The sequence below is a fragment of the Schistosoma haematobium genome, chromosome ZW (genome assembly GCF_000699445.3).
Source record: "Schistosoma haematobium chromosome ZW, whole genome shotgun sequence".
Classification (NCBI taxonomy): domain Eukaryota; kingdom Metazoa; phylum Platyhelminthes; class Trematoda; order Strigeidida; family Schistosomatidae; genus Schistosoma; species Schistosoma haematobium.
Genome location: NC_067195.1, coordinates 46623583 through 46695671, shown reverse-complemented (window position 1 = coordinate 46695671; position 72089 = coordinate 46623583). Strand labels below are relative to the sequence as shown.

Below are 72089 nucleotides of genomic sequence, written 5' to 3'. Positions count from 1 at the left end.
CGGATTTGAAACAGAAAGACGAATGAGTGCATGCACTCAAATACAGAGTCGAATTTATAGTCAAATTGCACAAGGGCACAACAAGACAAAGCAAAGGCTAATAATAGGATTCGATTACATATATACATGAGAAAGAGAATGACTCGCCGAGAGATATTTAAGCGATCAACATTTTACCTAGTCTACACGTTTATACAGATACGGTAGTGATCATAATAGTACAAAAAAAGTGAGAATTGTTACTGCTCGAATAACACTGTCTGTTAAGGAAGTTGATAAAAGGGCTTAACCAAAATTAACCATAATCAAAAGTGGTTGTAGGATAGTTGCTATATTACAATATTCTCTTTTAATATCATACACCCACTACGAATGAAAATGAAATGGCAATATTTAGGTTTGTTTGGATGAAAACATGTTTTATCACTATATAGACTTTTGACCAGTTTTATTTGAAAAAAAAAACTACAAAAAAGGGGATGTTTATGGATTATGATACTTTCATTACATCTAAAAGTTGAAAACAAAAGCTCATCTTCTAATATGACGACCATTGAAAACCCGAACAGTTATTTCATCCTGATTATGGAACAACTTAGCAATGATAATTATATCAAGAATAGAATAAATTTGAAAATGCGACATTTTGAATATTAACTTAAACGATAAAATTATTACCATAAGACCTGAACGTTTTGTATTTATTCCATTGTCAAAGTAATGAGTGCACAAAGTCAATTTAGTTCGAAATTACGACAAATTAAAAGCTCGTTAATTATCTAAATGGTAATTTATAAAGTCTTCCAATTGAAAGCTAGATTCGGTCCATAAGATCTTCTAGTAACCCCTAGGCTACATCTACACAGTGACTTGAACATGAGAGAAAAGGTGCGAAATATGGAAGAAACACTTTACCCTAAAGGTTCATTTACGTACAGAAAAGCTAGGACTTTGATAGTATTTTAGATGGCCTTGGGTTTCCGGAAAATTCTGGAACGCTATTAAACATAGTAGCAGTATAGGTAATCATCCAATCAGAAATGTGACATATTACTTCACTTTCTAGATGTTCCTAACAAAACTTCTAGTGAAAGCTGATTAGATAAGATGTTTCTCAATGTTTTCAGAGCCTTTGTTGTCCTTTTTTGGAGGAGTTTTCTGGATCTCCCCAAAATATTTCACCAATTTAGTAATAAACATATGTAATTACAAATTAGTTCCTTTTGTTTACGTGATAAAATTTATACATTCAGAAGAGTAAAGATCAATCATTAAAGGATATTTACAAAATAACTTGGTTATTAATTTACATAATATTTGAATCTACGTTTCTTAAGATCTAGTATCAGTAAAAATTCAAGAAGATTTGAAGAATAGTTCATCAACACAAAACAACAAAAGATTATTACAAGCAAAAATGGATAGCGGCTAGCAGTGAAATCGAGGACGCACGTTTTGTCTTATTTGGGACTCGTCAGCTGGATGTACCTGCATTTCAGAATTATTGTTCACTCTGGGACTCAATCCCAGTACCGTTAGCTTCAAACGCCATCGCGATGTCCATTTACCTATTGAGTCAAGAGTGTCACCTGCTTGTTTTACTATAACAATTGTTATTTCTTATGTCCACCAGCATTTTATATAAAATAACAATTAAGATGAACATAATGGATCTTAAATAAAAATCAATTTTTTTGGAAAATCGCTTAATTAGAATGACATATCAAGTGATAATTAATCATATTGTTTATGAGACTGTTTTCGAATTTATATAAAGAAAAACTGAAGTTGGGAAAGTCATACGAGATTTATTCAGTTCTGTAAAGAAGATAAACTAAGTCTAACCACTTTCCTTTACAGAATTAGAAAATGTTCTTTAACTTAATTTAGTTAAATGGGATATCAGTGTTCAATGTAAACATTATGAAATTATTTCCTTAATGTTTATGATGAAATATATCATTTTGAGTGTAAAATTTCTTAACATAGGAAAAGTAATTGTCATTTCAACCTAATTTGATAAGTGACGGCTTATTTTACCTGTATTCTATCATTCTTCGTATTTTTTTATGGAAATAATTACACTACTTATAAGAAACGTAAGTAACTATCATTAGTACAAGGTTGTCAACAAGTGTTCTGGTCAGTTGAGTGTTTAATAAATCCTTTTCTCTCTGACTTGCAGATGATATGAACGTTCGTTTAGTGCCGGAATTAGTGGACACTTAGTAAATATTTATTTCATTGACTTATAAGGAGTGCCAACCCCAGAAAAAATGAAGGATATGAGTCATGTTCTTTGTGCTGTGCGGTCTAATTGATAGTCTATAGTTTATTTTGCAAAAGCAAATGAATATGACAAAATTTGCGAAGAAGCGCAAAAAAAAGTAGCACCATCAGAAAAGAGTATTTGGTTAGCTCATTTCAATGTGAACTTATGATAATGTTGTCTAGAAATACAATTAAAACTTGGTAATTAAATCATATAGCTAAAAGAAAACAATATAGCTAGAAGTATTCATCTGAGCTACAGATTATTTTCATAATTTCAGTGCATAATATTCTAGTTAGATTGAGATTTTGATGGTTATTTTCTGTGAATGTCTAACAATAAACGTCCAAAACGTGGATATACAGAAAACCATATAACACTAAAGTTCAATTAACTAAAATAAAAACGAATTTTCGATTAAATAAATTCACAAATAAAATAACCGAGTGTACCTAACACCGTTAGCACCAGAATTATCATAAATAACCAATAAAATAGTCAACAGAAGTGGTGTCGTAACTTTTGTTCATCTTTCAATCAAGAATATATTTTGTCAATAAAGATTTTCGTAAGATGCTAGACATTAACGCCGTTGGATGCCAGCTCAGTGGTCTAGAGGTTAAGCGTTCGTGCGAGACTGACAGGTCCTAGGTTTGAATATCGCGGGGGGGACCGTGGATGCGTACTGATGAGTCCCACAATGGGACGAAACAGTCGTCCAGTGCTTCCAGGTTTTTCATGGTGGTCTAGTTTCAATCGACTCATGATTTCAACTATTGAAATTACTACAATCTCCACAAAACCCCTTCTGATACAGATTATAAAAAGGAATTATACTATACCAAGAGAGTGAAGTGATAATTAAGGCCGCTATTTAAATCTGGACTTTAATTAACATGTACATTATACCTTTATGAATTCAATTCAGTTGTGTTTTGTTTATCAAAGATGTAGGGAATAGGGAATATATATCATATTTATCCAATGACTATTACAAATACTGAAATAGTATCAAATAGTCGTGATCACTTTTTTATGGAGGATACTAGAAATAACTCAATCATTTTGATTTCTGCTTCAAAAAATAAGATTTTCAACATCATGTATTAAACAAAATTAATCGGTATCCAGCGAATGTTATTCATGACTTAATAAGTTAGTCAGATTAAGATATTTACTTAAAACCGATACACAATATGTACTTCACGAAGTCACTGAGAGAAGGTGAGATCAGACGATTGAGTTTAGTTGAAACCACAGAACTTTAAAACAAACATCCAGGTTTCGAAAATTCCTATTCACTGGTTTATATAGTTATCAGATTTATGAGTAGTTATTACAAAGCTACACTCTTTACATCAATTCAGGCAACGGATTACAACTAACATAATTCATTTAACCTTTTGTTAATTGTATCATTGCTATGGATATAGAACATCATACTGGATACAGTAATTTATTTACGCTCTAATACTACTAATATCCAACTAATTAGCTCAAATCCGTTAATAAAGTGCAAATTAATATAATCCTCTTATGAGTAGGTAAAGATGATGGTAAGCTCTCTGATTTTCCGTAAGTCATGCGTTATTTTTCACTTAACATCCAAACCATAAAATCTAATACCAGCTATTTCGAATTGTCGAAGTATGGAATGAAAGAAAAACCTTATTTATCAAAGTTGTGCTTGAGTTTCTTACTCTTTTAGTGAAATAAGATAAGCACTGCTGATCAACACCAGGAAAACCATTGCAATGTATTTCAGAATTATGTGTAGTATAAATGAAACGATTAAGTGCAGAATAGTTTTATGTATTGCTTGAAGTAAACAGAATGATCTGAAATAGTCGAAAATAGCCCAATATATTAATAACAATAAAAGTAAATAACGTGGTTTGTTTGTGGTCAATGTTACATTATTATGATTTATGGTTCTTGATCTTTAATCTACTCATTAAATGAATCAGTACTTTTCGAAATCCTAAAGGATTTATAAGGAAATATTTCAATAATTAACTTTCTCCTAGTAAGATGACCTTAACATTTTCAGTACGCTTAGTATTGACTTAAAACTAGACTTACTTTAGCCTTGTCTACTGTTTTTCAGCTGACCATTACTGTATCCAACGCTGTTAATCTCAATTTTTACGATGGATCACAATTCATAGAATTTAAAGTACTAACTGATGGATCTAGGTTCACATTCAACTATAAATACACTTATAATTAAAAGATTCTTAGGACAAAATCAAAATCTGCATAATCATTATTAGTTTAATTAAAAGTTATGGATATATGCGATAAAGTAAACAGTTACTAAATTTCTTGATTATATCTGAAAAGATGGTGAGTTTATTTCTAATGAATATATGAAAATAACATAATGTTCCCTCGGAATCTAGTGGAAATGAACAAACCGGCCACAAATGTAAGTCTTATAAACCAAATAAAATGTTGATAGCTATCCTATTACATTTAAAAACAATATATCAGTTAACTATATTCAATATAATAAATATTAACCGACTTGTAATAAAACACAATCTACCTGTAATGGTAATTGGGTCCTGTTATAACTTATTTTTCAATCTGATAACTTGGAATGATTTTTATTTGTTGATAACAAGTAATTTTTTAGTATTTTCTTAAATTATGAACATAATTCACTTGATATTGTTTACTTGAATCTTCCCATTGACGTTTAGGACTGCAGTTGATCAATCTCTTATTGACATATGTGCATACAGTGCAGATTGCCTCGATATGGCCTTAATTCACAAGCATTATAAGCAACGATGGATAGGGGCTAGCAGTGGAATCATAAACGCGCGTTTCGTCTTATTGGGTACTCGTCAGTTGGATGTATCTTTATCTCAGAATTGATGTTTCACCCCTGGACTCAAACCCAGTACTGTTCGCTTCAAATGACATCACGTTATCCACTTAGCTACTGAGTCCTTGAATGAATGTCAACCCTGGGATTCAGGTACATCCAGCTAACGAGTTTCAAATAGAACAAAACGCGCGCATTTGATTCTACTACTATCCATTATCCATTATATTTGTTCAGCCTAAAGAATATATGTTTCATCATATCGAGATATATGAGCTAGATTCATATGCATATATTTGTGATTTAAATACAACTCTTATATAATAAAAACCATAGAAACAGATTTATGATTATTTTTGTTTAAAAAAAAAGCCTTATTGAATACAAAATAGAGCTTGAACTAATCTCGGTTCAACTCACAGAAAATATTTTTGTTTTGAGTCAATCTTAATAATCCTTTTTAATATGTTTTTAATTTTCGAGAACTTTTTGACCTTTCTAAATTATACTACTTAATGCTTTCTATTATGATAGATTTAAACATATTTTTTAAAAAAAAATCATTACTATTGGCTTATCTCATTTCACTTATCACACTTATAGTTAATAGTTAAAACTAAAAGAGAATAATAAACGAACTAATAATACTTCATAATTATTCAAACCTCTTCATAATGTCTATCAATTTTCGTTCTGGCTACCTTTCTCTATCTCTATAAAATACACTCTATTTTATTTATTTTCTATGATTGTTGAAAAATAAACGACCTAAGTGTGAAGTGAGTTCTCACATTCGATCAAGTTGACATGTGTCAGTCCACTAAAATCAACTACATAAACTTTGCATGTATGTACTACTTAAAACTAATAATAATAATAATAATAATAATAATAATAATAATAATAATAATAATAATATGCAACTAGTTAAGTTCTACTATGTATAAACGAAAATTCATTGAAGTGATTAATTTCAAGAGGTGACATTATCCGGTTGTACATAGAGAACGCATATATTTATATAAGTGAACTCCATCAATAGTACCTATTAATATGTATATGTTATTAATTACAAAGTAAATAGGGAATAATATGAGATTATATATTTGATTAGTCTTATATATATATATCGATATTTAATAATTGACATTTAATTTATGATTAATAGAGCGTGTATCGTACATAGTTATGATTACAATACTGATAATGTGATATAGTAGTAACTTGTATAAATTGTTGAAACTACTCCTAGAATACATTTGAAAATGTAAGAAATGCATGAAGTGAAAAAAGGAACCTAATCCCCCGAGTAGTAGAGTTAGAATAAAACCGGATATTTATATGCCTATATACTATATTTATTTTAAAAATAAAAACTTCAAAACAGTAATATGTTTACTGCTTATTTCAACTCGATGGAAAAATTTGCAAATAATTTGACCCATTATGAACACATCTTATCTCACCAGGGATTTCAAGATAGCTTCTCCATAACTTTAGGTTTACGATAATTTAAGGAAGTGAATAGTTTTTTTGCTTTTAAATTGGCAAAATAATGACCGGTGACTAGTGGAGTTCAACTGGGTCTGTTGTGAGATAGTAACTCACTGATGACAATAGTGGATGTGTCGCTCAATTTCGTGGATTAGTTGAAGTTAGACATTAACACAGTTGGATACCGACCATTTCAGTGATCTAGAAGTTAAGCGCTCGTGCGCTAGACCGATAGGTCCTGTGTTCGTATCTCGTGAGGTGAAATCGTGGATGCGCACTGATAAGGAGTCCGACAATGGGACGAAACGGTCGTCCAGTTCTTCCAGATTTTCCATAGTGGTCTAGCTTCAATTGACTTATGATCTCAACTACTAAAATAGATTATATTAATAGACTTGGTTAGTAAATTATTGAGTATGATGGATTGTTTGTTAAAATATTAATAGAATATTCTGATGAAGTTCAGAATAAACTGATTTTGATGTATATAATTTCAATATTTACGTTAGTCTCACATTAGTTAATCATAATTAAGTTGATAAATCAACCAAAGTTGATTATTTTATATAATTTGGATTATATTATTAATGATTAAATGGTAGAGTAGACAAATATTTTTGAACTCTGTCTACCATGATATCTATTGAGAAAGATTGACTCGCGAGGAGCAGGCTGGTTTTCGTTCTGATCGAGGATGTATTGATCATATCTTCACCCTCCGCCAAATGTTAGAACACCGCCATACTTATCACAGGCCAACAATCCTAGTGTTTCTTTACATCAGGACTGCCTTCGATTCATTGGATAGGACTGTTCTCTGGGATTGTCTATTGAAGAAGGGTGTGTCTGAGAAGTTTATTAACATCCTAAAAGCCCTATATACAAACACCTCAGGCAGAGTGAGGGCATACAACCACCTCTCTCCATTGTTCCATTCAAGCAGTGAGGTTAGCCAGGATTGCCCAATCTCACCATTCCTCTTCAACTTTGCCATCGACAACATTCTGGAAACAGCTCTGATGAATGTAAGTAATAGCGATGTGGATCTGTTGCCCGGAGAAAGACTTCTCGACCTTGAGTATGCGGATGATATTGTCTTACTGTGTGATAATGCACAAAGCATGCAATCCACACTTAATCAGTTGGCAATCAGTGTCCGTTGGTATGGTATGTGCTTTGCACCTTCGAAGTGCAAAGTACTTCTACAAGACTGGCAAGACCCTGATCCTGCACTCACCCAGGGTAGTGAGTAGATAGAAGTAGTTGAGAAGTTCGTGTATCTATGTAGCTGCATAAGTGCTAGTGGTGGCGTGAGTGATGAGATCGATTCACGTATAATAAAAGCCAGAGCGGCTTATGCCAATCTTGCCCATCTTTGGCGCCTTCGTGATGTCATTCTGGCTGTAAAAGGTCGGATCTACAACGCGTCGGTGAGAGCAGTTGTGCTCTATGCTTGTGAAACCTGGACTCTCCGAGTTGAGGATTTTAGACGACTCTCTGTGTTTGATCATTGTTGTCTCCGAAGGATTGCTGACCTCCAGTGGCAACACCATGTTAGTGATGCAGAGGTTCAGCATCGTGTGTTCGGGTGCAGATACGATAATTCAATTGGTATCACCATCTTGGAACATCGACTTCGGTGGCTTGGACATGTTCTACGAATGTCGTCCCAGAGAATTCCACGTAGTGGATTATTTCCGACTCTGGGACTGGTTGGAAAAACCGGAGAGGTGGTCAGTATATGACATGGTGTCGTGGTATGAAAGAAAGCTGCAAAGGACTGACTTGTGTTGGTCCCTCACGACTCCCTGGCTGGGGTCCTCGAGATGGTGCAACACCGTGGCTAGAGACGTCATCAGATATGGCTCAGAACAGAAGTCAGTGGAGATCCTGCTGTAACCTTCTTTTACTTTATTCATAAAAAGTGGTTGTATCTTCTTTAACTGAAAGAATTCTTCTGGTTGTACCATTCCGTTTCCCCCATTATTATCATTATTGTCACTACACTACCTTACACTAATCTGTGGTCGTTATTGCTCTTTTTTTCTCTCATACGCTCCTTACATTTTTTTCTCTTCCCATTCTCACTGTTTTGTGTGGCGCATATATATCCGGTGCCCCCTTGTACCAATATTTATATGCTCAAATAAATAAATAATTGAGTTCGATCATTGTTGTAATAAACTCCGCCTGTAGCTCTTATAGGGTTACTGCCGGTCCCAAGCCCGGGTAAAGGAGGAGGGTTGGGCATGGGGTTAGCGTCCCCATCCCATAGAAAACTAACTCGCTAGAAAAACGCTTACCAGAAAAAATAATCCAAACCGTTTTAACTCTGCCCTGGGAGTTAGAAGGTCTTCATTTGGAAGAATTATGACGCTTCATGGTGAAAGCCAAGCTCCTTCGGAAGCCGTGAGGCCGATGCCCCTTCTAACAACCAGAGCAAAAATTTTTATAGGTACATGGAACGTTCGAACAATGTGGGAAACCGGGAAGACCAGTCAAATAGCAATGGAAATTAGGAGATACAACTTAACAGTACTGGGAATCAGCGAAACCCACTGGACCCAAGCTGGACAGAAAAGGCTAGCTACGGGAGAGATGCTGCTATACTCCGGTCACGAAGAGGAAGATGCTCCACACACCCAGGGAGTCGCTCTTATGCTGTCCAAAGTAGCACGAAATGCACTTGTAGGATGGGAATCCCACGGATCCAGAATCATCAAAGCATCATTCAAAACAAAGAAGGAGGGGATCTTAATGAATATTATACAATGTTATGCACCCACCAATGATAGCAACGACGACATTAAAGATCAGTTCTACGAGCGGCTACAGTCAATCATTGAGAAATGCCCAAGAAAGGACCTAACTATTCTGATGGGAGATCTAAATGACAAAGTCGGAATAGACAACACTGGATATGAAGATATTATGGGACGACATGGACTGGGAGAAAGAAACGAAAATGGAGAAAGATTTGCAAATCTATGTGCATTCAACAAATTGGTCATAGGAGGCACAATATTTCCATACAAACGTATACACAAAGCTACATGGATCTCACCGGACCACACTACAGAGAACCAGATAGATCATATTTGTATCAATAAAAAGTTCCGAAGGACAATAGAAGATATGAGAACCAGGAGAGGAGATGACATAGCTTCAGATCACCACCTAGTTGTAGCCAATTTAAAACTGAAGCTAAAAAAGAACTGGAAAAGTGGACAAACAGCACTACAAAGGTTCAATACAGCCCTCCTTCGAGATACTGACAAACTCAATGAATTCAAGATAGCTCTCAACAACAGGTTCCAAGCCTTACAAGATCTACTAAAAGAAGAAGAAACTACTATGGAGGACAACTGGAAAGGCATCAAGGAAGCATTAACTTCAAAGTGTCAAGAGGTTCTGGGTCTAAAGAAATACCATCATAAGGAATGGATCTCTACAGAAACACTGGACAAGATCAAAGAAAGGAAGAACAAGAAGGCAGCAATAAACAACAGCCGAACACGAGCAAAGAAAGTCCAAGCACAAGCTGAATACATAGAAGCAAACAAACAAGTGAAGAGGAGCATTAGAGCCGACAAGAAGAAATACGTTGAAGAACTAGCAACGACGGCAGAAAAAGCTGCTAGAGAACGAAATATGAAACAGCTTCACGATACAACGAGGAAACTAGCAGGGAAATACAGTAAACCAGAGAGGCCGGTCAAAGACAAAGAAGGCAGGAAAATCACCGAAATTCAACAACAGCGTAACAGATGGGTAGAATACTTCGAGGAACTCCTGAATAGGCCGGCTCCAACGAATCCACCGGACATCGAAGCAGCACACATAGATCTTCCTATAGATGTCAATCCACCAACGACGGAAGAAATTAGAATGGCCGTCAGACAAATCAAGAACGGGAAAGCAGCAGGACCCGACAACATACCAGCTGAAGCACTGAAATCAGACATCGAAGTAACTACAAGCATGCTTTACCTTCTATTCAAAAAGATTTGGGAGGAGGAACAAGTGCCGATGGACTGGAAAGGAGGACACCTCGTCAAGATTCCAAAGAAAGGAGATCTGAGCAAATGTGAAAACTACAAAGGCATTACACTACTGTCAATACCAGGAAAAGTCTTCAACAGAGTGTTGTTGAACAGGATGAAGGATGCAGTAGACGCCCAACTTCGAGATCAACAAGCTGGATTCCGTAAGGATCGGTCGTGCACAGACCAAATTGCAACACTACGGATCATCGTCGAACAATCAGTTGAGTGGAACTCATCATTATACATCAACTTCATTGATTATGAAAAGGCATTCGACAGTGTAGGTAGGAGGACATTATGGAAACTTCTTCGACACTACAGAGTTCCTGAGAAGATTGTCAATATTATCCGGAACTCATACGACGTACTACAGTGCAAAGTCGTGCATGAAGAACAGCTGACAGAGGCATTCCAAGTAAGGACCGGAGTCAGACAAGGCTGTTTACTCTCTCCCTTCCTCTTTCTTCTGGTGGTCGACTGGATTATGAAGACCTCGACATCTGAAGGAAAACACGGAATACAATGGACAGCTCAGAACCAATTAGACGATTTGGACTTCGCAGATGACCTAGCCCTCCTATCACGTACACACGAACAGATGCAGATGAAGACAGCCAGTGTAGCAGCAGTCTCTGCATCAGTAGGCCTCAGTATACACAAAGGGAAAACCAAGGTCCTCAAATTCAAAGCGGAGAACAGCAATCCAATCACACTTGATGGCGAAACTCTGGAAGATGTAGAGTCCTTCACATACCTAGGAAGCATCATCGATGAACAAGGAGGTTCAGATGCAGACGTAAAGACGAGAATTGGCAAATCAAGGGTCGCATTCCTACAATTGAAGAACATATGGGACTCAAAACAACTTTCAACCAATATCAAAGTGAGAATCTTCAATACGAACGTCAAGGCAGTTCTACTGTATGGAGCTGAAACTTGGAGAACTACAACAACCACAATCAAGAAAGTACAAGTATTTATAAATAGCTGTCTACGCAAGATACTCAACATCCATTGGCCGGATACCATCAGCAATAGCCTTCTGTGGGAGAGAACAAACCAACTTCCAGCTGAAGAAGAAATTAGGAAAAGACGATGGAAATGGATAGGACATACATTACGCAAATCGTCAAACTGCATCACGAGGCAAGCCGTAACTTGGAATCCTGAAGGGAAGCGAAAAAGAGGAAGGCCAAAGAACACATTGCGTCGGATAATAGAAGCAGATATGAAACCGATGAATTACAACTGGACGGAGCTAGAAATGATTGCCCAGGACAGGGTTGGATGGAGAATGCTGGTGAGCGGCCTATGCTCCTTCACGAGGAGTAACAGGCGTAAGTAAGTAAGTAAGTATTGTTGTAATAAGTTCATCAAATAATCTTTGGATTTAATAGGTGATATTGATTATGTAGATCATATTTCATCTAGTTAGAACAACACCACCACCATCAACAACAACAAAATACTCTCATAATTATCCGTCTATTAGATAAACCTCTTATGTATATAGAATTTGATAATGACATTTTTTCTATAAATAAATTTGTTTCTTAATATTAATAATGGTATCTGATTGACATTAATGAAATTCTTAAATATTTTCTCAAATGTGTAAGATACAATATACTAGGTAACCTTTGTTCATTGGACATAGATACTAAAGCTTTTTTCACAATAGAAAATATCAATACTCTAAATCAGTTTGCATCGTTGGAAAAATTTTTTTAGTATGTTTATTATTTAACAGAAATGATTATCTTGGAATGTATATTTAATCTTAATGTTCTGAATCATTGAATAGTCCCTGAATATTAATTAACCTAGTGATTACTTGAGAAGCTGATAGATTTTATTCAATTTAACATACTGATAACGATGTAATTTAAATAATCGTTTTTTTGAACTTTAGTTACAGATAATCTAAAGTCAATAATCAAAATATAAAGTTATTGTTCTTACTGATAAGAACGAATTATCACATGAAGTTCTGCATAACTTATTGTCATTTTTATGTAACATATTTGCTTATCTGATGAACGATTACAAGTGAATATTGATGCTTTACGTTGTTGTAGATTTATATCTAGTGGATCGTATGCCTCATGAGTTCTTATAATCCCTTGTCAACTGTACTAAGTATGAACAACTTGAGGCAGAACTACAACCTGAAAGTGACAGTTCTAATTGTTAAAGTAATATTATGTTTGCACCTGGATGATCAAATGAAATAAACAGTAAGCATCCAAATACTAAACAATTCACCATGGTGTTCCTGCAGATTTACTGACTAAGGTTAGATAAACGAGCATAATCAACTCCTGAATACAGGTTTAAAATATACAACAACAATTCACGGTATTCGGTTTCAGAATGTCTATGTCAAACTAGAAGCTGGGTTTCAACACTCAAAACTTAAGTATATCGTTTGAAATATCCTTCCAGATAACTGTAGATTAAGAAATGTAGGCTCAGTAGTAGCTATTGCAGAAGTCCAGATGTTTGCTAATTATTGATTGATCTTACAGTAGGAAGACATTTCTTTTCTTGAAGTTTTTGAACCTGAATCCTGGTTAATACAGGTGGTCTCGTTAGTAAGGGACTGCTATTAGTAAATCCGAAGGTAAAATTCTTTAGGTCAACTATACACGATATTTTGTAAGTGGTATTTTTTAAGGTAATAGTAACTGGAAAATTATTTAACTTTGCGTTAGGCACCCGAAACCCATGAACTAAAAGAGGTTTTATTTGAGACAGTTATTTTTACTATCTTCCTCTTGTTCAAAAGAAAACAATATCACCACATATTTTGGTTATTCATGAGAAGCCTGATACTGTTGAAATATTGTGACAAATTTGTGTGATAAATATATACTTGCAAGTAAAAAAACTCTTCGGCCTATTTACCTAATATCGGAGGAAATCAAATGAGAATTATTCAAGCCAGTAAAGATCGATAAATTCATCAAAACTGAAAAACACAACGAAAAATTCATGACAACAAGTACCTTAATTGCATTTCACCAGTCAATAGTATGATTAAGATTGTAACAGGTATTTTCTAAAGTAAGAGATATTAACGGGATTCGCAATTTATTGCAAATAAGATATTAGTAATATCTGTAGGATTTATCATCATGATTCCAGTAAAGGAAGAAATCATGAAGAAGCTCTGGAAGTGGACAGAACATACATTGAGGAAAACATCCAACTGTGTCACAAGGAAAGCCCTCATCCGAAAGCCTTAAGACCAAAGGAGGAAAGAAAGATCAAACAACAAATTACTCTGAAAAATCAAGACAGACATGACAAAAGTGAACAACAATTGCATAAAACTATAAAAGAAGGCCCAGGGCAGAGTGAGCTGGTGAATGCTATTCGGTGACCTATGCTTCATTTGGGGTAATAGGAGTAAGTAGGTAGGTAGGTAGGTAGGTAGGTAGATAGGTAAGTAAGTAAGTAAGTAAGTAAGTAAGTAAGTAAGTAAACAAATAAGTAAGTAAGTAAACAAGTAAGTAAGCATCATCATGATATAAATATAATCATTGATAACCACTAGCTTTATAAAAGAACGATTAAGTTAATACTTTTCATTATTTCATAATTAAATAAGTCGAATAGTGAATTACATGTACATGTATATGAATAATATGGGTATATATCTTTAAAATAAGTTAAAGACAAGTATATTTCAATTTAAAATGTTATTACATAATATATTTAACATACAAAATACATGGTATACTTAAATTGATATATATATATATATATATATATATATATATATATATACCTTCCTGTAAACTTGCAGCTTATTTTCTATGTTATGACAATCATTAATTCATTATAAGTCAACTTAAATATCAAACAAAGAAAAAAAAGAAAAAATAAACTAAAATCTTTTTTTTCATATTTTTTCACAAATTAACATTGAGTCCAAAAAACAACGAAAAAAAGAAAAAGAAAAATATCGGAAAGACTAAATTATTGAATGAAAACTAGAAAATTATATTAAGAAGAACTATGTAAATGATGACATGTAATTTCTATTGTAGATTTTTCATGCCGTAAATTTTTGATGTTTTTTTTCTTTTTTTCTTTTTCATGTTATTATTGTTGCTCAATGATTTTATTTCCATAATTTTCGCATGGATTTGATAATCATATTTAGTTGTGACCATTATATGTTGTATTGTTAGAATTATGATTGAATAGACTAGAAATTGATTTTCATCCATTGAAAAGAACAAAAGACATTCTATTTTCAAATATTATTTTGATTGTATAAGTGAATAACTCTTGATAAGTAAGCTGGAATTATTTTCTGTTGAGTAGTTCAGACATTAATATCCTCATCCGTATGCTCACTACAATAATAGCAATAATAATAATGGTAAGAATAATTGATTTTTATAAGTAGTCATTGAAATCTGTGAAAGTAATTTGAATGTTGACACAATGGAATCTATGAAAAATAACATTAACCAAATGAGTGCTAGAAATACGGAAACACTAAAAATCTATTCCATATTAAAATGGCAGTTTTTTAAAATACAAATTTGATATTTTTTTATTTCAGATATATAATATTTATTTTGCTAAGAAAAGAAATATATTTCCATCACATTACTATAATATAATTAAGTAGATCATAATTTCAAGTTCAACCTATTTGTATAGTGTACTAGTTTATTAAATTATAATGTTCAATAAATTGTCTCCTTTTAGTTTAGTAAATTTCTAATTATCCCAGTAAACTACTGACTACTACTATACACTGATTGTAAAATTTTGAAACTAGCTAAGTGATCAATTCATCAGTCTCTTATCAGCATATGTGCATCCTAACTAATCACTCTGATCAACTACAGTCGAAAATATCAATGGGAAAATTTAAACAAACAATACAAAAAATTAATTAAAACTTTATCTCATTGTACACTCTAGTAGCTGTCGTGACTCAGTAGTTAAATGGATCACATGATGGCGTTCGAAGTGAACGGCGCTGGGTTCGAATTCTGTGGTGAACACCGACTCTAGTATGCTGGTACATCCAGCTGGCGAGTTCCAAATAGAACGGAACGTGCGTCCTAGATTTCACCATCCATCTTTTTTCACAACAGCTAATTGATTTTTATCATATCCCTTGTTATTAATTTATCTGATTCTATTACTTTATTAAAGATATGCATAATCAGTTAAAAGTATAAATCAAACAGGATATATCTATATTGTTGCATAAAGCTGACAATTGATGCAAAGAGTATTTTATGACAATAAGATTTTTACTGCGAAGCCGATATAATAGCTAGTATGAAGCCTTGATTTCATTCTATCCATAAAATCCTTTCTAATCTCTTGTATTACACCAATAAATCTTTGAAAAAACTGTAAAATGAATTCCATTATTCGTATAAATTACAGTAAATAGTAGTTTTAAAAATATTCCACCTAAATGGATTAACTGGCCTATTGTAACACCAGAGTATTTCTTACATATAATGCAAAGGAAATATTAAAATCACGTTGGTGGTAAAACAACTATATGATTTTAGGTTTCTTTTACTGCCTGAATAAATCAAAATATTCCCCTTCAGTTTTTGAAATAAAAGAGAAATCTCTTTTTAACAATTCATATGAAATGTTTCAAGTATTCTGAGAAATACCGTTAGGAAATAGAAATGTCTACCTGCATTTTGTTAAACCTCTAACTTTCCTGAATAGAATGCAATGCAAATCATTTATCACTCAGCTGATCATTTTGATAGGTCAGAAAAGTATTTATGGTATCAAAGATAAATTGGATAGGCTAATATAAACGTGTAGAAATTTAAGTAGTAAAAAAATAAAACAACAACCAAAGTTATGAAAAATTGTTTCTTAGTTTGTAAAATATAGATTTATTTTCAGAAAAGGGTTTTGTGGAGATTGTAGTATTTTTAATAATCATCTTGTGCTCACTAGTGACTGTCTCCAAGGGTTATTTCCTGTAGTTCTGTTAAGAAGCAGTGGCCAGTGGAGTTCAACCAGGTCTGTTGTGAGATAGTAACTCACTGAAGAAAGTGGTGGACAGCGGAGCAATTTTGTGGATTGATTGCATTTAGTTAGCTGGCTCAGTGGTTTATAGGTTAAGCGTTAGCACGCGAGAGCGATAGGTCCTGGGTTCAAATCACTCTAGCGGGATCATAGATGCTCACTGCTGAGAGGAGCCTGATACTAGAACGGAACGGTCATCTAGTGTTTCCAGGTTTTCCATGATGGTCTAGCTTTAATTAATTCACAAATTCAATTACAAAAATAAATTTACTATCTACAATAAATTTACTTACAAATTTTCAGAAAATTTCCAATTTTTTCTTAGAAATCGATAAATTGGAATAAATTTAGTTCCAATTCTAGTCCATAAATTTAATGAACGATTTGATTTACAATAATCAGTAGATATTACAGTAGAAATATGATTATCTTGTAATATATTATTATCAACATTAATAATTTTTCTCATATTAATTTGTATTGAATTATTTTCATTTTGAAAAGAATTTTCAAATTGTTCTATAAGTTTATTAATATTTTGTTGTTGAGTATAATTACTACTGATATCAGAAGAGGGACTACTGATATCAGAAGGGGGACTATTGATATCATCTATATTTGTATTATTATTATTATTTAATATATTTAATGGAATAGTTAAATAATATAAAGCTAAAATTTTGAAAATATAATATTTTTCTGATTTATCACATTGATCATTCCACCATTGTATTGGATTTTCATTAATATTAATTGATTTCTCATTTAAATAATCATTAATTGAATATTGAAATTCATCCATATAACTCATTTTACGATGTAATCCCATTTTTTCAACATAATCATCAAGTAATGATATCTACAATGTAATAGAATGAAGAAAAACAAAACTGTTAAAAGTGACATTTTCTTATATATTTTCATTATTTTAAATACACTAAAGAATGAATGGTTCCTTTTTTTAAAAGAAAAGAAAAGATTATACGTTCAAACCAATCTGAAATAGTAACCTATGAAATTTAACGTATAATAGTGATTTTAGATTATTTGAGCCATTTATTAATAAGATAATATATAATATGATCTTGTATACTTGTTATTGATGGTTTATTACAATATACAAATGTATACTTTCACAGATTGAACTCATGAGTCAGTTGAAGCTAGACCACCGTTGAAAACCTGGTCTAGCTTCAACTGACTCATGAGTTCAATCTGTGAAAATTTCTAAAAATCTCCACAAAACACATTCTGATAAAAATGTATACTTGTTTAGTTCGTTAGCAATGCTTATAATGTTACTCCTACATGAATGATAGAATAACTTATTGCAAATCAGGAAGAAATAGATGCTCATATAACTATAAAGGTTGTAAAGATCGAATTAGAAATTAAACAGTTAAAACAAATGTGCAGTTGACGAACCAATCAGGTATAAGATAATAGGTCTCGAATTTCGGCGCAAAATTCGCTCATTAATTAGGCAAAATAAAGTTTTGACATTATAGCTGATGTCAGTTAGTTATGAAAACTTTAAATATTATTCTTAATCTTAACTGTCAACTGTAAATCACAATTCTAAGTCCTCACACAGGTTTATAACCCTCGTTTGGTTCTATTTATTAGGTAGACACTATCAAGGTCAGTCTAGTGTGGCTCAAAGGTAGTTCATAAATTATAGACTCACCATGTACAGCTTATATATATACTGTCACATTGAAAGGGTTAATGGATGTTTTTTCAGCAGTTTAGGAAAGTAATAACACTTTAAAAATGAAATAAATGCAACTAATCATTGAATGGGAACAGAAACCGTAGATGTGGGATCATCTGATATTCAGGGTTATAACATCAAAAATGGTAATTAGAAAATAATGAACATCCTTTAGTTATACTATCGTTCAACTTCTTGGCATTGACAAAAGCAACAATATTATTTTGAAAAAAGTCAAACGTTTAAGAAATATAACTAGAAGGAAATTTGTTTGGATAAATAGAATTACTAATCATAAAATCATAATACCATTAAGCAATGTCTAATTTATAAGTAGTCTCACTTTGTGTACAGAAACAGAAACTTACATGTCATTTGTTATATTTTATGGTCATCAGCCTTTCAATTTGTAAATTTAAGTCTTTCTTCTTCCTCGTAACCGACAAACGCTACACTAATGCCTAATACACCTTAATGTATCTTGATTTGTACTATGATTAACTGTCCTAACTTCGTATAAATGACTCGGTGATAAGACTTAATCATAATTATTCCCCCCACTGTTAGCTGACTGTCAAGAGGTCTTGGCCTGGTTAAACTATATCTATCTTCCTAACCTAGTTATGAAAATTTCTCAGTTCTTGTACATCCTTCCGACTAATTTCGTCTGGTCTATCGGTAAACTTTGCTGATCTATCATTTCAATCGCATCTGTATTCATTGTATCTATTCTTACTTACACTGGGAATACTATTGTCTGTTCATTGAAGTTTCCATTAAAATAAATTCTTAACTAAAAGTGTTTAGAATCTTAAGACACATTTAACAGTATTTAGTGAATTTAGTTGAACAACTAAGCGTACATATTGTTGCTTTCAAATTTAAACCTCTCACTTCTACACATTCTTCTGCATTGATATAAATCTAGGTTAATTAAACATCATAGTTTGGACAAGTAATTATAAATACTTTGTTATGTTGACACTTTTGAATAATATTACCATTCCTTAAAAGTGTGGTTACAAAGTTCACCAAATAAACTTCGTACAATAACATTATTTCATTTTACGTATTAGTGTGATAGTTATTATTATTATTATTATTATTTGTATTGTTATTGTTTTCAGTATTAATACTTCCAAATGTAATTAGAAAATGAAAACAACTTCCTAATTAAAAAATATCTTCATGACCTTTGATTTGTTTTTATTAGTACACATTAATGAATATCTTCTTTTCAAAAATAAAAGGTATATATATATCAAGTTTTTATGGAATATTAAAAAATATTGAATGCAATAATTGAATTTATGAGTCAATTGAAGCTAGACAACCGTGGAAAACTTAGAAGCATTGGATAGCCGTTTCATCCTGGTGTGGGACTGCTCTCATCAGTGCACATCGCCAACCCCCCCGCGAGACTCAAACCCAGGACCTATCAGTATCGCGCGCGAGAGAGTAACTCACTGATGACAATAGTGGATGTGTCGCTCAATTTCGTGGATTCATTGAAGTTAGACATCAACACCGTTGAATGTCGACCGGCTCAGTGGTCTTGAAGTTGGGCGTTCACGCGCGAGACCTTGGTTCGAATCACGTTAGGCGGAATCGTGGTCATGCACTGCTGAAGAGTCCCCTACTAGGATGAGACGGCCGTCCAATGCTTCCACTCTCTGATTATAATATTAAATTTATATACAATAATAATAAAGATAGAAATGAAACATACTTTTATTTGTAATCTATGTAGAATATGTTCATAATCATTTTGATTTATTGAATTCTTAAAACGTGGATCAAGAAATGTTGAAATATAAAGAAATTCTTCTAATATATTATTCTCATTAAATATTGTTTTTAAATATGTTATTATAGTAGTATAAAACTGATTTGATAAATTATCATTTATTTTTTCAATATTTATTGAATATAAATTTTTTAATATTGGTAATATCATTGATACAGTAAAATGTGAATAATTGGTTTTACATAGTTTTTCAATCTCTTGTACAATCTATAAATGGATAAGAAAGAAAAAATATATTTCAATACATGGATGAATATTTAGTCATTATATGTAATATGTACTAATATTGTTAATATACGACTGATCACAAGGAACTGAATGAATATATATATATATATATATATATATATATATATCAATAAAGTGAGATAACATTTTACATATTTTGAACTTATTTTACAATACATAATGTTCGTCAAAAGATAATCAACGAAGTACTAAAAAATGATCATACAAATGATCGCATTTCAAGGTCTGTACAGTTTTTAGTGATAGCGATGTAATAGTGATTCTGACGAACCATAAGTCTTAGTCATGGACTTTTCAAAATATGTCAAAGTACTTCAGCAGTAATATAAACGAAGCATCCTTTTTATCATGTGGTGATTAACTAAAAGAAAGTGTTCTGTAGGGAAGATTTATAGCTCAGATGGATGATTTTGATGGAGTTTTGTTCTTTAAGCTGGATGGTCTGGTTGTGGAGCTTTCATCGTTCTTCTGAACGACATCATTAGCACAAACTTCAGGTAGGAGTGAAGTGTTCGAATATCTCCATACGTGGTTTACAGCCTGCCCTGTACACCTTGATGTTGATTGGTTCTTGTTGACCTCAAGGTCAAATTGGAACACTTCACTTCCACCTGAAGTTATTCACAAGGACGATGAAAACTCTACGACCAAACCATCTAGCTCAGAGAACAAAACTCCATCGAAAGTGTTCTGTATTTGGAGATGCCTCATATGAATAAATCGTAGGGACTGTTGAATAGAATAACTCAATTCATGATTCATGACATTTATTCTAAATAAATTTACATATTTTAGAATAAAAGTGAATATGAATATCTGGATTTCAGTAAATAATTAGAGTATTACACTAGGAGTATATTGAGTTCACTTAGCTTGACAAGTGTTCTCAATAAATCAAACTCTAGTTTTTATCTTACATGTTATTAAACCAGGTTCAAATGAGATCTAGAAAAATGTTTATATGTTTAGTTTCTAGTCAATGAAACTGTACAAAAGTTATAGAATGATGAAAGTCTCAAATTTTGTCGAAAAAAATTACAAAGGTAGCCTCTTAGACTGATGTAGAAAGTAATTTCAAAAGAACTAATAAATTGTTAGAATGGTAGTCAGTGGCTGAAAATTGGATGTTTAGTTTACTACAAGTCAAATTGTTTGATAAATGATAGCTGAAAATATGGAATATATCACTTAGTAGTAAGAGACATAATTTACTATGTTAAATATATTATCAAAAGTTTAATAATTAAAAATGCCTTATATTCTCAGAACTTTGCAGTTCTGATCAAACAAATATAAATATAAGCTGTTAGCAATCGTAGTAAGCATCTCTATCATTTATTTCGTTGTATTTGGGAGTCAATTTAATCAGTTTCTATGGAAATATAAATTTCGTAAACGGATGTTTTGGTGTAGGATTCAGCTGTAATTTTGGATTGTGATCAGCAGTAAGTGTTCAAGTCTTATATTTTCTTCGATGTAGAATATATAAACTAGATATACCAGTGTTAATGCTTAAAATGATAAATATTAAATTAGAGGTTTAGCATGAACGTCAACACAGAGATTCAGATACATTCATCTGACGAATACGAATCAAAACAAAATGCCCTTCATAGACTGCATTGCTAACTGCCATGAAAAAGTATAATAGTGTTTGAATCTATGGTGTTAGTTCATATGTTATAAATTAATTTTAAAGCATGGTTATTAACCCTAGTGACATATTTGATGGATCATAATTTGTCGGTAATTAAAGTCAAAATCGGGCTATATTTTAATAAAGTACTCAGTATTAAAAGCATGTTGTGAACAACTTTTAAGCTTCTGTTCCTGTCACAAGTAAATCTTATCTAAATTAACCAGAACAAATATGCTTTTGTTGAGTCCCAATACGAAGAATCTTAATATGAATACTGTGCAAGTCGTGGAAACTCCGCCTGGAGTCCCTCCGGGGGCTACTGCCGGTCCCAAGCCAGGATAAAGGAGGAGGGTTGGGCATGGGGTTAGCGTCCCCATCCCGTAGAAAACTAACTCGCTAAAAAAACGCTAACCAGAAAAAATTATTCAAACCTTTTAAACTCTGCCCTGGGAGTCAGAAGATCTTCATTTAGAAGAATTATGACGCCTCATGATGAAAGCCGAATCCCTTCGGAAGTTACGAGGCCGATGCCCCTTCTGACAACCCGAGCGACCATTTATTTAGGTACATGGAATGTTCGTACAATGTGGGACACCGGAAGAGCCTTCCAGATTGCTGCAGAAATGAGAAGATACAACCTAGAGGTACTTGGGATCAGTGAAACACTTTGGACACAAGTTGGACAACAACGACTAACTACAGGAGAGCTCCTGTTATACTCCGGCCATGAAGAAGAAAATGCACCACATACACAAGGAGTTGCATTGATGCTGTCCAAACAAGCACAAAATGCGCTTATAGGATGGGAATCTCATGGACCAAGGATCATCAAAGCGTCGTTTAAAACAAAGAAAGAGGGCATTTCAATGAACATCATCCAATGCTATGTGCCTACCAACGACTACAATGAAGACGCTAAAGATCAATTCTACAATAGGCTGCAGTCAATAGTCGAAAAGTGCCCAACAAAGGACCTAACCATTCTGATGGGAGATTTCAATGCCAAGGTTGGAACGGACAACACTGGATATGAAGACATCATGGGACGACACGGACTGGGAGAAAGAAACGAAAATGGTGAGAGATTTGTAAATCTATGTGCTTTCAATAAGCTGGTCATAGGCGGCACCATATTCCCACATAAACGCATACACAAAACCACATGAACTTCACCAGATCACACAACACAAAACCATATCTGCATCAACAAAACGTTCAGGAGGACGATGGAAGACGTGAGAACCAAGAGAGGAGCTGATATAGCATCAGATCATCACTTGCTGGTTGCCAATGTGAAATTGAAATTCAAGAAGCACTGGACAATGGGGCGGACAATATCACAAAAGTTCAATACGGCCTTTCTTCAGGACACTAACAAACTCAACAAATTCAAGATAGTCCTCAGCAACGAGTTCCAGGCCTTTCATGATCTACTCAATGGAGAAGGAACTACTGTGGAGAGCAACTGGAAGAGGATTAAAGAGGCAATCACTTCAACATGTCATGAGGTCCTGGGCCACAAGAAGCACCATCACAGGGAATGGATCACTGTTGATACACTGGATAAGATTCAAGAAGGGAGGAACAAGAAGGCAGCAATCAATACCAGTCGAACATGAGCAGAAAAAGCCAAGACACAAGCTGAATACACAGAAGTAAACAAACAAGTGAAGAGGAGCATCAGAACCGACAAACGTAAATATGTGGAAGATTTAGCAACGACGGCGGAGAAGGCTGCAAGCGAAGGAAACATGAGACAATTGTATGACACGACAAAGAAACTCTCTGGAAATCGCCGCAAACCAGAACGACCAGTGAAAAGCAAGGAAGGCGAGGTAATCACCAACATTGAAGAGCAACAAAACAGGTGGGTAGAACACTTCAAAGAACTCTTGAATTGACCAGCCCCACTGAACCCACCCAACATCGAAGTAGCACCCACGGACCTCCCAATCAATGTTGGCCCACCAACAATTGAAGAAATCAGCATGGCCATCAGACAAATCAAGAGTGGCAAAGCAGCAGGACTGGACAACATTCCAGCAGAGGCACTGAAAGCAGACGTAGCGGCAACTGCAAGGATACTCCACATTCTCTTCAATAAGATTTGGGATGAGGAACAAGTACCAACAGACTGGAAAGAAGGACTTCTGATCAAAATACCAAAGAAAGGCGATCTCAGCAAGTGTGATAACTACAAGGGCATCACTCTTCTCTCAATACCGGGAAAAGTCTTCAACAGGGTATTGTTAAACAGGATGAAGGACTGCGTAGACGCCCAACTTCGTGACCAACAGGCAGGATTCCGTAAGGATAGATCGTGTACAGACCAAATCGCAACTCTACGGATCGTTGTGGAACAATCAATTGAATGGAATTCATCACTCTACATCAACTTCATTGACTACGAAAAGGCATTTGATAGCGTGGACAGAACAACACTATGGAAACTTCTTCGACACTACGGCGTGCCTCAGAACATAGTCAATATCATACAGAACTCATATGATGGATTACACTGCAAAATCGTGCATGGAGAACAGTTGACAAAGTCGTTCAAAGTGAAGACCGGTGTTAGGCAAGGTTGCTTACTCTCACCCTTTCTCTTTCTCCTGGTGATCGACTGGATCATGAAGACGTCAACGTCTGAAGGAAAGCGCGGGATACAATGGACATCTAAGATGCAGTTGGATGATCTAGACTTCGCAGACGATCTGGCCCTTCTATCCCAAACGCAACAACAGATGCAGGAGAAGACGAACAGTGTGGCAGCAGCCTCAGCAGCAATAGGTTTCAATATACACAATGGGAAAAGCAGGATTCTCCGATACAACACAGCATGCACCAATCCAATTACAATTGACGGAGAAGATTTGGAAGATGTAAAAACCTTTACGTATTTGGGCAGCATCATTGATGAACAGGGTGGATCTGATGCAGATGTGAAGGCGCGGATCGGCAAAGCAAGAGCAGCATATTTACAACTGAGAAACATCTGGAACTCAAAGCAACTGTCAACCAACACCAAGGTCAGGATTTTCAATACAAATGTCAAGACAATTCTACTGTATGGGGCAGAAACCTGGAGAACTACGAAAGCCATCGTCCAGAAAATACAGGTATTTATTAACAATTGTCTACGTAAAATACTTCAGATCCATTGGCCGGACACTATTAGCAACAACCTACTGTGGGAGAGAACAAACCAGATCCCAGCGGAGGAAGAAATCAGGAAGAAGCGCTGGAAGTGGATAGGACACACATTGAGGAAAGCACCCAACTGCGTCACAAGACAAGCCCTCACATGGAATCCTGAAGGTCAAAGGAAAAGAGGAAGACCAAAGAACACATTACGCCGAGAAATGGAGATAGACATGATAAAAATGAACAAGAATTGGATGGAACTAGAAAAGAAGGCCCAGGACAGAGTGGGTTGGAGAATGCTGGTCGGCGGCCTATGCTCCATTGGGAGTAACAGGTGTAAGTAAGTAAGCAAGTCGTGGATCTTCCAAATTTGGAAATATTGAAACTCAACTAACTGAATAAGTTGGACAAGTATAATGTAGTAATCTATGACATAATTTCGTAAAACATTCTCACACTTCAATATTATTTATGATTTCATCCACCAAAATCCCAACTATTCAGGTTATGCAGTGTTTATCCAGGGTACACTCTCAAACTCTTAAAATGCTGAATTCATCAAGCGGACGACTATGCTATTTTGAGAATTGATTGGAATTAGAAATGGGAATCAATTGATCCCTATTTAGTAGTTTGAATATATCATGCTTGTCAAAAAAAACTACGAGTCTCAATTCTGATTCAGTGTGCGGTTGTGAATGTCAGCTAGTGAAAAAGAGATGCAAAGTAGGATAGAACAGCTTTCCAAAGTTTCATGGCTTTCAATGGTCTTTTGAATGTTATCTCAAAAGTTATATATTTTTATGTCAATAACATATGAGATAATCCCTAAGTTAGTTTGTTTTACATTTGAACATACTTCAATCGATTTAAAAATTCGGTTAATCAGGTTCATGTCTACGTCGGTGAAATGAGGTAATCGATCCATGTTAGGAATTATACGAGTGATTAAATCCAAAATATCTGATAAAGATTCATTTATATTGGTTTGGTCATTCGATTGACTTTTGAGATTTGATTCTGAAGATAAGTCATCCATCTGTTGAACATTTTCATCAAGTGTTTGAAGTGATTTCTGGTAGTTTGTTAGAACTTCATTAATTTCTGGTATACATAATGCGCGCTATAATGATAATAATAACGGGGAACACAATAATGAAATACCAATTAAAATATTGAATTATTATATAACACAAACTGATAATTATTAAAGAATTGCGCAAACATCTATCACATACCGAATCATTTTTATATACTTGTCATATTTGCCCGAAAATTTATTTTGTATTTCGCCATAAATCCTACTAAATGTAATTATATCATTACATAAATACATTTCAAACAGATTAAGATAATAGTTGCGTAATTGTAGTTTGTATCTTAAATTTCACTCCACTACTAAAAATTATTTAAAAAATTTTTTCTAGATAACGGAAGTAAACAGTAGCGTCATGAAAGAAGAAGAATCGAAGACACTTCAAAAAGGAAAAACTTCCTTTTATTTTTTTCGTTGATTTTTATAAAGCTCAAAGGATTTTCAATCAAGTTAATTCAGTCGATAATACTAGTTCATCATATTATCAAGTATTCAGTTCAAAGTACAGAAATGTTAACGATATTTATGGACACATTATTATAAACGTATCAGTGTATTTGAATAAACCAGAGAGGGGTTTTGTGGAGATTGTAGTAATTTAATGATTGAATTAATGAATCAATTGAGGCTTCCAGGTTTTCCATGGTAGTCTAGCTTCAACTGACTCATAGATTCAATCAATAAATTACTACAATCTCCACAAAACCCCTCTCTGATTATAATCATCATACGCACACTAGTGATTGTCCCCAAGCGTTATTTCCTGGAGTTCTAGTGAGAAGCAGTGACCAGTTCAGCTGGGTCTGTTGTGAGATAGTAACTCAATAATATCAATGGTGGATAGTGGCGCAATTTCGTGGATTGATTGAAGTTAGACATCAAAATCTTTGAATGCCGACCGACTCAGTGGTCTAGAAGTGAAGCGTTCACGCGCGAGACTGACAGGTCCTTGGTTCGAATCTCGCGAGGCGGGATCGTGAATGTGCACTGATGAGAGACATTGCATATTAAGATGAGACGGTCGTCCAATGCTTCCACGTTTTCCATTGTGGTCTAGCATCAATTGACTCATGAATACAATTATTAAACTAAATAAATGTTTAAATCAAATAAAGTTAAGTTTCTGGAGAATGACTGTTTCAACTTGTGAAACTATCTTACATGTAGCTTCTACTTAAAGCAAGATTTTTGTGTGTTTTTGTTTTTGTACAGTAAGTCGAAATGTCCAAGATAGTAAAAAATTTTCAATTATGTGATAATATTCTGAAGATATCACTAAAATCTCAATGATTATTTTGTAGATAAATTCTGATAGCATGATCATGTCATTACAATATTGTGTCAACTCAATAATTAATCAAAAGTTCCATACCTAATTAGAGATGTAGTTCACTAGTTTTTTTGTTGATCATAGAATAAGTAAAAACTGTCAATTATCAACAATAATATATCTGTTTTAATGTCCTATTATTACAAAATATGAAAAATGTTGCTATAAATCTGAGTATTGTTAGTAGATTACAATTACTGTTGATTTAGGTTGCTCGTAGATCTCCTGATAAATACATTTCGCTGGATGATTCCTTCCATAGATTTTTCTTTTCAGAAGAGAATAGTTGACCATTCATGATGACTTTTCTTTATTTATATTAATGTGCTTTCAGTGCAAAAACTCAGCCTGTAGCTCTTCTAGAGTTATTGCCTGTCCAAATCCCGGAAAAAAGGAGGAGGATTGGGCATGGGGTTAGCGACCTCATCTCGTAAAAAACTAACTCGCTAATGAAAAACTCTAAACGCTAACTTTCAGTGTAAAATCATAATCTTATGTTGTTTTGATATTAGTGCTCTAAAATATGCACATCATAACCCTTGAAGATATATTGTCACATTGAATAAGTGATTCTGAACTTCTAGGAACTGAGCATCCCAAACGCAAAAATGTTTATCTGCCAAATATAGTACATTTTTTAAGATGTTACTATTAGTCAAGTCTATGAATTGTCTTGAGAGATGACCTGTTCAACTTTGGAATTTCAATTTCAACGCCTAAGTATAAATCTAGATTAAGAAGGACTTAAAATATTTACTAATAAGATTTTAAATATCATAAAAACACGTTAATAAAGTCTCAATATAGAATATACATTTAGAAGTGCTTTACAACTTTAACATAACAACCTCGATTCACCTTGAAAATGATTAAGATGATCTAGTCAAAACTATTCTAAAGCTCATTTAAATCAGCCGACGTGGAGCAATCTTTCACAATAATATATCGTGTTAACAATAGTCTACCTAATTCCGTTAGACCGAGAATCCTGTAGACGGCTGAAACAATTGCTATTCAGATAAAAATAAGCCAGAGCTTTGTACCCAAAAGAAATATGTTCAGCCGCTCCTTTAACCCTGGCTAACTTCAGGCCCAACTAGTTAATAATCAGTTTCATGATGTGGTGACGTTCATTTACACATATATTACCTGTACAGCATTCTTCATGTAAACATTGAAATATGGTAATATAAGATAATTAGAAATTGGACAAGATTCTTTGAATGCATTTAAAGTATATTCTAAACAATTAGTTAATATAATAATAGGCCATTCAGATAAAATATAATCATAGTTTGTTTTGAATTGTGAATAAATCAAATTCCAACAAGGCTTTAAGATTTCATTTAATGTCTGTATTTTATTTATCTAAAATCAGAGAGAAAAAAAAGTGTTGATGAATTATTGACACATTGTGATTTTGATAATATTTCAATTTTAGAAAAACCTACGTTCGAATGGTTTGTACAAATGACTTGTGACTATAAAATTTGTAATTGACTTTTATAGTTTTGTATTGGTAGTCGTAGTGATTTATTTGAATCGAAATTTCTACATGTAAACTCAACAATCTCCACAACACTATACTGATAATTATCATGTGCTCATTAGTGACGGGCTTGAACATGAGTCTCCTGAAGTTCTAATGAGAAGCCGTGATCAGCGGAGTTTAACCGTGTCTGTTGTGAGACGGTTACTCGCTAAAGACAATGGTGGACAGTTGCGCAATATTGTGAATTGGTTGAAGTTGGACATTACCACTGCTGGATGCCAGGTCAGTAGTCTAGAGGTTAAGCGTCCGCCCATGAGGTCAAAGGTCTTGTGTTCAAACCCCGCATTCGGGATAGTAGATGCTCATTGCCAAGGAGTCCCATACTAAGATGAATCAGGCGTCCAGTGTTCCCAGGTTTCCAACAGTTGTCTAACATTGATCCTTTCATGATATCAATCTAAACTCAACAATCTGCACAACCCTATACTGACATATAAACTAATTAAAGTTTTATAGATTTTACCTAAACTAATCAATAGTTATTAACATTGTAATCTGTATATTATGTTCTTGTAGTTAATTGGAGTGACTACTTTTATTTCCTTAATCAGGCATTGGTGAATACTGATTTTTAGCTTTATTTTGTGAAACTTGGAACGTGATCACTAATATAAAATAGCTCAACCATTCAGTTCATTACATTTAATATTCAAAAGAATAGTTAAAAATAATCATCTTCAATGCCTTGATCTATACTTAATGCCATTTTGCACCTATAAATAAAATATATCCATAATCTTGAACTAATCGATGATTTTCGTGATAATCAAACTCATATCATACAGAATCCTGATTATTATATGTAATAAATTTAGTGGATTGGTCAAAGTTAGATATTAACACTGTTGGATGCTAGCCAGCTCAGTGGTCTAAGGGTTAAACATTCGCTTGAGACCAAAGATCCAGGCTTCATATCTCACGTTCAACTTAGCGGATGTGCGTTACTGAGGAGTTCCAGACTAAGACGAAACATCGTCCAATGCTTCCAAGTTTTTCATAATTGTCTAGCTTCAATTGATTGATAATTTCAACTATTCAAATAAATTAAGTATCAACAGAAAAGAAAACAAAAACATCTCTGAAAGATTATTCTTACCTCATAAGTACCATAGAAAATATGATTACATTTAGGAATATATTGAGAATTTATAAAGAAATTTAATTCAATATCAACATATTCAAAGAATAAATTATCATTATTAAATTGATTCTTGTTCACTGAATTCAATGACCAATATTTTAATGATATAGTGATTTGTGGTAAAATCAATAATTGATTTTCTATTGATTGTTGTAAAATCACTAATTTTTTAATTCTATTATCAATATTAAATTTTAATTGATTATATAGATTATTTAATATTTGATTTTCCATTAATTTTGATGATGGTAAAAAATTAAATTGAACATTATAATTTATATCATTATTGATTCTTTGAAATTTATTCCATAATATTCCAATTAATATCTAAGAAATATGAAATAAATGTAAAGGATTTTTTTCTTTTTAAATAATTTAAGAATAAAATTTATTACTGATTAATTTGATTAAGTAATATATTTTAAGTAATTTCTAACATTTAATTTATTGGTTTATAATTTAAATTTTATAATTTTATGTATGAAAAGAAGTTTAGTTTCATTAGTAAGATTAAGATTTTGATCAGAAGTGGTTTTGTGGAGATTTTAATAATTCCAATCGTTGAAATCATAATTCAATTGAAACTAGATCATCATGGAAAACTTGGAAGCACTAGACGGTTGTTTTGTTCTGAGCCGGCATCCGACGGTGTTCACCAATTTGTCTGAGTAAATGAACCAAATTAGGTCAGTGATCTAATGGACATGCGATCTCATGAGAGACTAATGGGTCTTGGGTTCGAATCTCGCCGGGGGTGGAACCTTGGATGCACACTGCTGAGGAGTCCCATGCTAGGACGAAAGGGCCGTCCAATGCTTCTAGGTTTTTCATAGTGGTCTAGCTTCAGTTGACCCATGAGTTCAACTATTGAAAGAATAAGATTTGTTTTTTTACACAATTATATAAATGGAACTTTAAGAAATGTATATGATTATTTACCATCACTTATCATCATTGAAAAGTATATTTGAAAATTTTAATCCTTGATAAATTTATTTATTCAGTATATCAATACTATTTCTAGATATTTTACTGAAACATATTTAGGAACAGAAAAAGCCTTACTATTCAAGAGGTTAAAAAAATGATCATATTCACCATCATGATAGAAAAAGAAACTTCTCACAAGTACTGTTTAGCTTAATTATCGAAAGGACAGTAAAATGTGTACATCCTCAAAGTATTCAACTCTTTTCATAATTTCTATACAGAAAAATCATACATCATTAAGTTGAAATTTTAAATTAAAAAAACTGGACGATGGCTCAATTTCGTGGATTGGTTGAAGTCACACAGTAACCCCATTGGATGCCGACCGGCTCAGTGGTCTTGAGGTTAAGCGTTCACGCGCAAGACTGAAAGGTCCTTGGTTCGAAATTGGCGAGGCGGGATATGCATTGTTGAGGAGTCCCATACTAGGACGAAACGATCGTCCAATGCTTTCACGTTTTCCATGGTGGTCTAGCCACAATTTACTCATGAATTCAACTATAAAAATGTATATGAATAATTTATCAAAGTACAATTTATTCATTACCATTTTATAAGTAAAATAATTGGAAAAATGAAGTTACTAAATCTCACAGTTTACTTAGATTACTTTCCTTAATCAGATATAATAATAATATTCATTATAAAATTCGGAAATATATCAGGTCACAATTTATTTATTCCTCATTCAACAATAAATAAGAAAGCTTCTTATTTTTACGATAACAGATTAGTAATAATAATAATATCAGAATGATTTTGTAATGATTTAACAATGTATTGTAAAACATGATTAACATATTTAAAAGTACATTTGAAAGAAAATTTTTGTAAAGTTAACCCATGGGTAAACTCGAAAAAGCTCTAAGAAGCTCAGAAAGAGCTGAAGATATTTTATCTAATCATCTTTTGGAAGAATATTCCAAAAATTTTACGTGTAGCTTCCCTATTGGACAAATGTTAAAAAAACCTGTGTGCTGATTGGATGATTATAACGATGATTTCGTTTTTACTATAAACGATAAATACATGAGAGATTTTTTACCATATTTGACACTGTTTGGAATAGCATTCCTTTCATTTGTCATCTACCTTCTCATTTGCGACGTTGAGGGTTCTGGCATTCGAGTGTTTAAGTTGTACGCGATATATCAAGAATCTAACATGACGTATAACAATTTTTAACATAATCAAAAGACTAGTTTATAAAATAGTCTGTACCATAATTGGTACATTAAATATAATTTAATGTTTGTAGTAGATGTATTTCTGTGATCTGATTGAAGGTTAACACTATTGATTTAGGCAACAACGAAAAAGGAGAAACAAACTTCAAATTTACTTAATATTCTTAATAAAGCCATGATAACTATTAAACTTAGTTTGATACTTCATGTTAGTAGAATATGAATGATACTATTTGAAATGAATCTCCAAACATATTTACTCATGTGGTTTGATAAAAATCTATTCTAAGTTTTATTTCATCAAGCGCAAAATATATTAGCTGAAGTTAAATTTATATATCTTCAATATTGTATATATATATATATATATATATACATGTTTACTGTATATTATTACTTACAAATGTGAATCATTTTCATTATTTAAGTTAAAGTTATGGAAATTGGCATAATAATCGAGTGCTATTATTAGAAAACGATTTATTATCATGATAATAGTCTACTATACTGGATATATATATAGTTTTCGAGCAACTCATTTCACATTAATCATATATGTCATTTCATTAGTCTTTATCATTAGGAAAGAGATAATGACTATTTGTTATCAATAGGGAAAATTGGAATTTATTAGAAAAACCACAATAAACTAATGAAATCTAATGTGACCTAATGAAATGAGAGAAACTAAAAGAAAAAAAGCTTGATTCTTTTTTTTATTTTTTATTTTGTTGGACATTGATTTACTCGATGAAATTAAATAAAACATTTTTAGCAAAGATACAGTTTTAGGACATAGTTGAACATGTATATTGTATTAGATTTATTTACTGAAACTAAGCTTGATGAGCATTTTTTTAGAAGGTTCGACATGTATGAGTGAAAAACAGTAACATTATTATATAATAAAAAAAACATGGTTATGAATGGTTATCATTTCTAACTTTAGTATAAATTAGATACTATGCATAATTGAGTGTATCCTTATGAAATTGTATGGTTTAGTTGTGTAATAGGCAAATATTTGTTTTCTAAGTTAAACATTCAACCTGGTTTCCAAATAAGTTCCTTTTTATTTTACGTTATGTTATATATGCAGAAAGAAAGAAAAACCTATAGAGAGTGAATGGTAGATTATGATTTGTAATGGTATTATTTATATTCCCAAATATCTTGCATATATTCATTCTGATCATTATATAGTTTACTTGTAGGTTTATTTACGAATTTGACTGTAAAAAATCGGCTTAAGGAAATCTACTTTGATTCTATTAAGTGTACTAAATCTGGACAACAAGATTTTTATAACTCCAGTGGTACATAACATTTTTCTCAAAATATTTCTTAATAATAGAAAGGACTAATATCATGAGATGGTGGAGAAGATTTATAGCTCAGTTGGATGATTTTGATGGAGTTTCGTTCTCTGTGCTGGATGATTTGGTCGTGGAGCTTTCATCGTTCTTCTGAACGATATCATCAGCACAAACGTCAGGTTGAAGTGAAGAGTTCAAATTTCTTCACATGTCGTCCACAGCTTGTCCTGTACACCTCGATGTTCAGTAAGGACCTCAATCAAACAACTGATGTTGTCTAGTGTATTTTTTGACTTCTTATAAGTTTTCGTTTACTTCTTTAATAGTATCAAAGATTCATATAATGAAGTCTGAATTAGTTCTGACATTTTTAACCGAGACAATGCTTCATAATTCTGTTAAGCAATAGTTTTACAGATAAAACTTCTTGGGAATCCATTTCAAAGATTATGAGTTCAGCTATCAAGGTTATGAATGCTTTTATGCACCTGTTTAACAATAATCTTAATTCATTAAATCTAAAGCGTAATATAATTAATAATGTTGTATACACCTATGACGCTTTTTGGATATATAAAAATATCTCGAATTATATATCTCTGTTCCAGTTTACATCTTGAAGAATGCTTTAAATTAATGAATATTTAGCTCATTTTTGTATCGCTTGTCTGACACTTATCACTGATGTTTATGATTACAACTGATCAGTTTCTTATTGTCATATGTGCATCCTGTGCGGATTGCCTTGATATTGCCTTCAGTCACAAGCATTATAAGCAAAGATGGGTGGTGGGTAGCAGTGGAATTCAGGATGCACATCTCGTCCCATTTGGGACTCGTCAGTTGGGTGTACCTGCATTCTAGAGTTGTTCACTTCAAGACTTGAATTCAGTACTGTACTCTTTAAACGTCATCACGTTATCTACTTAGCTACTGAGTCCAGATAACCACCCGCTCATGCAAAGGGGTGATTCAAACAATCAATACAAAAATGAACTAGAACTTCACCACCAGTTTGAAACTGTAATTAATAAACTTCAACTATTTTGAGTTCAAGTCATTTACCTACGAAAAGCAATAGAGAAGAATCAAACAAAATCGTTAACTGATTGAAGTAAAACATTTTGACCTAGTGGTCTAGGGGTTTGTCATTTTCCGAAGGTTCTTGGTTCGATTCTTATCCGGAGTTGTGAAGGTAAACTGCTGAAGAATATCATACTAAGACAAACAGCAGCCAATTAACTCCTGGTTTTTGATGGTTGACTAAGTAAAGTTAGTCTGTAGTATAAACTATGGAAAAGAAATAGATGTCAGCTATTGAGTATTCATTATTTGTAAAATAAATTTAGAATCAACAGCTTTTTTTCTATTTTAGCACTCATTCAAGTGATTACATACGAAAAGTTTGGTAATTATATTTAATTAAATTGTAAATAAACTTTATTTTTATTTCTAATAGTTAATGGAGTTCAGAGATCTTTTTCAACTAGTTCGTTTCACACTATATTCTCTTTCATTGTAAAATTTACAAGAAATGGATAGAACTATAAAGCTTCAAATAAGGGTCTATAACTTCGTTATAGCGTATTATATTAGTGTTTAATATAAAAACTTAAATAAAGTGTTATCATAGAGATAAACTATTGGATTGCTTAATAATAATAATAATAATAATAATAATAGTAATAATAATATTAACTGAAGAAAGATTTTAGATTTCAGTATGAAATTAAAACTATTGGTTGAATACGTATATATATTACTGACATACCATCAGCTCCGATAATAACAGGGAACAAATTTTAAGAAGGAAGAATTAGATATTTTCTTTCATACTTTACTTTGATTTATAAACGGGCCTTAAACGTTACACACATTTGTAATAACAGTACTAAATATTACCAACAGAATTTATATAAAAGAATCAATAAATTATACTAAATTAAAATGGATGTAAAAATAAGAAATAAAAAAAGACAGAATTGATTATTAAAGGTGTAGGTAAAGAAAAGATTTATATTGAACTAGTGTCATAATGTTTCAGTTTTTCAAAATATATGAAGGTATAGATAGATAATGATGATGATGATGATGATGAAGAAGAAGAAGAAGAAAGGTAATCTACTCTTTATGTTAACATGAAACCTTTATAACTAATTTCATTTTCTTACTTAATTACTCTTCATCAAAATAGACTCATTAAATCATCAAGGTCAAAAGAAAATTTCCATTTATTTCTTATTCACACATAAATAACTGCGCTTAAAAATCTGTAAACAACATATATATACCCTGGACAAGATTCAAGAAAGGAAGAATAAGAAGACAGTAATTAATAACAGCCGAACAAGAACAGAGAAAGTTAAGACATAAGCTAAATGCACACGAGCAATCAGGAGAGTGGAGAGGAGCATTAGAGTCGATAAACAGAAATATGCGGGAGATCTAGCAATGACAGTAGAAAAAACTGAAGAAAAAAAGTAAATATCAAACAACCATATGACAAAACGAAGAAACTGGCAGGGAAATATAATAGACCAGAGAGACCGGTCAAAAGCATAAAAGGTAAACCAGTCATTGAGATTCAAGAACAGAGGAACAGATAGTTAGAATACTTCGGGGAACTCTTGAATAAACCAGCTCCATTACCACTGTGCTATTTGGTTAGCATTAAGGGACTAAACAGATATGACATTAGTCACTACTCAATAACCAATCAGTTCCAAATGTCTCAGCCCTATGGGAGATTAGTCGCGACCAGAACAGTCAGGTGGTAATGTCTCAGATTATGAAGATGGATTACGCCGGATTAAATTCAATAAGGACCACTAGTTCTAACAAAATTGCAGGTATATCCTCATGATGAGTAATAAACAGCACGAAACCTGAGTTCAGGATATCCTAACAACCGCCTCCAATCGCGTAGCACTTCAACATGGTGCATCCCATATCGAGTCACTCAGATTAGTGATCACATTATAATGTGATCAACAAAGTTCGGTCAGCATTAAAGGACTAGACAGACATGACATCGAGCAGTATTCAGTGGTCAATCAACTGCAAGCACGCAGATATGTTTCACGGTAACATATTTTTAATCAATGAACATTAATGGGTGCTAAAATTATAAACATATGATTCATTAAAACCTTGCTATTCTATCATAAAGTAGATATCGATCGTTGATATAAAATTGTATATCCCTCCAACAAATGTTTTTTATTCGACTTTCATCAATGAGTGACTGGCATTTATAACTAATATACTTACAGCCGTCAAGTTTATGGCCCTACTCATTTTTTTTCATCGACTCAGTTCTATTTGTAGTTGCATCAATAACAAATATTTCTTAGATACTCTATTATATTTGACCTAGACGGTCTAAAAATCACAATAAATTAGTCTCAGTTTACTTCATCTAATCAGTGTGAATGAGAAGAATTTTCCCCTTTCTATTCCAACTAAGTTTACAATTAAAATGGGGAATGAAAAATGCTTGTTAGCATAATTAGCAGGTTAATATAAATCATGAGTTTTGGACAGATGTGTATTTATACAAAAGTAATTTTAATATATATATACAATATCACAAAAATACTGCCAAAATAAAGTTTCATTCTTGTGCTTTACCTTGAATCCTTCTTCCTCCAGTATTCTTGGTGGATGAAAATCACGTATTAAAAAGTAAGCTAGACGATAATGAAATTCCTCACATGATGGAGAAAAGCAAGAAAGTGGATAGTTATTGATAAAGTAAGGAGATGAAGAAGGAATTGATTCATCGGTTTTTTGATTCAGTAGTTGAAATTCTTCTACACCTTGATGTTGATTAGTTGATCCATTATCCACTGAAATTACCGAAAATGATTTGAAGTACCCAGTATTATCACTAATCGGATCAGTATTGACTTCCTAGTTTGTTTAGAAAAAGAATATTCTTATTGTTTTGTTTGAAATTCTGAACAAAAAACTAAAATAAATCAATTTAAGTAACTAAAATAGATTTTCGGAAAACAGTTTGAGTTGCAAAATGAACTACTCAAAACCTATAATAATTCTCATGATACTAAACGACAGAAAAATATATTTGAAATTAGCTTAAGCTTGTACATAACTACTGAAATCAGACTGAGCAATTTAAAAATATTATTAAATCTTTTCATTATAAAGTGGAATTATAGAAGCATACTGTTAAAGTATATTAACACGCATAAAAAATTTGTTTTGAGCTTAAAAAGCTCAGAAGATTATTGACGAAACAGCACTCCAGTGCTTCCAGACTTTCAATGATGGTCTAACATTGATCGATTCATGACTTCAATCAAAAATAACTCATTTTAATTTTCAATAGATGACAAATTGAAGTTAATTTATTAATTTATACATTCAATCATTAATTGATAAATATACTATTATATATCGTTAATGTTTGGATCCATATAGTTGATTCTTAACTTCTTATTAAGAAATCAATTTACATTATTTAGTACAATCTGTTTACTGATATAACATCCGAAACCAACAAAAAAACATCTTAAAATATATTACTCATTTTCAAGATATCTCAATAAATATGGTGTGAGTTTTGACCTATATTCAAAAAACAAGGGTGAAATCATTAGATTAATTAACTAGATGAATGAATGAAAGTAGTACACATTACCTAACCGTATGATAACTAACACAATCTATAACAAAGAAAATGTAATCATAAATAGAGCATGAAAATAATTTTTTTTCTTTATCAAGTTAAATATGAATGACTGGTCATTCAGTTACATTCACTTACATTTTAGATACAACTACTTTGATAAATTAATTCAGTTGTTCAATGCTTTCATGGTAGTCTAACTTCAATTGACTCATGATCTCAACTATCGTAATTCTTATGTAATATATTTCATGTTCATTTTTCCTATATTATTAATTGTTTTGTATTAATGAATAGTAACTAATGATTCGACTAGTACAAATAGTTCGGTCATGGCTTAGAACTAACAAATGAATGTGTAAAAGTTAGTTGTTGTTGTGTTTTTTTTTGCAGGTTATCTGTATAATTAGTTGTCATGATAGAAATTTATCGGTTTATTCATATTAACTAGTAAAATTTATTTGTTGTCTAATCTAAGTTGATTAGTACCAACTAACTCTACCGGAAGTTAGATGAGTTAGAGAATAATTTGTTTTAATTATTCAATGAGATAATCATCTTTTTTCTTTTATTGTAAAATTGACTCATCTAAGATGAAACTGATTAGGTGGTAGTAAACTTTAAAGCAAATAAAAAAAGGTAATATCTTGAATTTAAAAACGGTTAATGATTAGTATTTTACACTATAGTAATCAAATTACAATTATCACTTGAATATCCTAGAGCCTGTGACAAACTGGATGAAGTGTATAGAAGTTATAAAAGAAAGTTAATAATAACATATAGTTGCACCCATTATTACTAATAACATTCTTTAACTTAATCAAGTGTTGGAAGATATATAAATTAGGAATGATTGTTTCTTTTATCTATTCAATTGTTCAGAAATCATTCTAATAAATCATAAAAATTAAGATAATTCTTTTTATATCGTCTCTTTGAAGTACGTGATGATGTTGTTCAGAAAAACGATGAAAGCTTGATAATTCATCCATCCAGCTCAGAGTCCACAACAACTCCAATATAACCACATCTCTTCAACATCGCATATACATTCTTTGGATGAGTGTCAACTAATACAAGCTCCAATTCCAATGAATCCTATCGTTCACCTACAAATACCTGACTTTGTATTACTGAACTTTTGATCCGTTAACTAACAAAAACAGAAGACTTGGTAAGAAAACTCAGAAAATAGTTGTTTCATCGTGGTAGTAATGAATTTATTTAGTGTTTTACAAACACCACAATTATTTTCGAGTAATAGTTTCTGAACTACAGAAAATGAGATATTTCAGTTATATAAAAGAACGATCAGAGAGACTAAACGGTGAAAAATGCTAGGTTTTGGATCTATTGGTATTCATCAACATGATAAGTCATAAACTTCAAATAAACTCATGTCTTTAAAAATAAGGTGTACTAGAACTCATGTAATTCAAAAAATAGTCAAGGAATTTATCATTGATTTGTTTAAAGTGCCTTTTTTCTTGAGTTAGGTCATGAATAACTGTATAAGGACATCAAGGTTATTAGTTTTCATAGATCGTTAAATCTTATCGATTGTCTAAATTTACCTTATACAAAAAATAATCCGGTACTATATGGAGTTAATAGTCTATGTACTGTTGATTAATCAAACTAAATCAGCACTAACAAATATATAGAATATTGTTTGTCAATTTCAGGTGACTAGTGTGTATAATCGGATATGGGATTAAGTTATGAAAACTAGGTCTGTTTAACGTGCATTACTTCGATTAAGTAAATTTATCTCATCCAAGTACATAGTAGCTAGTTATGTTTGTTATGCATTTGATTTTGCTGATATAAATGGCATTCTTTCATTTCCTAAAAGGGACAACTTACTTATCAACATTTCTAATAATTCACATGAAGCCCTTTCTATAAATAATTTAAGGAACTTAAGATACCACATAATTGCAATATCCAAATCAATGAAATTTTTATAAATTGATGACTATGTAATAAATCACATAGTGGCTGAGATTAAAGTGAATTTGTGTCAAATGTATCCTTATTTAAGCTTCCTTTGAATTTATTCGCTCAGTATACTGGAATCACTATGTTAAATTAAGTTAAATTTATACTGTAACATGAATACTCAAAGAGTCAAACGCCTAAATGGTTCATTGACATTCTGATCAGTAATGATAATCAATAATTCTTACAAGTAATTTGTTGTCATCATTTACTTAATTCTTTAGCCTCAATATAAAAATAGAGAAAATTGTTGTCCATTTATCATTTGTAAATTTTCAATGATTGTTCGAATAAAATTACTGTATTATGAAACATTTAATCAAATGCCTATGTAATCTAGATAAATATAGTTCGTTACAGTTATGCATCTAAATTCTTCATATTTCTCTAAAGGTAACATTAAAATCAGTTCATGATTAAAACTATGAAAATTCTATAATCCCTCTACACTAATGATAATCATCTACCCACTAGTGATTAATTTTAAGATGCAACTCTTTGAGTTTTAGTGTGAAGCTATAATTAATGGTGTTCAACCATTATCATGTGAGACAGTTATTCACAGCGGCCAATAGATGGTCAAATAGTAACGTGAGTTAGTTTAAGTGAAACACGAATGCCTTCGGATGACAGTTTACTGCTTTAGAGATTAAGTGTTCACATGAGAGGTAGAAAGTTCGATTCCTAATTGCAGGGATGTAGATACGCACTTCTGAAGAGTCATATATTATAACAAAATGGTCGTCTAATGCTTCCATGCTTTTATTGTTAGTCTAATTAAAATCATTTCATGATTTAAACTATAAAAATCTTACAATCTCACCAATTACCCATATATTCATTTAAGATGTTTAATTTCAATGAATTATATCTTCATACATTATTGAAATAGTATATTATATGTATATTTTCAATTCACAAAGATTATGAGGTATTTAAAATATTTACCTATCCATATGAACTACTTAGTTAAATTGTTATGTTTTTATTACATAAATGTAAAATAATTTACATTCTTATCTACCTAGTAAACAAACTGGCATATTGAGAAATAGAATTACATTTAATTCGTTAAATATCTTCTGCCTAATTAATTACCTTAATGGTTTATGGTCAATCACCAACATTTTCAAATATTAATCTGACAATTTGTTCACTTTTTTTATCTTCACAATGAAATAAATTATGAAATGGTATTGTTTTTAAATTTCAGCTTCAGTCGATATCTAGAAAAGAATTTCATAATACTCTTGGAGTCAGAAATGATCGGATTGATTTTGAATTATAAGCAAATATTGGTGAGACTATAATTTATGGACGTCCTTTGTGGGATACCGAAGTGACCTTGAGAGTGTCTACCTATTCAATAGGGTTAAATGAAGGTTATAAAGCATTTTTAAGAGTGAAGATAATGATTTACAGTTGATGGTAAGAGTTAGGACTTAGATTTATGGTTTTTATCATGAACTGACATCAGCTAAAATGCCAAAACGCTATTTGGACGAATGAGTGAGTGAATTTCGTACCAAAATCCAAAACCTGTTATCCTAAATCTGATTGATTCGTCTGTAAATTATAGTCTCTCCCAAAAATTTGATAGTATACATTCTACAATAGTATTCTCTAGTATGTATTTCCGTGTGAACGTATCCTAATTGAGTTGCTCAATCAATTACTTATAACTATCAATCAGCTTATAATAGAATGTATCATGACGTGTCAAGTAACTAACTCTCATATTAGGTGGAATGGGTTCGAATCCCATTAAATATATAACGACTCAATATTATAGATACATCTTAGTGACGACTGCTAACTAGCGTAAAACCTAAATTCAGGACATACTATCAATCACTTTCATCTATATAAAATCGGATAGATGACATACTGACTACATAATTCTAATTTTAAAAAAACCACTTAAAAATTTTAATTAAAAGAACACAATTCATAATTTAGCTAAACAAAAATTTTATCCACCAAAATATTCACTTTTATATACAAATGAAAAAATAAAAAAGAAATTTCACAATGATGAAATAATGTTCAAATTAATAACAGAATACACTTGCATTATGTATTGTATTTGTACTTGTACAATTTTTTTGAATTTCTACATTTTCATTCTTCGTTATTAAATGATTTAATGATTGTTTTGGTGATTTTGATAATGATGATTCTTTAAAATTTGTAACTTTTGTAAAAGCTGAATTATAATTCCAGTCTTCATTACTATTACTATTATTATTATTATTATTATCATTACTATTATTACTATTAATATTGTTATTATTATCAGTACTGTTCATAAATATTGGAGAATGATTATTATTATTATTATTATAAGATTTTAAATATAAAATATTTTCTAATTTTTCTTGTTCAATTTTTTGTTTATATGTAGATAAACTTAAATCAAGCGGTTCATTTGTATCGATGAATAATGATTGATAAGATTTAATTGAGAAATCTGTTATAGGTAATGAATTGATATTTAAATTATTCAATTGTAATTCATTATCATGAATAAAATTTTGTTGTTTTAATGTATCATTTAAATAATTATTAAATATTGATTGATTAAAAATTTCATTATTATTATTACTATTATTATTAATTAATAATTGTTGATTAATATGTTTATAATATTCATTTATATATAAATTAGTTAATTTTGTTAAATTCAATTGTATATTTGATATAGGATTTATTGAATTAAATAATTCATTCAATAATTCATTAGATAAATTTGATGTTTGTATATTATTATTATGGTGCTGATGATTGTTTAAATTAGATGAAGATATTATTGGTTGATTAATAGTATTATCATTGGAATTTAATAATTCATTATTTATTAATGGTAATGCAGTATTATATAATTGTATATTATTTAATGTAGTAAACATATTTGGTATTGACCATAAGAAATTGGATGAATTTGTACACTGAATTAAAAGTAAATAATAATTTGACAGATAATTCCCATTTAAACATTAAAATTAAAAAACGAAGTTCAGTGCAGGGATCTCTTTTCAACGAATTTATTATCAAGCTGTACAATCGTATATATATATATGAAATTTTTTTGTTTTTTTGTAAAAGTACTAATTCCGTGAGGAAATGTGAACACAGTTAACCATGACGTAGTAAAAGAGGTTATAATACTAGATTACGTAATACGAATAATAACAATAGATTTAGTGAATATAATATAGTTCTTTTACAAAATCAAAACTTTCATATATATACGATTGTACAGCTTGATAATGAATTCGTTGAAAAAAAGTTCCCTTCGCTGAACTTCGTGTTTTAAAATAATAATTAATTAGAATAATATGATATTGGGGATTAATTGTAAATGAATACAATAAGAATATGATTTGAATTGAATTTGTTTGATTTTTAACTATGGTCATCCAATGCTTCCAGATTTTCCATGATTGTCTAGCTTCAATTGACTTATGAATTCAATTAATAAATTACTACAATCTCCACAAAACCCCTCTCTGATTATAATCATCATATGCTCACTAGTGATGGTTTCCAAGAGGTATTTCCTGGAGTTCTAGTGAGAAGCAGTGACTAGTCGAGTTCAACCAGGTCTATTGTGAGATAGTAAATCACTGAAGACAGTGGTGGATGTGTCGTTCAATTTGGTGGATTAGTTGAAGTTAGACATTGGTGGTGTAGAGGTTAAACGCTCGCGCGCGAGACTGCTATGTCCTGCGTTTGAATCTCGCGAGGCGGGATCGTGAATGGGTACTGCTGAGGAGTCCCATACTAGGATGAAACGGCCGTCCAGTGCCTCCAAGTTTTCCATTATGGTCTAGCTTCAATTGACTCATGGTCTCAACTATTGAAATTAACTAAAACAGTTTAATAAAAATTACTCATGAATTTAGAAGATTTGTGTACACTGTTGAATTTTTTAATTTATATCATGGAATGACCATGGTTAGACAACTATTTATTTCTAGTACGGAACTCTTCAGTGGGGTGATACCATGATATAAACTTTATAACCTAGAAATATACACAAACTCTATACTTATATAATTTTCTTATCAGTGACTAGTTTCAGGAGATGATACCTGGGGCTTCTAATGGGAGCCATATCCAATGTGATTCAATTATGTAGAATGTAAGAAATTTACCCAATGAAATAAAGCAAACTAATTCGCCAAATCGCGAATTAATTGAATTAATTAGACGCTTGCCGTGAGATTTGAAAATCCTTATTTCTGTCCTTGGTTGAGTTATTGGTACATACTCCTGAAAAAACTTAGACAACGAAAAGACATCAGTCTAATACTTTCTTGTTTACAATGATTATTCACCGAAGGTTAATTCACTACGTGAATTCTAAAAACGTCACCTATTTTTCTTAAAATATAACAGTTTTCAAAAAGCTATGATGGTTGGTAACGATGTCTGGAAAGAGAATGCAAAACACTATTTATTTCAATATTGTACTCATCAGAGTTTCATCTCTATAAAGTTAATTCGCAGTTAGATTCTTTTATATTTAGCTCGCTAAGAAAAGATATAAGACGAACAAAAAAGTTTTTTCGTCAGTTTAGCTTACATCCGGTTCCTCTTTAATACAATCCCAACTTTTTTTATGTAATAACGGGTACTAAGTTAACAAAATCTGCAATACAAACTTAATTGTAACATGTATGTGTGTCCTTATCTTTATGTATTATTCACACACATGGGTAACAACATTTCGATTTATTAAGAATACAATTCATTACTTCACAACATTGGTAGTAATTTAGTAGTAATTATGATACAATAAAAAGAAACAGTTGTAAATAAACCACCGTTAAATCTAACATTTTTTAGTTCATAATTACTTGTTACATTGAGTCGATTTGTGATAGACTATAATAATAATTGAATCATTTTATTTGAAATTTATCTTTTAGGATCCTTTCATGTGCTTATTTGTAATCTACATACCTAATCAAGTGTTTGAACACACTACTTAAATCACTTTAAGGACGATTTTAAAGATTGTGCTGATAATAATTTAATTATGATACAATCAGTTAGTTTTGCACAGTTTAATGCTTTATGGTACATTAAAAAAAAACTGAAACTCGAATCTCGCGAGGCACGATCGTAGATGAGCATTGCTGAGAAGTCTTATACAGGGATGAAACGGCCATCAAGGGCTTCCAGGTTTTCCATGGTGGTCTAGCTTCAATTGACTCATGAATTCAACTATTAAAATTACTATAATATCCACAAAACCCCTCTTGGGTTAAAACTCATGTTCATAACATTCTAAGAACTCTTGCATTGATTATCATTTTAGCATTATCCTATGCATAATTGTATCTTTCTTGAAGATAAACATGTCTTTAGACCGAAACCAAAATATGTTTGTGTTGATTACTAGGTTATAGAATATTTAATGAAATGCAATGCAACATATCCAAAATCTATCAACTCAAGTCTAAACTGAACCTCACATTATAAATAAAGATAAACTTTTTTTCCTCTATATGACATACATGATACATTCCAACAATTTCTTTTAAAACTGAAACACTTGGAAATTAACAAACAAATACCAGATTATATAGAACATTGTATAAATTAAATTTTTACTAACCAGTCATAGAATATTAATATGTAAGTATTCAATAATATACAACAATATAATTACCTTTTCATTACCTAATCTGTATGATGGGCTACAAGCGTTAACCTTAATTTGTGTTTGTAATTGATTTATTTCTTCGGTTTCTTTGATTCCTTCTTTTTCTCCACATTTATTGATATTGGAATTATTAATTTTCACTGGATAGTTATCATTGTTATTATTATTGTTAATAATTTGATTGAATTTACGATTTGCCATTGAATAATCTAGATGTCTATATGAACCAGGTGGACGTCCACGATGTGTACGCCTTGATAATAAAGTTGGATTATTGTGTTCATTTGTGTAGGATAGTGTCATTGGTACCGGTGGTCGTGATGATGATGATTTTAATGATTCTGATGTTGATGTAATCAAATTATTTGACCAGTCAATTAATTTTGTACTATTACTTGTTAAATTATAATTTAATTTAGTCATTTTGTTCATTTCTTTTAATGTCAATAAACCACAACGTGATTTTTTAGATTGCTGATATTCTTGTTGGACAATCTCACCATGACGACTTTTTAAATGATTTAACATAGTGGTTGTTGTACCGGAATTATTAAATGCTAATAAACTATCACATAGAATACATTGTGTATGAGTTAAATCTTTAGTACCCAAATTTAATTCGGGATGAAAAAAATATTTCCATACAAATGATTTTTTAGTACCAGTACGACTACCCCAATTCCCTGAACGTCTTGTTGAATTTCGCCAAAAATTGAATATTGGATTTGTTGTAGTATTACGTGGAAAATTTGTAACCGTTGTCATTTTAGTTACAGTGTTATTATTAATAGTATCATAATTTCTATTACAGGTTTGATTAAGAATAATAGGTGGACTTGATACAGTTGAAGAAATTATAGTACTAGGAACATATTCTTTAATATGATTTGAAACAATCACATTTGTTCTTGACTTGTCGAATTCTGTTTGCTCATTTTCTGTATATTGATTACTATCGTTTGTGTTATGGATATCAGTAGTTAAGTTAGTTGGTTGATAGTACTGTTTGAAATTCATATCCATGACAAAGAACACTTATAGTTGTTATATGATTATTTATTTATTACCTCGATCATTTTGATTACATCTTCAATTTCTGTTGGTTCGGTATTCGGAAGTCTTCGAAAGTTGTGTATTAGTGAAATTCTATCAGTGGATACATATAGCCATACAACAACCAAAATTTTGTTTGTTTTTATGAATAATGTAAGGAAGGGGTGCTTAGAAAAGAAATTAAATCTTTAGTGTGTTGTTTGTTGTGATATTTTTCTATCTAACCTTTTAGTGTCATTCTTTCTACCCCTCTACTAGCTAGGATGAAATTCTGATTGGTTGAATTTATGTCGTTTACTAATTCGACCAATGAACGTAAAGTTAAAAAGAAATATCATTGATAAATTATTTCAAGCGTTTGTTCATTCACCTTTCATAAGGATGAGGTTTATTTGTGTCGCTGCTACTCAATTATCTGTTTGCAAAGAAAAGTAATTAGCTTGACCACGTAAACATATGGTTTAAGACCAATACCGATGAAAAGTTTTAGTAAACTGAATTCATATTGTCAATCGATATTTAAAGTAATTTATTTTATCGAGAATATTTCAAGGTTACAAATCTTTGATTTCTGCATTAGATCTTGTGCTAAGGTATCATATAAAAAAGTGGGTTTTCTGTTTAGAAGTATTCTTCGTGTGAATCAGTAACTAGACGAAAATTAGACGAGACTAAATTTCAATTTCTAGTTGGAATTAACAACATAATTTCAAGAGAATCAAATCTCTCATTTGATATTCGTCCTAAAACTAATAATTATCATTTTAAAAAAAAGTATGAAACATAAGTTTATAATACTAGAAAGTAAACTAAGAAAGTGTTATTAATACAAATACTATGTATAGAAAAACTCAACGATCTGTTGACTTCAAATAATCAAACACAATATAGTTTTCAGTAGTAAAAGTTTATTTATGTTGATTTCGATTAGATCCTTATCAGGATTTGGTCTAATATATAGTAGTATTTATGTGAGCATAACTTCTCTAAAAAATATTTCATACTAATAAGAAACCTATGCAAAATACTTCGGATCCGTTGGACAGAAACTATCAACAACCCTAAGTACTGGAAGTCGATAGGACACACATTGAAGAAAACACCCAAATGCGTCACAAGGCAAACCCTCACTCGGAACCCTCAGGGTCAAGGGAGGAGAGGAATACCAAAGAACATATTACGTCGAGAAATGGAGAAAGACTAATGAACAACAATTGTATAGAACTAGAAAAGAAGGCCGATGGCAGATAGGGTTGGAGGACGCTTGAGGTGACCTATGCTTCACTGGGAGTAACAGTCGTAAGTAAGTAACTAATATGAAATCACTAGATGCAACAAGCCACTATTCTTTTTGTTATAAGTGAAAAAAGAGATAATTTTTTTAGTTGTTACCAATAAAACTTTGGTTTACTTATCATTTCGTTATAGGAATAAATTTTCTTTTTAGGAAGCTTCAATAAACCCTTGTATTATAATCAGAGAGGGATTGTATGGATATTATAGTAATTTAATAGTTGAATTCATGAGTCAATTGAAACTAGACCACCATGGAAAACCTGGAAGCATTGGACGGCCGTTTCGTTCTAGTATGGGACTCCTCAGCAGTACGCATCCACGATCCCGCCTCGCTAGTGCTTAACCTCTAGACAACTTTGCCGGCCGGCATCCAACGGTGCTATTGTCTAAATCCAACTAATCTACGAAGTTGCGCCACCGTCCACCATTGATATTAGTGAGTTACTATCTCACAACAGACCTGGTTGAACTCCACTGGTCACGGCTTCTCATTAGAACTCCAAGAAATAATCCTTGGAGACCGTTACTAGTGAGCATGTGATGTTTATAATCAGAGAGGTATTTTATTAATATTATAGTAACTTAATAGTTGAATTCATAAGTCAATTGAAGCTAGACTACCAAGGCAAACCTGGATACCAGCTCGGTGGTCTAGTGATTAAACGCTAGCGCGCTAGACTGATAAGTTCTGGGTTCGGACCTCGTGAAGCGGAATCGGGGATGCACACTGCTGAGGAGCCTCATACTTGGACGAAACGGCCGTTTAGTTCCTCCAGGTTTTCCTAGGTGGTCTCACCCCAGTTGATTCATGAATCTAACTATTAAACCCTTGTATGCTGAAAAATTTAAAATCATTATAAAAATCAATAGATCTATGAGTGATCTTTTATATTTTAAATTTAGTTCCAAACAGTTGTGACATGTTTTTTCAGAAATGTTTGTTAATAAGAATAAATCTAATATCTTTTTCAGAGTAATTACCAGCGGGAAAATGTCATTCAATGTTAGGAAGTGGATCTGCCTCGAAAATTTACACTTTATTTCTGCACTATTTAACTTATACTTTTTATCCATTTTAAAAATCTTAAATTGATAATTAAAAAAAGTTTTTTTTCATGCTTACTATGAAATTGAATGAATACTCTCGACCTCAGGAAATGAAGATGTTTTCATCTTATCAATGAGGATAGAGTAAATGAAAGTAATCAAAATAAGAATAAGGGCCAAAATACAATCTCTTCAATGAAGAAAAAAAACAGTTCAACCAACATAAAAACAATTTTATTTATTTTAAGTATTTCCTGTGTAAATGAATAATATCTAGGCAAATTCGTTAGATTATTTATGTATTTATCACAAGTTTTATATGGGTACCAGGACAAAAAAGAACATACTTTTTTGGGTCATTGCTTATTTTCTATCTTTCCTTTTTTTCAATTGGATTCAAGTGAGTTACTTTGCAGAATAACTAAGAAACAATAGGTCAATGAAAAAAAGTAATACTAAGGATAATCCTATATGATGAATGAATGTTTTTGTTAATAACTGTATTACTTTGTATTGTTTCTACAGATTTTCATTAAAATTAATAGGTAAGTTGATTTTCAATAACCATCAGTACGTTTATTCTAATTCTTGATAGGTTAAAGTGATTAAATTCATAGATAGTTTATAAAAACTGTTTGCCTGTGGTATTACAAAGAATGACAATCTAGTCATATTCATCAGGAATTTAGTAGTCTACTTCTTGATCAGATATTTCCTCATTAAGACTGAAATCTCTCGTTTATTATTAGAAATATCCATAAACTGTTACTGGTAACAGTACTCGTGCGTTCATTAGTGACTAACTATGAAATAAATTATGTGAGTTTTTGAGTGAAATCACGTCATGTGAATTATAACTACGTTGGGAAGTCACTGTTGGAATAGAGTGAACGTCGTGTTGTAGAGTGAGTTGACTAGAATTGAAAACACGGATTACTGAATTTACAAATATTCTGTGTGTTATTTTGTATGAATGACGGATACAACACAACTGAAGAGTACACAACAAAGATGAGATTCTCCCTCCCTTAATCCAATGTTTCTCCAGCTTCTCGTCAATTAGTAATGAAAAAAACTTTTCTAGAAGTGAATATATCAGTTTAAGTTAATATTCTGTCTCACTCCATACTTCGTTAAAATTCACATGGATAATTTTAAAAAATTCATTTTCTTCCTAATCTACATTTATATTGTTTAAAACAACACAGTACTACAATCATTATCAAAAAAGTACAAGTATTTCCAAACAATTTACTACTCAAGATACTCAATGTCTGTTAACCTGAATCCATCAGCAACAGCTTATCGTGAGAAAGAACAAACCAGCTTCCAGCTGAAGAGGAAATTATAAAAAGACGTTGGAAGTCGATAGGACATATATTATAGAAAACACCAGACTGCATCACAAAGCAAGCGCTAACTTAGAATCCTGAAGGTGAACGGAAAAGAGGAAGGCCGAAGAACACACTACGTCGGCAATTGTAAGCAAACATGAAAATGATCAATAGCAACTGAAAAGGATTATCCAGAACAGAGTTGGATGGAGAATACTGATGGACGACCTATGCTCCTCCACGACAGATAACAGGCGTAAGTAAAGTGAAGTAAGACAACACACTATTACAATAACTATTAAAATACGTAATTTTGTAGTTTCTGCTTTTATGAATGGTTTAATGAAGAATACATTATTAAATACTGGTTAGTTGATATCAATGGAAGTACAATGGTAGTCCAATAGTCGATGTATTTCATCAAATTACTATATTAAAGATATTGTTCAGTTTAATTCTCAATATTTGCTTCGAAAATTTACGAGTAAAAATGATTTCACTAATGTTCTACTCAGATTTAGCACTTTTTTTTCTTTCATTTAGATAGATCTTTATAGATCTTTTTATTTAATAGAAATTTTCAAAAAATTTATAGACTAACTTTAGTACATTTTATTAATTAATTGTACCTCATTATATTGTTAATTTTTCATGAATCCTGTTATTATATAATCAGTTCAGTCCGTCTACTCTTAAATAGGTTCATAATTTTTAAAGCACACATTTTCTAATTTCAGTGGTTATAATTAAATTAATTTATGTGAAAATAATGTATCTAATTCAACGATTAAAATAGTAATCAATGACAGGGTTTTTTTCTATCATTAACAGAAATGTCAATTAAACAGTTAAATAGTTTGTCCTGATTATGTCACCATTACTTTATTAAGTTGATATCTAATGGTGTACATTTCCTTACTGGCGTACTTATGTTTGTCAATCTTCGTTGGACGTTGACCTACGACTACGATTCTCCAATCAGCCCCGTCCTTCCCTTGCATTTCCGGTTTTCTCAAATTGCTATTTATTATTTTGATGTATGTCTCCAATTCCTGGCACAATGTGCTCGTTAGTCTACCTGTACTACTTTTGCCTAAACGATTCAAAGTTACGGCTTGCCTCAAGATTAGGTTTAATGATTTCCTCACTGTGAGTCCTATCCACTTCCAACATCTTTTCCAAATTTCCTGTTTATTTGGAAGTTAGTTTGTTTTCTGACAAAGTAGGTTGTTGCTGATGGTGTCTGACCAACAGACAATGAGTATCTTGCGTAGAAAACTGTTCATAAATACCCATACATTTTTATAAAGGTTGTGGTAGTTCTCCAAGTTTCAGCTCCGTACAGTAGAACTGTCATGACACTCGTATTGAAGATCCTGACTTTAATGTTGGTTGACAGTCGTTTTTAGTTACATATGTTCTTCAATTTCAGGAATGCTGTTCTTGCCTTTCCAATCCTCGTCTTCACGTCGGAGTAAGATCCTCCACCTTCATCGATGATGCTGCTCAGATATGTGATGAATGTTGTGTATGTTGAGGCCTACTGATGCGGAGGCTACTGCTGCACTGTTTGTCTTGATCTGCATTTGTTGATGTGTATGGGATAGATGGGCCAGGTCATCTACGAAGTCCAAATCGTCTAATTGCATCCAAGCTGTTCATTGTATTGCGAGCCACCCCCGAGTTATGGGGGTCTTCATAATCCAATCGACCACCAGAAGAAAGAGGGAGCGTGAGAGTAAGCAGCCGTTTTGACACTAGTCTTCATTTGGAATTCATCTGTCAGATATCCTCCATTCACAATCTAGTAGTGTATTCCTTCTCATAAATCCCACATGATCTTGACGACCTTCTCAGGTACACCATGGTGTTGCAGAAAGTTCTATAATGATCTCCTATACATACTGTAAAATGCTTTCTCATATTCAGTGAAGTTGATGTATAGTGACGAGTTCCATTCAACTGATTGTTCAACGATTATCCGCAGTGTCACAATTTAATCTATGCACGACCGATCATTACGGAATCCAGCTTGTTGATCTGGAAGCTGGACGTTTACTGAATCTTTCATCCGGTTCAACAACACTTAGTTGGAAACGATTACTCTTACTGATAGTAATGTGATCCCTTGGTAGTTTTTACACTTGCTGAGATCTCCTTTCTTTCATATTTCGATAAGATATTTATTCTTCTTTCCAGTATGTTGGCAATTGTTATTCTTCCCGAGTCTTTCTGAATAGAATGTGGATCATCTTTGCAGTTACCTCTATGTCTTACTTTAGTGATTCAGTTGGTATGCTGTCTGGTCCTGCCGATTTCCCACTCTTCATTTGTCTGATGATCATACTGATTTCATCGACTACTTGTAGGGGAACGGCTACGGGAAGGCCCGTGGGATATTCTCAGATATTTGATGTATTCATTGAGACTGGTTTATTCAAGAGTTCTACAAGGTGCTTTATCCACCTGTTCCTCTGTTCTTCGATCTCAGTGATTGGTTTGCCTTCTTTTTCCTTGACTGATCGTTCTGATTTACTGTATTTCCTTGCTTGTTTCTTCGTTGTAGCACGCTATTATCTCACATTTCCTTTTCTTACAGCTTTTCCACCGTCATTGTCAAGTATTCTATGTATCTCTGCTTGTCGACTCTAATACTTCACTCTATTGTTTGCTTCAGTGTGTTCGGGCTATTCCTTGTCATTTTCTGCTAATTTACGACTGCCATGAATTGCTGTCTTGTTCTTCCTTCCTTGAGTCCTGCAGAGAGTTTCCACATCGATCCACTCTTTATGTAGGTGCTTGTTGCGGCCCAGGACCTAATGAGCGTTGACCTTAGTGCTCCCTAATGTTGTTTCTTTGGCTGTTCCGCGCTTCTTTAGCTTCAGTTTCATCTTGGCCACAACTATGTGGTGACATGAAGCTATGTGTGGTATTTGTACGAACTAACGATTCCTATGTACTTGATGGCCTACTGATTACGAATTCTAAATATAATACCTTCATTTATATTCATTTAGTTCCACATGCCTTAAGTTGCACTATTTTGGGAATTCCTAGTTAGCACATTAATTTAAATACTTCTAATTATGAGATTGCATTAGGTCGTATCTCGCTTTACGTCCTCTATGGATCGTCTGAGTTTTTTGTTGTTGAAAATATTGTCGACCTGGTTACATAGTATTATCTGGTGAGATTCACGTAACTTTGTATATGCGTTTGTGGGAAATGTTTAGCCACCCTTAACCATTTTGTTAAAGGCACATAAATTTGCAAATCTCGTTCCATTCTCCAAGTCAGTCTATTTCCTCCCATGATATCTTCATATCTGGTGTTGTCCATTCCGACTTTGGTGTTTAGGTCTCCCATCAGGATTCTCAGGTAATTTCCTGATCACTTATCTTCTATAGATTGCAGCCTCTCATCAAATTGATCTTCATCGTCTTCACCATTGATGGGCGCACAGTACTGGATGAGACTCATTGTGATCCCCTCCTTCTTCGACTTGAACGATACTTGGATGATCCTCGGTCCATGAGATTCTGATTACATAAGTGCTCTTCGTGCTTTTTTAGACAACATAAGTGACAGTTCTTGTGTGTGCGAAGCATCTCCTTCATCACTAGGTACAATAGCACCACTCACGAAACTAATCTTTTCCGTCCAGTTTGTGTACGATGATTTCACTTATTCCGGGTACCGTGAAGTTGTGTTTCCTCATTTGCGCAGCTTTTTAATTGATCCTTCCGGGCTACCGCATTCTGTGAATAATTCATGTGTCTATATTGACTGTTACTCTGGTTGTCAAGAGGGACAGCGGCCTCGTGAATTCCGAGTAATTTCGTCTTTCACCATCAGGCGTCATAATTTTCCTAAATGATTAACCTTAAACTTATAGTGCAGAGTTTAAATTATTCAAATTGTTTAATATGGTTAGCGTTTTTTTAGCAAAGTTGTTTTCAACGGGAGAGAGTTCCTGACTCCATGCCCAATTCTTCTCCTTCACCCGGGCTTGGGACAGGCAGCAACCCTAAAGGCGTTACATATGGGGTTCTTATGTTTCCTAGGTTGGAGTAAATGTTCAGTGCTCGACGGTTGTAATTAGTAGTGAAATCAAACTGTGAAGAATACCACCTATGAATAATTTGTTGTTTATTTTTCTGATTAAGACAGTAATAAAAAATCTCAAAATCCTGATCTACTTACCGATAAATGTGTTCAGATCGGATTCTGCTAGGTGAAGAGCAATTTCCTACTTGTCTGATTTTAAATAATTGCAATGATTCTATTTAGCAACTAAGAACGTTTCATTACAATATTATGCGAGATAAATGAACATTTGAGATCACTAAATTACAGACACTGGTTTCTTTCCCGTAACATTCCCTGTTAATTGGTTATGAGATTCCATCAAAATTCAAAAGCACTATCATATTTTGTTTAGCTTCACTTCACTTCCTGTAAAACTGGTTTTAATTCAGTGGTGCTCTCTAAAATACCCCTTCTGATTAATTGTATATTGCGTAAACTCAATGTAAATTAAATCACCGCACTTCACGATTTTCAAACTTAAGCATAGTCATCTTTCCCTTGAAGGAACGAAATACACCAAGATTTGAAACTTTAGGAGTTCGATTTTCTGCTCCATTAAATACTACGAATATATTGCGACAAATACATAGTTTTAAGAAAATACTCATGTTGCTCGATTTTCCAAATCTTCTAGTCATACGTTGATAATGATCACTAGCATCATTCTTTTACAACTACCTTGTAGATACAACGACAGTTACCGTTAATTTAAGTGTATCAATATTTCTAAAACACTAATTATGATTTACATCACGGATTGAAATACTAAACAACCACTGGAAACAAAGAAGTACCGGACTCCCTTGAATATAATTGACTTACTTATTTACGCCTGTTACTCCCAACGAAACATAGGTCACCGACAAGCACTCTCCAACCCAAACTGACATCGGCCTTTCTTTCTAGTTCTATACAATTCTTGTTCATTATTCTCATGTCTGTCTTCATTTCTCGACGTAATGTGTTCTTTGGTATTCCTCTTCCCCTTTGGACTTGAGGGTTCCGAGTGAGGGCCTACCATGTGACGCATTTGGGTGTTTTCCTCAATGTGTGTCCTATCCACTTCCAGTGCTTCTTCCTGATTTCTTCCCCCACTGGAATCTGATTTGTTCTCTCACATTGTAGGTTGTTGCTGATAATGTCTGGCCAACGGATCCGAAGTATTTTGTGTATACAACTGTTAATAAACACTTGTATCTTCTGGATGATGGATTTCGTAGTTCTCCAAGTTTCCGCCACATAAAGTAGAATTTTCTTGATGCTTGTATTGAAAACTCTGACTTTGGTGTTGGTTGACAGAGAGTTGTTTTGAGTTCCAGATGTCCTTGAAGTGTAGATATGCTACTCTTGTTTTGCCGATCCGCGCCTCCACATCTGCATCAGATCTACCGCGTTCATCAATGATGCTGCCCAGATATGTAGAGGTTTCAACATCTTCCAAATCTTCTCTGTCAAGTGTGATTGGATTGGTGCATGCTGTGTTGCATTGGAGAATCTTGGCTTTCCGTTGGTGTATGTTGAGACCTACTGTTACTGAGGCTGCTGTTACACCGGTCTTTTTCTCCTGCATGTGTTGTTGAGTGTGTGATAGAAGAGCCAGGTGATCAGTGAAGTCTAGATCTTCCAGCTGCATTCTAGCTGTCTACTTTATCCCATGCTGCCCCCCAAATTGAATATCATTGGCGGGTAAATAATTCTCACTCAATATGGCTGAACTACACAAATTATCGTTTCTCACCACAACTCCATGAATTATCACTTGTTATAAGTCACTATGGTGGATATGATTATCATTGGTATAGAAGTTTAAAGTGATTGTTAAATTGTATATTATATAACACAAATCTAGACTACTGAGGATTGTTACACTGAAGCGAAACAAATATCTTGTGGTTCCGTGTTTTCAGTAGTTAAATAAGTAAAATTAATCGATGCTGTAAACCATATAATTCAACAGTCTATACGGTACACTAATTATTTTCCTACATTATAGATTTTCTTTAATTAATAATTATTAATTAAATTTCAAATATTTTAAAAATATAAAAAAATTATCACAAAAAATGATGTTTCTTGTTATTTATTATACATGTACTTTAAAATATCTAATTCTCAATGTATCTATGAGCTATTTTATTGAACTACATATCGCCTGTTCCTTTTTTTTGTACTTTGAATATCATTTTCATTATTTACTTGTTTGTTTTGTTCTCTTTCTTTCTCTTCTTCCTCTTTAATGAACCACATATTTTTTTCGTTTTTTTTTTGAACAATTCTAATGACTGTATGTTTTTCTTGTTATTACATCCTAAATTTAAACTTAATTATAAATAAATAAAGAATGTAATTTTATTAAAAGGTTCCTTCTGAAAAAGAGAAAACATCACATGATACAAATAATCAGCTATTTCTTATTTTGTTATGTATCATACGGAAATTATAAGTGAAGATGAACAGTAGCCAGCAGTAGAATCCAGTACGCGTGTTTCATCCTATTTGGGACTCGTCATCTGGATGAACCTGTACTGTTCACTATGGGACCAGAACCTAGTACCATTTGCTTCTAACGCCATCGCGCGTCTTGGATCCCACTGCTAGTCACTATCCATCTTTGCTTATAATGCTTGTGAATTAAGGCAATATTGAGGCAATACGCACAGTGTGCACATATGCTAATAAGAGACTGATCAGTTACAGTCCTAAACACAAGTAAAAAATGCCAAATGAATTCATTATACGGACAGTTGGTTAATACAAATAAGAAATTATAATTAGATTGATATACATATATTTTGTAGACTATTATAAATATGAAATAATATCAATTAATTTATCACTAAAATTTAAGAAGCTATGAATAACTCTTCACTTTCAGTTTCAAGATATTCATCAGTATGCACTTGTGATTCCATGTTAAGCCGAGTAAATCACTATCAAGCTTTATGATAATAACAATACAATAAAGCATCTGAGTTGTGATTGATTGATTTAAAAGTTTCCAATTGAGTTATTTTGTAATACATCACAAATCTCATTCATTATCATTGAGAATAAGTGTCTCGTGCTCTATACTTGGCTGAATGCTCAGATGAAGATTGTCCAGTGTGATTTGAAATAAAATATTTTTAATTTGATCACAAGTGAAAAAGTAAATACTGTTGCTTCAGATGACTTTAATGAAAACATTGATTTTGTTTATTGTGAAATTACTACAAATATAGTATAATACTCTAGACTTCTAGATCATGTACTTGATTTTTTTGTGATTCTTGACGTGAATTTCAGAGAAGTGCAAAGTAAGAGAATACAGGTGTTCAATGTTTTCTGGATATTAGTGCAACTCCAACTAATATCAGTCTCTAGTGTAAATCATACTAAAAATGATTAAAATGACAAACACAAAGCTTTCATTCACTAATTTATAAGTAAAAAATTTAATAGTCATAATGTTTATATCATTGATTATTAAGAGTTTAAGTGATTCCATTGTTGATATGTTGGATTGAATTCTTGATTAATCTGTATTGACATATGTGTATCTTGTAGAAAATTTCTCAAGATTATGATTTGTAGAACAGATGGATTGTAGCTAGCAGTGTGGATCAGAATAAAACTTGTGTTTTATTGTATACACTTATCAACTAGGTGTACCTGGATCCTGGTACGTTCTAATGTCCCAATAATAATAAGAATGAAGGAATTGAAGTATATACAAAAAAATGTTTGTACAAAAATGTAATTAGAAGCTGAAACAATAATCAGTATAACAAAATTAATTTTGAGCAGAGATGGATGATGGCTAGCAGTAAAATCCAGGAAGCGTTTTTCATTCTACCTCGGACTCGTCATTTGGATGTACCTGCACCCCAGAGTTGATATTTTGGTTTAGAAAAAACATTATACAAACAGGAAACTACTAAATAAAATGTAACCAAAAAAATTCAGTCAATTCAATAACAATTATAAAGCAGTATACAAATGTGGGAGAAAAACTGACTGCCCAGTACTTTGATTGTTTCTATCAAATTACCCGATAAAAAATGAATGACTGTTTTGTTAATTGTTTTTTGTTGTTGTTGTTGGTAGTAATAAATATTTATGTATGTTTTATACACATGAGTAAAGTTTTAAAGCATATATATATGGGGAGAGAGAGAATAACAAAACAAATATATTGGTTACTGGTACAGAAAACTATAATAGAGAGAGGTGGTAATATACATAGACGCCATTTTGAGGTTGAGATCACTATTTTACAGTGTTTATCTTAACTACGATTAAATATGTAGCTGGGATGATATACATATAACAAAACAAAAAGGCAGAAACAGTCTTCAAGTTCCGTTTATTAGTTCATAATAATGATTACTTATCATTAATCATGATATATCATTATGAATAATAACTGTTATACACTACTGTTTTCGCTCTTTTTTTAATATTTTTCATGTAATTATGTTATATTTAACTTAGTGAAGAGAAAATTTTCCCCTGTCGTATAGTTAACGGTGTATTTTTTTTTTATCTCTCTCAATGTAAATTGTACAAACGATGTTCAATTTCACATGTTTAATGAGCCGTATTAATTCGTTCACGAGTGAAATTGATCTTAGAGTCTAACAATTATTCACTATTCATTAATAAATATATAATTTTATTTTTAACAAAATTAATAAATATATTACTGATAATATAGGAAGTTTCCTGTAGTTTTACGCTAAAATAAACCAAAGTATACGGATATATATGTAGGTAGATTTAATTAGTGGTTTTTACGTTATATACGTTTGTAACTTAGTTCTTTACCCATTGAATATATATATATAACGCCAAAATTAATACAGTACCATGTGAAGTTATATTTTGAAATCTAATTGATTAATTTTAACTTAGGGAAACACTGAAGTTGCCATTTAACCGTTAATTCCTCAAATTGCTTCAAGTACACTATGCAATTATTTATTTATTTATTTGAACACATATTGGTACAAAAGGGTACCAAATACATATGCGTCACACAAGTTACTTGATTTGTGTGTGGACTGTGATACTGCCTGGGTGCCCAGACCGAAGAAGGTGATTTTCTTATGGGGCCACAACTGGACCATTTGACCTACAGGTTTAATCTACAAGACAGTGGAGCAATGTCAGAAGATGCTGTGCCATGGTAGTCGGTGATCGACAATAGGTTCATACGCCATTTGTTCCCTCAAGATCCGAGGGCCCATGTGTACCATTGGTTTGGAATCAGAGTTTTCCCACTCTCCTAGGTGGACCATCCGTATCCATTAACCCAGTTGAAGCATCGGACATCCGTTTTTCGTCCTATCAATTTCGTAAACAACACCGTCACCACGAGAAGGTAGTGAGTAGAACTTCCCTGACAGTGGGTGTATACGCGTGGCCATGTGAGAGTATTTGGAGAAGGAGAGCTGACTTTTCCCACCCTCAGCCGTACCAGGGCATTTGGGTGCAGAACTATGAAGTTGCTCATAAATTGAATGAGAAATAAAAAATAATTCTGAATGTTCATCTATAATTGTTAAACTTTAAGTTTCTATAGAATCAAACAAACTGATAAAAAGAAATTGCCACAAAAATTTAACAGAACGACCCAATGTTCAATAACAATTGTGAAGTCTTTATAAGATATTATAAGAAGATGATAAAGCTTTTCAATATTTCCTGAATTTTTAATGTCTGTTTCCTTGAAGTCAATTTCTATTGAAATCACCTTCAGACATAATATTTTAAGCTGTTAATTAAACTCTAATAACTAGACTGAAGCCTTCTTCTCAGTGTTATTATTTTACATAAACTAAATAGACTACTTTTTATATCTAAACTAATATTCAATCAACGTCTACTTAAATCAATACAATACATATATTCATCGTTAATTAAAGTTGATTACAAGTGGAGTCCGCATTACTGTTATCATTTACTGAAATAGTAACTTACACTATGGAGTGTCACGTGAATGATAATACGATAAAGTCCTAGTCAGATTATTAAAATAAACGAATAAATATTAATCCAATCAGAATTGAATATGTAAAAAAGCATATTCAACGGTTTAGCGTTCATGTGTGAAAACGAAGTTCATAGGTCTGATTCCCTATGATATTAACTAAAAGTGTTTTGAAATTATTCTATTTCAAATCGTTACATACTACTGAATTTTTTTTAAAAAAACACAACAGTGGTAACAAAAACAATAGATGAGTCATTCACAATCCCTTTTCAGTCAGTTAGACTTAATTAGTCAGGTCATAAAACATATATATATTATATATATAATTGTAACAAGTAGTTTATAAGCTCTGACATGTATTTCAAATGTGATATGATTTCAAAACAACGTCCTTAAAATTATCACTAATTAAAACTTGAAAAAAAATATAAATATGTATGACTTACATAGGAGGTGTTGAAATTGACCTCTTATAATGTCATAATGATGAAAATAGTCAACATTTATCTTCAGATTTATGATAACAAGAACAAGTAGTAACTTGTATTGAATATGATCTAGTGAATATTAAGTCTTTTATAACTTTAAAATCGAGTTAAATTTATTGATGTCACATATGTATATATTCAGGACATATCTACCTGTTGCAGAAATCAATGTTAAAGTTAGTTATTTTAATGAGTTCAACTTATGAAAGTCCACTAAGAGTATATGTATAGTTATTCAGTATAATCCATGAGTGAGTAGATTATGACAAAGCAATACAGTTATAATCATATTATAATAAAAAAATTATTTGCGCAAGTGTATCATAGTTAAAACATTAAAATAAACATTTTTATAATATTACTATTATCATTATAGGTAATTTGTGAGACAGAAAAACTATGAACTATGAATGAAATGAATATTATTATTATTATTAAGATAGGTGATTTGCATAGTAGGATGATAATTACACACCTATAAATGACTCTAGCTAGATAACAACTAATAGAAAATGCCAACATTAAGTAAACAATTCTGTCTTAGCATGTGACTTCATACTAACATGGACTCACTAATTCAACTATAGTTACCCAACTGATGTCTGTTCATGTAGTAAACAGTCTCCAAAATTAATATTGTTATAACTCTGCACTTGTGATCATTATGTATATTGTATGTTAGTTCTTAAGTAAAAGTATACTTTATACAGTATAATATGAACTTACTATAATTTTAATACTGATTTCTACATAAAATTGTTGTAGTTACTGTATGTAAATCTTATATTTTTTTGTACTGTTTTGCTCAATCTTTTAAAACACAAACTGTACATTTTAGAAATGAATATCGTCTTGATAAATCTTTAACAAATTTTCCATGCACAAAAATATTTTGAACAAACAAAATTTTCGTTGAGTACCCCCCACCCCGAAGATGTCTGCTAGATGTATGGGCTGAATATGGCCTCTCTTGGAGCCCATCTAGGGTTATCTCCAGTTCAAAGCCTGAGTGAGATGAGTCAATCCATATTTTAATGTTTCATTATTATGTCTAAACAACAGCTCACTGATTATCATAAACTTGTCACAGTTCTTTGCAGTTCATTTCTTTGTTTGTCGGTTCTTCCAAAGTTTCCGAGCTTGGTCAATAGGAAATAAACAACAGAATATTCTAAATTTGTATGATACATTTAGATTTATCATTTACAAATACAATCATTTTGCTACCTTAATTATTACAAATTTTCACAATATTTAACTCCACTTGTAACCACTCTAAGGATATTCTCGGACCTAGGATCGATCAAAGGAGGGTTAGGAGAAGAATTAGCGACCTAACCGTGAAACAGAAATCCGCTTATAAAAACGTTCATCAGGGCGAATCAGTTAAACCCATTAAATTTTGTCCTAGAAGTTGAAGAGTCTTCAAATTAAAGAGTATCAGCATTCAACTGTGAAACCTGAGATTTTTTTTCGAAAACTATGATGGCAGTGCCTCTTCTGGCAACCAGAACAACGATCAATATAGGTACATGGAATGTTCGAGCGATATCGAAGACCAGGAAGGCTATTCAAAGTGTAGTGGAATTGAGGCGATATAACCTGGTGGTGCTTGGAAAATGTGTTACCCAGTGCACATCAGCCGTACAGAAAACAACTTAGGGAGATATACTTTTGTGTTGAGGCTGGGAGGAAGCAAGTGGTCCACACATTCATAAGGAGTTGCACTGATGCTTTCAAAAAACCACTTATAGGATGACGAACCCACAGCGTTGGGGTCATCAAAGCACTTTTAAGCAAACCAAGAAAGTATAACAACGTACGTCATCCAGTGCTACGCACCCAACAGTGACGCTAGCGGTGACAAAGACTAGTTTTATTAGAGCCCAAAGTCCTTGGTAGATGAATGCCCTGGAAAAGATCTAACCATCATGGTTAGGATGGATGACACGTGTTATAACGGCATCATGGGGCGACGTGAACTGGTAGAAAGGAACGAGAGTGGTGAGGGACTGGTAGACCTTTGTGGTCCTAACAAAGTGGTCATAGATATCAGTATTTTCTCCTCCAAATGTACACACATAGCTGCATTAGTTTCTTCGGACTTCCCTATAGAAAATTGGGTCGTTCCCATCTGCATAGATAAGAAATTCAGAAGATCCATGCGGGACGTGAGAGCAGAGAGAAGATAATAACGTTTCAGATCACCACCTTGTGACAGTGGTTAAGCTAATACTGAAGGCAAGGAGCATTGGACAACCAGGTAAGCAATACCAAAAAGGTTTAATGCAGCCTACTCTTGATATTGCTAAAAAGCTCAGTGAATCTAATACAGCTCTCATCAACAACTCAAAACTCTGATAAGATTTAATACTAGGATGAATAAACCACAAATGGAAAGGGATTAAAGGCAGTTAGTTTCAACGTGCCAGGAGGTGCTAGACCCCAAGAGGCACAAGAATAAGGAGTGAATCTCTGTTGATATCCTGGGTAATATTCAAGAAAGGAAAAACAAAAAGAAATCAATCGACAACAACTGAACAAGGCACAGACTAGATGTACAGCAGCAAAAAACGAGTGAAGAAGAACATTAGAGGTGACATTTAAAAGTATGTACTAGGCCTAGAAACTACAGGAAAACAAGCTGAAGGGGATTAAAATATGAAAGAGTTATATGATGTAATCATAACGCTACCAGGGGGTACGTTGTAGACCAGAACAATCATTCAGGTACAAGGAATACAAACAGTTTGCTGAGGACTAAGAGGAACGGAACAGCTGGTCAGAACAGTCTGAAGATCTCTTAAGTATACCTACTGACTTCACTGGACATTGAGGCAACACACAAAGACCACCTTACAAATGGTACCCCACAAACAACAGAAGACACTAGCCAGATCATGAGACAAGTCAAGAATAGCAAAGGAGCAGCACCAGACGGCAAATCAACTGAAGCACTCAAGTCAGACAGACAGCTGCAAAGACGTTCCACGTTTTAAAGATTAGGAAGGAAGAACAAGAGGTAACAGACTGGAAAGAAGAATACGTCATCAAGGTACTGACGGAAGGAGATCTTAGCAAGTGTGAAAACAAAAGAAAGATCACACTACTGTCAGTACCAGGAAATATTTTCAACAGTGTTGGTTGGTCAAATAAAAGATTCAGCTGGCACCTAACTTCAGGATTAACAAGGTAGCTTTCGTCAGGATAGATTAGGTACCAGTCGAATCGCAACACTGTAGATCACTGTTTAACATTTAATTGAATAAAACTCATCACCACGCATCAACGTCCGTGATTATGGAAAAACAATAAACAGTATATTTAGGAAAACCTTGCAGAATGTTCTTCGACACTATATAGTATTGGAAAAGGTCATCACCATAATAAGCAAATTCTATGAGGGACTAAACTGCAAAGTCGTTTATGGTGGGCAGCTCACAGATCCATTTCGAGTGAAGAATGGTACCAGACAAGGTTGTTCACTTTCACCTTTTCCCATGTTTATTGTCTGTCAACTGGATTATAAAAACTTACACATTTCAGGGGAATCATGGAATACAGTAAACACGAACCCAGCTAGGTCACTTGAGCTTGAAAGAGAACTTAGCCATGCAATCCCATGCACAGGAACAAATGCAGATAGAGACAGCCAGTGTAACAGAAGCTTTTTCGGGAGTGCATCCCAATGTTCATAAGGGAATAAATGTAATTTTGAAATACAACACAGGGAGCATCAACCAAATCACAAAGACCAGGTGAAGCTCCAGAAGAAATTGAAGGCTTCAAGTACCTATACAGTATCATTGATAAACAAAAGGGATTTGATGCATAGTTGAAGACATGGATGGGCAAAACAAGGATAATTTAATTATATCCAGAAGTGTCACATTATAAAAGTCCAAATTTTTAGTACTAACGTTAAAACAGTGCCACTGTACGGAGATGACACTTGGAGAATTATTACAGCCATCCCCAGAACAGCATAGACGTGTCTACACAAGATACACCAGATCCACTAACCAGAGACCATTAGTAACAACCTACTCTGATTGAGAATAAACTAACTGGAATTTGATAGCGAAATTGGCGAAAGACACTGGTGGGGGGGGCAGAGCTTACTGAAGAAATCATTAGACTGTATCACAAAGCAAGCTCTAACTATGAGTCCTCAAGACAAAATGAAAAAAGGAGAACGAAAAACACATTGCACCTGGAATTGGAGGTAGGCATCAAACCCATGAATAATACTTGAGAACAACTGGGAAGGATGAGTCAGGATAGAATGGACTGGTAATCCATTGTCAGCGGACTACGCCCCATGATGGGTTGACAGGTTTAGGTAATTAAGTGATGTACTGAATAAATTATGCTTTGGTCTATTTAAGTTCATTCAGGTCATTTACCAGGTACAGATTAGTGTACTTTGACTTCTATGGCTACTGAAATTACTTGGTTGCTCGAATGTTTTAACCGCTAACACCTTCTCCAACAGTTAAATTGTTTTTCTATAACACATAGTAATATAAAATGTGTTAGTTCATAAATCCGTTCATCTGGATACTGTGTTATTACAAATCATCTTTCACTTATCTGACAGGTTACATATACACATTAATAAATAAGAGTTAAGTTTATACTTTTGTTTGACGGAAAATTCCTTTTATTAATCTTTTCATGACTAATATTTTATATTTTAATCTTAGAAACACAACAAACATCTAAATAACAGAACATCATTCATTTGATTTTGAGTAGAAATAAATGTAAACAGTAAGAATCTGATATTTACCGATTTAGAAGTTTTCATTTTGTAGAAAAAAAACGAAAAGAACTTTTCATTTTACTTCTCCCTATTTCTTGATATCTCAGATTATAAGACATAATAGTATATCTTATTTCCTTTTTCTCAAGTTCACACATTGTAATTATGGCTGCAAAAAAAAGAAAAAGAAGGAAAAAAACCCACAACCCAGTATAATATACGCTTGCTCACCTGAAACAACTTATATACTTTCACGTCGAGATATTATCAGCGACAGTGAAAATAGAAATTATTCTATCTTTTCTAACTATCATAATAGTGATTATTTTTTTCTTCAATGTCACCAGTTTAACGAGTTGAGTTATACTTTACTCTTCAAAAAAAAAGAGAAAGAAACAATAAGGGAAATATATTTAGAATTGTAATCATAACAATATTGGAAATAAGAATAATTTATTTACTAGATATTATATGATACTACTATTGGTTATGATAATAAAAATATGATATTTACGATTAGTGCATAGGAAATACTGATGCCAATTAGAAGGAATCTGGTTTGTTTTTTTGTTTTTTTGAAATTCTAATTCTAATATTTCTTTTATTGTTACTTAGTTGATGACAAACATCAGAAATGTAAATTACTGACACAATAGCCTTTGGTTGCATATTACTACGACTGAAACTAATACTACTATTACTGCTACTACTACTACTACTACCAATAATAATAATAATAACAGTAATAGTGGTAATAATAACAAAAATAGTAATGATAATAATAATAGTAATGATAATAAGCTGAGATACTACTAACCGGTTGATTTGAAAACAGAAACATGTAAAGACAAAGTAGTAATGCATAATAGAATTGTGACAGGATAAAAAATCATCTGAATAAATAGATAAGATCGACAAAATAACATTAATACAACAAACAATATCATTAAGTTAACAAAGAAATTCTTACATATGGAATACTTTTTTGACAGACAGATGTTTGTTGTTTATTAATATAATTATGTTTGCGGTTTTCAGACTACTTTACACACGGATACACCGAATATCCGGTTTGTATAAGTGTAAACTAACACTTTCATTTAAGTTTCACCATCTATTATCTTTTTTAAAAATCTCATCCGAATTGATTATCACCAGTCATTACGCTAGTGTATTTTACTTTAGCCAGGAAGAGAAAATACATCAGATAACTTTGATTTGGTAAAGTAGGTGAGATTTTTTGTAAGAAAAAAATTTTAGAAGTCAATATAAAAGAAGCATTTGACGATAGTTTATTTTTTTTTTACGGAATAACTGTAGCTTGATAATCAATGAGGTACATGAAATGTTAGACAACTGTTTCTTTTTAACGCAACACTGTTCATGAGTTTTCATTCAGGACTTACAAGGAATCAAAGTCAAAACCTTTAGTGTTGACACTAGTAAATTAGAATCCTACAGTCCATGTTTTCAACTACAGTTAATTTTTGTGATTATATGACCGTGAGCATATAATATTGTATTATCTTAGCTGTCCAATGTTCTTTAATTTTAAATAGTTGTCTAGTTAAGGTTACTGAGTGATGTGAAACAATCTAGAAATAAAGGAATTTACAAAAATATCTTTGTTCCATAGAAAAATTATTTAAATACAACCAACTTTTATAACCGTCAGCAAAATTAATTTTGCATTTCATTATCCTCTGAACGGACTGAAAAAATTTCATTCATCCTTGAAGTAGGTCCTGGTGATATTGTTCAAGATAATAATTAGAGCTTCACAATTATGCCTGGTAAGTAAGATACCACTGTAATCCCTGTGGTCTAACTTGGACATATTGAATTAACTAACACATACCTATTAAAGAATCAAGATTAAAATGAAATTTGAGTTAACCATTGTATTTCAGACATCGTTATGATTTTAACAATTATTCTAGTAAGAAGTTTGCCGATGAATAATGTACAAGTTAGACGAAATATTTTGGTTTTTTAATTCAATAGATCATTTTATGGCTCAAATGATTACTGTATGAAGTGTTCAAAATGAATCGGTCTACTAATTATGTAATAATCATATATATATGTAGAATATGTAACCATCTCTTAATAGTTGTTCCTCCATCCTTGGTTTGTTTTAATTTGAAATACTAATATAAATTAGAAATTAATATGTAACCACTTTCAATCTATCATAGTAATCACTACTGTCACAATATAGTACATTTGTGCTATATTCACAGCTGCGATAAATTGTGAACAATTGACTAATTTTAGTCTGGGATATCAGTTTTTGTTCAATCTATCTGGTGATGACTTCCATTTTTCTAGGAAAAAAAACAAATGAAAAGTATTATTCATACATCCACACTTAAATAAGGATAATTTCCATGTTTGATAAGTATTACATCATTAATTTGCTCCCATCATTCACAAAGTAATTTATCTGGATAGTTTATGGATGATTGTTCAACTTGACCATTATTTTACCTATAAACAGGAATTCATTAGTTATTTATTGAAAATCAAGGAGTTATGATTAACTTTTGTCTACACAGTCAACCAACTTGGTAATGGGATAGTTATCTTTTGATAACATCGAACAATTATCTAATAATAGTTTGAGACAACTGCCTCCAAATGATTTCGATAAAACTTGTAGTATCTTAATAGGTTTATATTTTATATCACTTGTTTAACTGAATTATTTTTAACACATTGCTTTCACAATATTTTTAGCTACTATAAATAGAAGTGAACAATTCTAATTCAAATACAAATAACATCATGCTAACAGAAACGAAGGATTGAAAAAGCAAGAGCCGCATTCCTACAATTGAAAAACATATGGAACTCAAAACAAGTGTCAACCAATATCAACGCTACAATCTTCAATATGAACATCAAGATAGTCCTACTGTACAGAGCTAAAACGTGGAGAACTACTTCAACTACCACTTAGAAGGTACAAGTATTTATAAATAGTTGTCTACGCAAGATGCTCAACATCCATTGGCCGGACACAATCAGCAACAGCCTTCTTTGGGAAAGGACAAATCAATTTCCAGCTGAAAATGAAAATTAGGAAAAGACGATGGACAAACATTACGGAAACCACCAAACTGCATCACGAGGCAAGCCCTAACTTGGACTCCGGGAGGGAAACAAAAAAGTGGAAGGCCAAATAACACATTACACCAGAAAATAGAACCGGATATGAAAAGGATGAATAACAGCTGGAAAGGATTGTTTAGGACAGGGTTGGATGGCGAGTGTTGATGGGTGGCCTATGCTCCTCCACGAGGAGTAATAGGTGTAATTAAGTAAGTAATAGAAACAAAGGATTACTCAGGAGAAATTGGTATTCAGTAAACTAATCACCCCCAAATGCCCTGGTACGGCTGAGGGTGGGAAAAGTCAGCTCTCCTTCTCCAAATACTCTCACATGGCCACGCGTATACACCCACTGTCAGGGAAGTTCTACTCACTACCTTCTCGTGGTGACGGTGTTGTTTACGAAATTGATAGGACGAAAAACGGATGTCCGATGCTTCAACTGGGTTAATGGATACGGATGGTCCACCTAGGAGAGTGGGAAAACTCTGATTCCAAACCAATGGTACACATGGGCCCTCGGATCTTGAGGGAACAAATGGCGTATGAACCTATTGTCGGTCATCGACTACCATAGGACAGCATCTCCTGACGTTGCTCCACTGTCTTGTAGATTAAACCTGTAGGTCAAATGGTTCAGTTGTGGCCCCCTAAGGAAACCACTTATCTTGGTTCGGACATCCGTATAGTATCTCAACCTTCACACGAATCAAATAATGAAATATGTCGCATGTATATTTGTTGTTACCTTGTACCAATATTTATATGTTTTAATAAATAAACGAATACTATATTATTCACTACGTAAAACTGTTTGACAGAAAAGATTAATTCATTAGATTACTCAGCTTTTGAAAATCTTAATTTAAGTATATTTAGTAATTAATTAATAAAGTATCTATTTACCATATTTCTATTATTTAATAACTAAATATTGTCATTTCTATATGTTACTTATAGACAACTAATGATTTAGTAATTTTGATTGTAATTCTATATTTGACCTTTTTAATTATCATATAAAACCAAATGTAAAATATAAAATGAAGGACAACAGTATGTAAAAACAAACAAACAATGAAATACTCATCAGGTATCAATAAAATATTTCCAAAAAGAAAAATCCAATCCAATCACATGTATGAATGAATATACATAGATCACGTCTTTCATGTATTCTGATCAAGATCATAACAGATTTGATCATACATTTGGATCAATCAATAAATTATAGTCACTTAGATAAATTATTGAATGATTAAACTTGTTTTCACTTTTCATTATTATTTTCTTAAATTTTTGTTTGTTTTGTTTTAACTTGATTTTTCACATAAAATAAGTTTTATAATGAGATTTTCAATATGTTCATCTATAATAACAATAATAATAGTAATAATGTCATCGAATATAGTTAATTAGTAATCGCAAGGTATTATCCATATATCTAGACAGTTTGTGTAATCATCTACTGTTGCCATTGTTTATACTCTCTTTCTCTAATAGTCTCTTTGTTAATAGACAATAAAACATTATTCATAAGAATAGATTTTGTCATAATGACCGAATGTGATTTACACCTTTTTATAGTCTGTCTGATAATTGCTCTTGTTTTTTTGTTTTTTTTACTCATTATTGTGCACATAATATAAAAGTGTGTATGATTTATTAAATTCAGTTGATCTAGACTGTTTTAAAATTTGTCAAATCTCTTTTTATGTCATAATATTTATGTATAAGGGAGTATAAGAACAGGCTAAAACAAGAACATTCAATAAAATGATAATAGGCAACATAAATTTAAATGCCAGTAAAAAAACAAACAACTTTCTGAATGCTTAATTTTTACTGGACTGTATATAGTTGTCAGACTGTTTATAGATTTATCGTTGTAAAAGGTCGGAGACATACACGAAGTTTGATAGTAACATTAAGTATATGCCATTAATTGATGTATCTAAAATGTCAGTCTCTAAAGTTAACTTCACTGATTTAAATGAATTCTGATTGATGAAAATTAGAGTTTATGGATTATATCATGAAATGTACACATACAAGTGATCCACAGCAATTTTTTTTAGAGAGAACATAAAAATCTTTCAATACTTCAGTGATTATCTAATCGAGTGAAAACTTACATGAAAGATATGTTCAGAGATTGGCACATTTTGATATTAATTGATGTGCAGATTCACCGGAATAGTTATTTTAATCTAATAATAACGTGCTATAATATTTAATTTAAGAGAGGAGATAAATAACAATTACTTACTTACTTTCGCCTATTACTCCTAATGGAGCATAGGTCACCAATAAGCATTCTCCAACCCAATCTGTCATCGGCCTTTCTTTCTAGTTCCATCCAATTCTTGTTCATTTTTCTCATATCTATCTCCGTTTCCCGGCGTAATGTGTTCTTTGGTATTCCTCTTCCCCTTTGGACTTGAGGGTTCCGAGTGAGGGCCTACCATGTGACGCATTTGGGTGTTTTCCTCAATGTGTGTCCTATCCACTTCCAGTGCTTCTTCCTGATTTCTTCCCCCACTGGAATCTGATTTGTTCTCTCACACAGTAGGTTGTTGCTGATAATGTCTGGCCAACGGATCCGAAGTATTTTGTGTATACAACTGTTAATAAACACTTGTATCTTCTGGATGATGGATTTCGTAGTTCTCCAAGTTTCCGCCACATAAAGTAGAATTTTCTTGATGCTTGTATTGAAAACTCTGACTTTGGTGTTGGTTGACAGAGAGTTGT

General features: G+C 32.4%; 1 protein-coding gene across 1 annotated transcript; it reads right to left on the bottom strand.

Annotated features, from left to right (window-relative positions):
• Positions 1–14981: 14981 nt before the first annotated feature.
• On the bottom strand, positions 14982–47198 carry MS3_00010400 (uncharacterized protein; the record flags this gene model as incomplete). Its single annotated transcript, XM_051218769.1, has 9 exons — positions 14982–15012; positions 16975–17540; positions 20125–20409; positions 26094–26357; positions 28810–29028; positions 30309–30680; positions 37477–37754; positions 42570–43449; positions 46182–47198. The coding sequence occupies 9 exons, from the start codon at positions 47196–47198 to the stop codon at positions 14982–14984; spliced, it is 3912 nt and encodes a 1303-aa protein (XP_051071639.1).
• Positions 47199–72089: the final 24891 nt, after the last annotated feature.